The 72,089-nt window shown below is 36.5% G+C and overlaps 4 protein-coding genes and 1 long non-coding RNA gene across 11 annotated transcripts in view; 3 read left to right on the top strand and 2 right to left on the bottom strand.

The window, feature by feature from the left end:
• Positions 1-38,658: 38,658 nt before the first annotated feature.
• Positions 38,659-40,820, bottom strand: LOC144999589 (uncharacterized). Its single transcript, XM_078958719.1, has 2 exons — positions 40,622-40,820; positions 38,659-40,031 (listed from the first exon to the last, which is right to left on the bottom strand). Exon 2 carries the CDS (start codon positions 39,887-39,889, stop codon positions 38,834-38,836), a length of 1,056 nt encoding a protein of 351 aa, XP_078814845.1. The 5' UTR covers positions 39,890-40,031; positions 40,622-40,820; the 3' UTR covers positions 38,659-38,833.
• Positions 40,821-42,970: 2,150 nt separating this feature from the next.
• LOC145002121 (uncharacterized) lies at positions 42,971-46,543 on the bottom strand. 2 transcript variants are annotated; one of them, XM_078961416.1, is made up of 4 exons: positions 45,920-46,543; positions 45,553-45,626; positions 44,044-45,456; positions 42,971-43,611 (listed from the first exon to the last, which is right to left on the bottom strand). In XM_078961416.1, exons 3-4 carry the CDS (start codon positions 45,439-45,441, stop codon positions 43,288-43,290), a joined length of 1,722 nt encoding a protein of 573 aa, XP_078817542.1. In that variant the 5' UTR covers positions 45,442-45,456; positions 45,553-45,626; positions 45,920-46,543; the 3' UTR covers positions 42,971-43,287. The 2 variants fall into 2 exon arrangements, with proteins under 2 accessions (XP_078817542.1, XP_078817543.1); XM_078961417.1 differs by lacking the exon at positions 45,553-45,626.
• A 3,697-nt stretch (positions 46,544-50,240) lies between these two features.
• Positions 50,241-51,500, top strand: LOC145003430 (RNase P Rpr2/Rpp21 subunit domain protein). Its single transcript, XM_078962551.1, has 3 exons — positions 50,241-50,377; positions 50,553-50,837; positions 50,923-51,500. The coding sequence occupies exons 2-3, from the start codon at positions 50,590-50,592 to the stop codon at positions 51,410-51,412; spliced, it is 738 nt and encodes a 245-aa protein (XP_078818677.1). The 5' UTR covers positions 50,241-50,377; positions 50,553-50,589; the 3' UTR covers positions 51,413-51,500.
• A 16,720-nt stretch (positions 51,501-68,220) lies between these two features.
• Positions 68,221-70,893, top strand: LOC144999686 (uncharacterized). 6 transcript variants are annotated; one of them, XR_013660961.1, is made up of 8 exons: positions 68,221-68,242; positions 68,492-68,565; positions 69,020-69,091; positions 69,262-69,450; positions 69,561-69,654; positions 69,756-69,819; positions 70,176-70,248; positions 70,685-70,893. It is a non-coding gene; the product is annotated as an uncharacterized LOC144999686 (long non-coding RNA). The 6 variants fall into 6 exon arrangements; XR_013660960.1 differs by lacking the exon at positions 68,221-68,242 and adding an exon at positions 68,266-68,393; XR_013660959.1 differs by lacking the exon at positions 68,221-68,242 and having other exon boundaries at positions 68,267-68,565; positions 69,756-69,824.
• A 470-nt stretch (positions 70,894-71,363) lies between these two features.
• Positions 71,364-72,089, top strand: part of LOC145001438 (protein REPRESSOR OF VERNALIZATION 1-like) — a 2,130-nt gene continuing 1,404 nt past the window's right edge. The window contains exon 1 of the mRNA XM_078960813.1: positions 71,364-72,089. This exon is cut by the window's right edge and continues 54 nt beyond it. Coding sequence (XP_078816939.1) covers positions 71,826-72,089 — 264 coding nt within the window. The 5' untranslated portion in view covers positions 71,364-71,825.

Genomic DNA, 72,089 nt, shown 5'->3' on the forward strand with positions numbered 1-72,089 from the left:
TGGCAGGAAGTGCACTGACTTGGTCAATCTGTCCACAACCACCCATATGGTATCCATCCCACCTGATGTCTTGGGCAGTTTGGTTACGAAGTCCATGGTTATTCGCTCCCACTTCCACTCGGGTATATCCGGTTGTTGAAGTAGTCCTGATGGCTTCTGGTATTCCACCTTGACCTTGGCGCAAGTGAGGCACTTGCCCACATAAGTAGCAATTTCAGCCTTCATGTTTGGCCACCAGTATAACCTTTTGAGGTCTAGATACATATTATCTGACCCCGGATGAATGGAGTATCGAGTCTTGTGGGCCTCGTCCATTACAACGTCTCGGTACCCACCGAACTTCGGTGTCCAGATTCGATTCATGAGATAACGAGCTCCATCCCCTTTGACTTCCAAGTTTTTATCCATCCCCCTTAGTGCTTCACTTGCCACGTTTTCTGGTTTCAGGGCTTCTAATTGGGCGTCCTTGATCTGGGTGGCCAGTTGGGAGTGGATGGTCATGGCTAGGGATTTTACTCGGCGACCCGAGTATTCTTTCCTGCTTAAGGCGTCGGCTACTACATTAGCCTTGCCCGGGTGGTAGCGAATTTCACATTCGTAGTCATTCAGTAATTCCACCCATCTTCTTTGGCGCATGTTTAGTTCTTTCTGATTGAGAATGTGCTGAAGACTTTTGTGATCAGTGAAAATGGTGCACTTGGTGCCGTAGAGGTAGTGCCTCCAAATCTTCAGGGCGAACACCACAGCTCCCAATTCAAGGTCGTGGGTTGTGTAATTAACTTCATGTGTCTTCAGTTGCCTTGATGCATAAGCGATGACTTTTCCCCTTTGCATGAGCACACAGCCGAGGCCTTGATTTGAAGCATCGCAATACACCACAAAATCATCAGTTCCTTCTGGAAGAGACAAGATTGGTGCACTGTATAGGGCTTGCTTTAGTTTCTGGAAGGCGGCTTCTTGTTTATCTTCCCATTCGAACACCACCCCTTTCTGAGTCAAGGTGGTGAGAGGCTTAGCGATTTTGGAGAAGTTTTGTATGAATCTTCGATAGTAGCCTGCGAGTCCCAAAAACTGTCGGATTTCTGTCGGCGTTGTAGGTGTTGACCAATCTTCGATTGCTTTGATCTTCGAGGGGTCCACATGTATTCCTTCTTTGCTTACTACGTGGCCAAGGAATCCTACTTCTCGAAGCCAAAATTCACACTTTGAGAATTTAGCGTAAAGCTTCTCGGTTCTTAAAACCTCCAGAACTAGTCGCAGGTGATGTCTGTGCTCTTCTTCGCTCCTCGAATAGACCAAGATATCGTCGACGAATACGATGACGAATTTATCCAAGAAGGGTCGACAAACTCGATTCATCAAATCCATGAACACTGCGGGCACGTTAGTTAATCCGAATGGCATTACTACAAACTCATAGTGCCCATAGCGAGTTCTGAATGCCGTCTTGGGGATATCCTCTTCTTGAACTCGCAGTTGATGATAGCCCGACCTCAGGTCGATTTTTGAAAAGTAGCTGGCTCCTTGGAGCTGGTCGAAGAGGTCATCGATTCGGGGTAGGGGATAACGGTTCTTGATAGTGAGTTTGTTTAGTTCTCGATAGTCTATGCACATGCAAAAAGACCCATCCTTCTTCTTTACAAATAAGACTGGTGCTCCCCAAGGTGAGAAGCTTGGCCTGATGAACCCTTTGCTCAATAGTTCATTCAATTGGCTGGATAGTTCTTGCATTTCTGCCGGTGCTAAGCGATAGGGAGCCCTGGCGACGGGGGTAGCTCCTGGGATTAAGTCGATCCGAAATTCGACTTGTCGTGCGAGTGGTACACCAGGCAGATCGTCTGGGAAAACATCAGGGAAGTTGCATACTTCTGGAATTTCTTTGATGTCCTTCACCTCCTGCTTCTTGTCTACGATGTGGGCTAAGAAAACATGGTATTGCTTTCGGAGGTACTTTTGGGTTTTAACACAAGAGATGATTTGTAGGTTCGCACTAGGTTTATTGCCATAAACGGTGAGAACGTTGCCATTCGGCAGATTGAGGCGGACGGCCCTTTCGTAACATAGAATGTTGGCACGATGAAGGCTTAACCAATCCATACCAATGATTATATCGAAGCTTTTTATGGTGACCGGCATAAGGTCGATTTTGAACAAATGGTTGTCTAGAGTGAGAGTACACCCTATGTAAATATCATTAGCGCGCTCAACCTTTCCATTTGCCATTTCTACGATGTAAGAATCTTCTAGTGGTTGAGAATTTTGCTTAAGTATGTGTTTGAATTGGTGACTTATGAAACTCCTTTCTGCCCCACTATCGAAAAGTACGCATGCATAAGAGTTATTGAGGAGGAACGTACCAGTAACCACAGAGGGATCCTTGACTGCTTCTCCCTGCCCTAAAGTTAGGACCCTCCCTACACCCCCAGCATTAGGGGCTCGTACCTTGGGGCAGTTCCTACTGAAGTGTCCCGTTTCACCACACCCATAGCAGGCTTGGCTTGCTCCAGTGTTGGCGGTCGTAGCGACTTGTGTGGCGGGTTGGGTAGTTGCTCTACAGAATCGGGCAGTGTGCCCCTTTTTGTTACAGTTATTGCAGTGTAACTCTCGACAAGCACCGTTATGGTGGTAGTTACACTTGTTGCACTTGGGAAGAGTTCCTGTATACTGTTTCGGTGGCACTGGAGCGACAACAGTAGTGGCGGCGCGAACAGCAACAATCGGTTGCTTTTTGGCGGGGTCCTGAGTTGGTTGTTTCCTTTTATTGCCCCAGAACTTCCTCTTCTTGTTCCCTCCTTTTGTTCGGTCGGTGGTGGTTATCACGGTACCACGGCTAGCCCTGTGATCTATGAGTTGTTGTGCCAATTCCTTGGCACTCTCGAAGGTAGTGGGTTTCGAGGCCAAGACACTATCTTGAATCTGGGATGATAGGCCCCAGAGATATCGTTCCACCTTCTTCTCTTCTGGAGTGACCATTGTTGGACAGAGGAGTGCTAGGTCGTTGAAACGGGCAGTATAAGTTTCAAGATCAGTGCCTGTCATCCTGAGGTTCCAAAGTTCTTCTTCAAGTTTTTGTATTTCGCCCCTCGGGCAGTATTCCTTTAACATTAGAGCTTTCAAATCCTCCCAGATGATCGCGTTAGCTACTGTAGGAGTAAGTGACTTAACTCGGCCATTCCACCAAGTAAGTGCTTTTCCAGTGAAAGTGAATGCCGCAAACTTGACCTTGCTCGCTTCGGGACAAGCGCAGATTTCAAAAACTGCCTCGGTCCTTTCGAACCATTAAACCAGTGTGATAACGCCCCCGCTTCCATTGAAAGGATCGGGTTTGCCATTCGTGAAGTCTTTGTAAGAGCACTCCCTCGTACGCCCCGTACTGTCCCCATGAATGGAATTTGTAGCTCCGGATCCAGAACCGCCGGAACCATGGGTTCCCATTTGCGACATTGCTGCCGCCACGGCTGCCGTTACTGCAGCCTGGAACATTGCAGGATCAAACTGCGGAGGTGCTGGTGGAGGCGGCACTGGGTTGCTGGAAGGCCTTGGTCTTTTCCTTGGTGGCATGGTTCTGTCATAAAAAAAATGACTAGTCGGTAAGACTTCAATAGTGATAACGAGTCGAGTGTTACTGGTTTCATCCCTCTTGTATTTTATCATAACTTTATTATTCGTAAACTGTTTGTGTGATCAGATTATGATGTATAGTGCCAAACATTCAATAAATAAAACACATGCCAAATTTCATTGATAACTTTTAGTACATAACGTTTAGAGAGAAAAGTTTGACCTCATAAGGGTCTGCATTACATCGTTACAAAAGGTAGTTTTTGGCATTACAAAAGCCCTTTGAATAGTGTAATCACATAGTCGCAGGGTCGACCTACATACAAGGAGTAGCACCAACGCGTACTCAAGAAATTCTACTACCAAGACGGGAGAATAGCAACGAGTTCTAATCACTGCGACCCTTCTTTGACGGAGGCTGCGATGATGTCGATGCGCCCTGTAGTTCCGCCAATTTGCGTTCGGCTGCAACCATTCTCTCTTCGAGTGCCATGTATCTTTCCCGATACCCTCTTGTTTCTGCTTGAGCCGCGAGAAGGTCTCGAATGAGTTGGTCTCGGTGGTGGGAGTCTCGTTCCAGGTTTCTGGTGCGATCCGTAGTAGACTGTACAATGGCACTTAACTCCCGGACCTGATCTGTCGTTGTCCTACCACGATCATCCATTCTTGCCATTCGCTGTATCGTGACGGGGAGAGCCCTGTCAGCCGGTCCACCATGAGTGAGATCATAGTAACCTCGTTGGTAGCCATATGGTGACCGTTGGCGTTGTTGTCGGCTCCATCTTTCGATCGTTGTTACCCAAGGGGGTTCAGGTCCGTTGTAACCAAAACGGTGCGCGGGTACCCTCGCGATGTAGGGAGGGTTGAATACTTCTGGTGGTTCCTCCGCTTCGTTCCCAACCATGACTACCTCATCACCTTCTTCTTCTTCCTCTTCTTCCTCTTCCTCCTCTTCTTCTTCTTGTTCGTCTTCCTCCTCGGGCTCCTCCTCGGGATCCTCTTCGGGATCCTCCTCGGGTTCCTCTTCGGGATTCTCCTCGGGCTCGTCTTCAATCTGTCACACCCCCAAACCAAGGATGGCGGAAACGTCCGGGGGTGGAGGACTTCATGTATAGCATCATAACCACAATTTTAATAGTAATTTAAGCAAACACAACCAACATATATATAATTGAAAAAGTTACATCACTTGTATGAATTACATGTTTCAAAATCAATTACAATATGTTGTCAAAATGTGAAAAGTTTGACGCCTTAACGTCCCATCCTCAAAAGCACTTGATAACCTGATTAGTGTCTTCCTGTGAATACAAGTTGTTTGAAAAGTGTCAACACAAAGGTTGGTGAGTTCATAAGCTTTTATTGATAAACTTAGTAGAAGTATTTCACATGTAAATGTCGCGTTTGTTTCAGAAAAAAAAAATCCGATATTTCCCTTGAAATCCGAGATATGTAGCCTTATAATCAAAGACTAGAGTGTATGAGAAATCATCGATTTTTAGTAAAAATGTTGTGAGTTTCAAATGTTATGGAAAATAAATTTCTTTTATCATCCTAAACCTACTTCGGTTTTATGAAACCCCGTAAACTTCATGAATTGTTATCCCCCTAAGTGAGTCGCTATAATCATACTGTGACTATGTGAACCTGCCACAACGTTTCTCAGGCGTCGCGAAAATGAAATGACATTTGTCACCCGTAGACCTGCAGGTCCCACTGTAGCTAGCAGCAAGGTGTGGGGTGTCAAACCCAATATAGATCTATATACAAGTATCACGTTCTCCCTCAAGGAGATTCTGATTATAACTACCAGGAATTATATCCCGCACTCGGACGTACGGGGAGAGAGAGAGAGTCTCACAACATAGGTTAACAAGTTTACGTGAAATGTGTGTGAATATAAATCTTTCTTGTATGGATGTACCCTTTTTGTACGAGTGCGTTGAGTGATGTATCATAAACTATACCTATTATAGTTTATCTAAAATGTATGTAATATGTATGAATTCTTTTATGGGAATGTATTATTATTGTGAATTTATCAAACTATACTTTTTATAGTCTAATAATACGTGTTTCCAAAATGAATGAATAATATTTAATACTTAATAGGAATGTCTTAGTTTCAGTTCATAATGATAAACTAACAAGGAAACACATACAAATACTAAAACTTATGATTATGCACTTTGCTCAACATATTACAAAGTGTTATGATATTTACATGCTGTTGACAAAATTTAGCAATTCTGCCCTGTTTTGGAAAAATCATAGAGAAATCATACGAAGTCAAAAACTAGATCCGTAAATTCTGAGAGTTCAAAAAATGTGTCTAGTTTGCTCATAATTTTTATCACAAATTAATATGACCTCTAACTTGGGTGAAAAAGTCCAAAATCACATACTGGTCCGGATTGTTGTTTGAAATGATAGGCAGTTTTGTAAAAATCATCATAAATTGTAGAAAAATCGTATGGAGATGTGCAAGTAGTCATTTTAAAGCTAGAAACATGAACTATTTGCACCTTGTACAGTTTTGAAAGAAAAAATGTTTAAGATGCCCAAAACAGTCCGTGAATGGAGTTGAACTTTTCTGATGAAGGCTGTTAGAAAAATCTAGTTATGTTCTTAGTGTTTTAACTTGTATTTCCCCCCTTGAAAACTTGAGAAAACATGAAAAGGTAGGGGTATGAACTCACCTTGAGTGATTTCAGTAGATGATTGTTGAAGAATGGAAGTGTTTAATTCAAGAACACTTGGAGATGCCTTGAAGGTTTTCGAGAATCTAACATCATAGTTAGGGAGTTTGTGTAAGCAACCAAAGATTTGAGTAGAATGAAGTGAAATAATAATAGGGAGGATGGATTTTTACTTACTAAGTGTGGAAGAACACTTGAAATCAGCCTTGGATCTCGAAAATTTGTGTAGAAGAGTTTGAGAGAAAACGTGGTGTTTGTTACTTAGTGGAATGAGGGAAATGAGAGAAAATGAGGAGTGTGGTTGTTTGTTCCAGCTCAAACACGTGGGAGTGGGTGAAATTTGAGTGTAAGGGAGCATTGAAGTGACCTAGGTAAGGTGGAGAGGTGTGGTTAGTCAAAGAGTGGGTGTGGGGTGGTTGCTTGTGGCTTTGGATAAGGCAAAGTCAACACTCCACCTTTAATAATTCATCCATTTGATTTTTATTATTTAGATAATGATTTTTATAAAAATATGTTTAAATTATGAATATTTAGAGTTTATTATGTTAAAATATAATTTCTGGAGAAAATCCCGCTTTAAAATCATGAAAAACGGGCTTAAAATGTCAAAAATATCAAAAATGGGCTGAAAATGACCAAAATGCGAGACCTGGCCGAGGTTCGACCCTCTTATGCTGAACCGAGAGAGAGAGGGAGGCGGAACCGAGAGAAGAAGAAGAGAGAAGGGAAGGAGCCGAGAGGAGAGGAGAAGGAGGGAAGAACCGAGAGGTGGGAGGGGACAGAGGAGCGCGCGAGGCAGAGAGTGAGAAGAGAGCAGAGAGTGAGAAGCGGAGCAGAGAGGCGGAGTCGGACCGAGAGGGAGGATAGCGGACAGAGAGTGAGAAGCGAACAGGGAGCGAACAGAGAGGCGGAGGCGGACCGAGAGGGACCGACCGCTCGGTTGTGAACAGTACTCTCGGTTTCGGTTCCTCCTGGGCGAGTTCGGTCTTGGTTCTCTTAGCCACCAGAGGCTCGGCCTCTGGTCTCTTAGCCACCAGAGGCTCGGTCTCTGGTCCTAAGAAGCCTCTCATTCCGGTTTCGGTTCCTAAAGCCTATTTTTCTCGTTTTCGCCCCGTTTTAAGCCGTTTTTGACCCGGTTAAGGGCCGGAATGACCCGAATGATTCCAAAAAGTTACGGGAAACTTTTGAGAGAGATTTGGGAGAGATTTCTCACACTTGGAGAGATTTGGGAGAGATTTGACATTCTTGGAGAGATTTCTCATACAAAGAGATATTTGCGAGAGTTTTCACATACTTGGAGGGATTTGGGAGAGATTTGACATTCTTGGAGAGATTTCTCATACAGAGAGATATTTGAGAGAGATTTCACATACGTGGAGAGATTTGGGAGAGATTTAACATTCTTAGAGAGATTTCTCATATGGAGAGATATTTGAGAGAGATTTCACATACTTAGAGAGATTTGGGAGAGATTTGACATTCTTGGAGAGATTTCTCATACAGAGAGATATTTGAGAGAGATTTCACATACTTGGAGAGATTTAGGAGAGATTTGACATAGACAGAGATAGAGTGAAAACGATTGAGAGAGGATCCATGTGGGACAGTTGTGAGTGTCCGGCACCGCAATGCATGGTTCGTAAACCCTGTTAAGCCTTGTTTAAGGATCTTACACATTCCCGATGAGTATGCAACATGGTTTTCATCAGTTTAATTCACTGATTAGTACTAAGGCTTAGGAAATTTTTAACACAAAACTTTTCTCTAGTGATGTTTTCCCATTAATATAGCAAGTTATACAATACGAACATAACACCAACCCTAATACCCAAGGTTTAATAGAGTTGACCGGCTTGACTTGATGACTTGACCTGACTCAAGATTGACGATTGTCACAAATAAGAATCTCCAAATAGGAACTTAATAGAGTTAGACAATGGACTTTACCTGAAATAAAGTCAAACTCATTGACTTTACCATCCTTAGGTAAGTTTGGCAGCTTCGTAACCAAGGCCCCTTCCTTTGGCAATAGAAACATATGGACCCTTAGGTAATAGTACATGGGACTATCTCAGACTTAGGCTTTCTCTTTACCATTTTGTCAACAAAGTTGACTATGACCAATCCCTTTCCATTGGGAAGAGAATGCTTTTCTGGATTTCCTGTGTCACTATTGTCCTTGTCCATAAAGTTTTGGAAAGTTGATCTCCTAATCACATTTGCTTTACTAGCCTTCCAAATCATTGTTGATTCAGCAGTACCAAGCAAATAGATCAGATCAGTAAGGGTCTTGTCATAGTCTGTTTCATAGGAGTCCCAAAGGAACTCACTATGTGACTTAGAAAGTGATTGAACCACCAACTTTCTCAAGACTTTAACACCCAACTCTCCCGGCTTGTCAATATGTGACTTCATCTCCAAGATGTGATCACACCTAGACCTTTCCTTGCCAATAGGGCTTGATTGACCTTGAATTTGTGGGTTAGGGAGAATAATTGGAGGTGGAGGAAGTGAAGTTCCAATAGATTTGGGAAGATCATAGATATATGAACTAGACATCTTTTGGGAGATATTCAAGTTTAGTTGATTTAAAAATCCTTAATATAACACCCAATATGAAATATTAAGGCTAGGACCCAACAACCTATTTATAACTGGAAGAGGGATGTCGTTATCCAAGTTATAAAATAGTTGAAGGTAGGTAAATGACGATTTACCAATTTCCACCATGAAAAACGAAATATAATTAAGTTTTAATTGGATTTGAAACTCCTAGATCTTTTGAGATTCATTGAACTTTTCAATGGCATGTTTCAATATCGAGTGTGCCCTTCAGGTTTTGTGACTGGGATGCCGGGAATCACAAAGCAAGGTGTGAAGTAACCATGCAAATTACTTGGTACTCTTAAATATTTATCACCCAACCGATGTGCCGGTAAACCACACACGCTCCATTGGCCTATGATTAAACTTTAAGAAACCCTTTGCCTACCTTGTTAAATCAAGCTAGTGTGCCGGTAAACCACACACGCTCCACCAACCAATTTAAGCAAAGTGTCAAGTGTAATTTCATGGGTTAGCACCTTATTCACATTTTCCTAAGTAACTAAGATTGGGAATTATAAGTGTTTAGTTACTTAGTATTTATCATTAATACTTTTAATGAAGGGAGAACTTATAGTCTTTGTCCTACCCGTTCGTCTAACGACCCTCCACCAGTCAAGGAAGCGGTGGGTGAGTGGACACCCATTAAACTGCCATTTTATAGGTAGTAACCTTATACCCCCCTTATAGACCGGCTTCGTGAATGAGGCCTACTAACGGTAATACTGAATTTTACTCTTATAATATATATATATATATATATATATATATATATATATATATATATATATATATATATAGATATATATATTATTGACTTATAATATTATAAAGTATAAGGATTGAATTTTAACTTTTAAAATCCTAAGGGTTTAACTTGGAATTAAAGTATTCATAAGAGAAAACTTTTCAAATTCCAAAACTTGCTGGCAAGTTTTGTAACTATTCAAAACTAATTAATTCCATAACTTATGTGTTTAAAGTAGTTTTAATTAAAAACTCTTCAAGTTCCATAACTTGAGGACAAGTTATGGAAGACTTTAAACTAATTAATAAAATAAATAACTTTTTTTTATTGTAACTTATGGAACTAATTAAGGTTACACCTTTTTTTATTTTTTTATTATTATTATTTAATGAAGAGACTCTTGAACCTCCATAACTTGAGGACAAGTTATGGAGTCATAAAACCATTTAATTAGAACTAGACTCTTCATTTTGTAACTTTTGCCAACTTTTATGAGTTTTATGATTCTTAAATGTGACTTTTCATATAACTTGAGGACAAGTTACAAAATCACACTTTGGAATCAACTCTTAGATTAAAATGGATTGAAATCAACTATTTCACACAACTTTTCTATTAATCTAAGAACAAGATAGTTCAAATCATCAATCTTCAAGAAATTAGCATGAACATACAAACTAATACAAATCTTCAAATTATGACAATTATCTTAGAAATTGGATTAGCATGAACATTACCACACCAAAAACAAGTTTATAAGTCTCAAAACATCTTAGGGTAATGTTCCTAGTCCAATTCCAGCCAAAACAATCGAATATATGTTGTCAGGGGGTCCAACTCATCGAGTGCACGAACCAACTCGGCGAGTTGGATACATTTTGCCATGGACTCGGCGAGTCTGCTAGGCAGAAAGCATCAAAACTCGATTTTTCAGCTACTTTTGCAAGTATAACAAGAAAACAATCCTATGCTCTGATACCACTGTTGGGTTTTGAGCATTCTAACACTCCTAAGTGTACATGCAACCCTAAATACCTTGGATCTATGTTTTCTCTATTATACATGCAAATATGAACATCCAAGGTATTATCCTAATCTAGCATAAAAAACAATGAATATAACAAGATAGAATACATACCTCTTTGATGTAGAATGTCCTCATGAAGCTTGAGTGCCTATTGCCCCAAGTGTGACACCTCAAATGGTTCACACAACACCAAATACACTTGGAATAACTTGAGAGAAACTTGAACACTTCTAAAATCGACTAGCCCTTCACTTCTTAACTTAGTGGCCGATTTTTCAAAGAGTATGATCTTTATATAGTGTTACAATTAGGGTAAACCCTAATTGTCATGACTTTCCATTTCTTTGGATCCATGGGTTCAAATACACCATGGAGCATCCTATGGGTTTTAGCCCAACTTGATAATCCATGGAGCATTAGCCCACTATACAAGTATGGATGATTTACACAATCAACTCATATATTTAATTAGTCTTCTTTTGATCACTTAATTAATTCTAGATTAATTCTTGATCAATACTAATTAAATAATCTAATTAATATATTATAACTTATACTATATTAACAAACCTTAAGTGTTATTTCTCTCATTATAGTCTATCCAAATGCATGATGCCATGCAACCCAAATGGACCATGTCGGGTCGGGTCAAGTCTTACCAATTATAGTTATGGACTTAGACATTAATCCAACAAAAACACATACCAGTAACCACATCTGACACTGCACGGGCCTCATTGGTGGTCAGCTGAAAAGCCCTGCTCTTCACCACTAGAGCCTTCACTTTGCCATGGCGGCCATCAGTAATCCTCAAGGTGGCTGGCACAGGCGCCGCCACTAGTCCCCCAAACAACCTCGGACAATTGGCCTTTTATGGTTGGTCTGATTGCAATGAAAGCAAATAAGAGCCCTCTTGGGGCAATCACTACTCAAGTAGCCCGACTGGCCACAACTAAAACATCGTTAACCTGCTGATCGATAAGCTCTAGTGTGCGGCTTGCCGCACTTGTAAAAACAGCCTTGTCCCTATTGGCCATTGGTGTGGGTATCTGAGGTATTGGATCTCTTAGCTTGACCCATAACTCTCTAAACCTACTCCGACTTCCACTTCGTATGGAACTCCAACTTAATCTCCCACTCGTGGGCCTTCTCGATCATATCATTCAGGGTTTTGCAGCCTGAGAATCTCATGAATTCACTGATATCATTCCTTGGCATATCATCATATCTCGTCTTCCTCATCTCTTCATTTGCAGCATACTGCAGGACCAACAATACCCTCTCTCTGAATTTGGTGGTAATCTCTGCCACAGTCTCTATAGTCTGGTAAAGGTCCTGGAACTCCCTCACCAACTGCTGCACCTTGATAGATGGTGAGAACTCCCTCTAAAACCTCTAAAAAAAGTCCTCCCATGACATTACATCCACCATTGTCGTCCCTACAGCTCAGTTAACTTCCTCCCACTAGTCCTGTGCTTTGTCTGTCGGTACGTAGGATGCGAATCCCACCTTTGCCCCCCCAAGGAAAAAACTCATTCGTTGAGCATTCTCCATGCCAATGATCCAGTGATGGCTAGCGATGGGGTCCTTAATCCCAAAGAACTCAGGCACTCCATACACCTTGAACTCCCAAAATAAGGGAGTTTGCACCCCAATCTTCCCTGCAGCAATCTCGGCTCGAAAGGTCCTGAACCGCTCATCCATGGGCCCCAAAATCCTCTCCTTGACAATACTGAAAATCATGGGGGTAGCATCAGGAATTACATGAGTAACCTAGGCTACAATAAGCTCATGTAGCCTATCATCAATTGATTCTAAGCCTAAGCCAGAACCTGAAACCGAACTAGATCCAAAACTAGTTCCTCCCAATCCCAAACGAGTGACCACCATCCTCAAAGTGAAACACAAATCTATAAACAGTCAACAAACACTTGAGGGAAACTCGCAACACACAAGTACCCTTAAGGGTCCCCATGTATGTTCTTGTCTCAGGTATAGGTCATGTGCTTCCAGTAGTACGGGCCCAATACTACCTTTCACACCTACCTACACCTTCCTCAAGGTCAATCCTGATTCCCCTAAGTTAGCATACTACAACCATAAAAAAATATTATTCTACATAGCACACACATCCTAGACTTTTCCAAGAACTCTCAACTCTCACCCCTCACAGTACCAGAACATCAATCCACCCCGCTGGTTACCTTATGCATGCAAGTTGTACACAAAATAGGATCACACAGACTGACGAATGAAGATTCTGTCCTAAGTGCACAACCAAACAAGGAATAGGAAATGAGGCTAAATTGATCATTATAGGGCTATACAATCCTAATCATATACAACTTTGAAATCATAGACTTAGCAAATAACTGAGTCGATATCAATTCCAAGTAATACATGTCATTAAGTTCTATTGAGCTATAAGGCATCACATAAATCAGGAAATTCTATCATATGACTCCTGAAGGTATCCTTATCCTAAATCTAGCATGCAGTTCACATATCAAGCATCCTAATCACATATACAAGTATGGGTAACTTAGGAAACATTTACTTGAGCTCAATTGATTTCACGCATTGCATTCCCCTTTTTACTTAAAAATAATATTTTCCAAAAATTATATTTCTTTTTCTTTTGAAAAGATTATCATTTCCTCAATTTGAGTTCTAACACATCTGAGAGTCATGTGTCTGATTCCCTCAAATCGAGGCTTTGAAAGCAACTTGTAACAACCCCAAAAAAACATGATAAATTTTTTCATTTTTAAACAAGAGTTACAGTCATCAAATTGTTCCAAAAACCATCACATAATAACAATGTCAAATCATCAGAGTAACAATATCAAAAAGTGTGGAAAATAATGAGGGGAGAATGTAGTGCCATCACGTCGGGCACGACGAATCGGTGCGAACGTTCGTAGTAATTCGTAGTCTACTTTGTCATTGCGAATCGGTGCGAACGCTCGCAGTAATTCGTAGTCTACTTTGTCGATGCGAATCTGTGCGAACGCTCGCAGTAATTCATAGTCTACTTTGTCGATGTGAACGCTCCCAATGACTCGTAGTCCATTGTTCATTCATGGTTCAGATTTTCCTATATTATTTTGTTTAATATGTATATTATATTTTATCTTTGAGTTATTTCTGTTTTTAATTCTTTTTCAGAAAATCCAAAAATACAAAATATTTTTTTTTGTCTGTTTATTTTTGTTATTTATTTCTTTCGCTTATTTTCACAAAAATATAAAATATCAAAAATATCAGATACCTGAGAAGCTCTTGAAGGAATACATTCATAGTCACTCTCAGTTCCTATGATGGGGCAGGTATAAATTTCTTAACCTATGTACTAGCTAAGTGTTCGTAAAATGTTGTCCGAAGCCTCGACGACTCTATGTTGAAGCCTCAATGAATCGATTCTACCAATCGTTTCTTCCAAATCAGGATGTAAATTCACATAAGTCATAATCTACCTTACTCTTCTCACCCTGAGTTAAGAGTTGTTTGTTTGGACACTTTCGTATAGCAGAGGTACATTCGTTTCTCTGGAACCATCTCCACATTTCTCCATCACTTTCACATTCATGATAGTAACCCTTGAGAGTCTCAGAAATTACCACTGAGGTTTATGGTTACACAACATCTGTGTTAATGACCTTAGTTTCATACAACCACGAACTGAGTGAAACCCAAAATTCAACACACGTTTATGGATTGACCGTGAAGAATTGCATGTTTTTTTCACCATAGAATTGATGAAAATCCACTTTCTTGGACTGTACGAAAAATCTTTTTTTTTGCGAGACATAATAATAATAATCGTAATAGTAGTAGTAACGATGATGATGATGATGATGATGATGATGATAACAACAACGATGACGACGACAACAACAACAACAATAAGAAGATAACTTCTTGTGATTATTTTTATATTGAATATATCATAAATAAAAATAACAAATTCCTTCTAGCTTCTAGCGGGGGCCAGAAGCTTTCAATATTGTTTCCGAATCGATAAATATGACAGACATAGAAAGTGCAACGATAAAAAGCCCGAAGTTTACCCCGTACCATTTTTTCATGTTTTTATGAAAAAAAAATGTAAAAGTTTTGACTGTAAGGATCGAAAGTTTCAAAACGGTTAAAGAATTAAGGGGGTAGGAATTAGCAAATTTTTAGAAAAGAGATTAAAGTTGTCAAACCGTTAAAGTTTTATGGTCAAACTTTAAATATTAAAAGATTCCTAAAAAGTGTAAAAATATTGATTGCAAGGACCAAAAATATCAAAATAGGTAAAGAATGAGGAGCAAAGTGCAAGGACCATTTTTACCAAAAAAATGCCCAGTTTACTATTCCTAAGCTTCATATCTTTAATATTTCTGAATCGATAAATATGACAGACGTAGAAAGTGCAAGAATGAAAAGCCCGGAGTTTGCTCCGGACCGTTTTTTTTTTCATGTTTTTATGAAAAAATGTAAAAGTTTTGACTGCAAAGATCAGAAGTTTTAAAACGGTTAAAGAATTAAAGGGGTAAGAATTAGCAAATTTTTAGAAAATGGATCAAAGTTGTCAAACCGTTAAAGTTTTGTGGCCAAACTTTAAATATTAAAAGGTTCCTAAAAAGTGTAAAAATATTGATTGCAAGGACAAAAAATGTCAAAATAGGTAAATAATGAGGAGCAAAGTGCAGGGACCATTTATGCCAAAAAAATGCCCAGTTTACTATTCCTAAACTTCATATATATATATATATATATATATATATATATATATATATATATATATATATATATATATATATATATATATATATATATGTATATATATATATATATATAATAACAACAACAACAACAACTAGGGAAGATGCCCATGCTCCGCATGGATCAGAAAGGGTTTTGTTTTCCATTTCATTGTATAAACGGAATGCAGTTATTGCAACCAAACATAGAATGGAATGGAATCTCATATTACAATTCTGCTAGAATTCATGAACTAAACAAACCCTAGAAGCATAAAAGGACAGATGAATATAAATGAAACATTACTTTCTTATCACACGTTCCAGTTAGTTAATGGAGAGTGAATCCAACAACAAAATCCATGGACTTCTAAATTTTGATTCTAAGTCTTCACCACAATGACAATATATCAAGCTAAGATTGATGATTTTAAAGAGTGACTCGCCACTATATAATGGGGAAAGCCTCATATTTGCAAGAAAATTTGTCCTTTTTCTTCATCCAATTCAACATATTTTCTTTGTTGGAGTCAATGTTATCCTACTTGCTTTATCATCATCAGTTCGACTTATCAGCCCATGTTAGACAATCCGCAAGATAGATAATATACATTAGAGAAACTTCATCTGTAGTTAATAGGAACAACATGATCTGCAGCCTTAGTAGTTGGTGCGATCATTCATTTTTAATTTGTGTTTATTAATCAAACTTATGGTAAAACTTAAAAGACTCAAAGTAACTCACCATTTTCGTTTTAACCTCTTCAATCTCCTTTAGATGTGATAAATTTACCTTCTCCTTATAATATATTTCCTTGTACCTAGGTTCACCCAATTTTACAGTTCTGTCATAAAAGTCTGCTTTATGAGGAAGTGGTGATAATCTAGAGTTTGCAGCAGAATGAACACTCCTCTCTGCAAAATCAAGTTAAATTCACATAAAGATTTAAAGTAAAAGAGTTCACATACGAATATAATAATAAAAACAAAATGAAAAGGGACTGTATAATGATTATGAATAGCATGAAAAAACAAAAAGGGATTAGACTTATTGGAAATTTGGTCTGGTGATGAAAATAAAAGCATTTGTATAGTTAAGTTGTTTTTCCCTTTTGACTTTATTAAGGGTCACTTCACTATATTGAATTTAATGAACAAAAGAAGATAAAAAAAAAAACATTTACAATCACTGTAGAACTTAATATCATAAGCAGGCACATCATGTCCATGAAGTAAACATTTTGGTTCACCTAAAAATAATCTAAAACAGAAGTGGTAAGCAAATACACATTCAAACAAAGGGTAAATTGGTATTTTGACCGTTACTGATGCAAAAAAGGCAATCAAACAATCAAACATCACTTAATGTTAGAGCCATAGAGTTACCAAATCCTAATGGATGCATAACCAAATGAATGCAAAATTATAATTAGATACACCCTGCAATCCACTCATAAACCAACACAGGGATATACATATATGGAAAGACAAAACTATAGCTTATATCCTCATTTTTCCTGGAAAAAAAACTAATAAGAGCATCAATCCAACATTTGACAGCAAATAGGTCAAACAAGAATTCACAAAAAAAAAAAAAAAAAAAAAAAAAAAAAAAAAATGCCATCTCTACTGATGTAGTGAAGTTAGTTGAAGTAAATCCATACATGCAGGCTGTACTTTCTAATCCAATACAGATAAAACTTAACTTGCAATACGTAGCTTGTACTTTGTATATGTATCTCGTCTTCTGAGATTAGGAACACCTGATCGGAGAAGAAACAACAAGAAGATGGATGTGAATTACACAAAATCGGTAAAACCTAGCTTCAAAATAAATGCAATGAAACAAAAATTGAAGAAGAATATGGGCAAACGCAACTCATCTGAAACAGATTAGGTGTTTATAAAAAAACATAGTAAAACACCTAAAAATATAAAACACCAAGTGGATTGTGCCTGAATCAATCGTCTGTATCCTTTTGCTTATATAAACCCCTAAGTATATTCTTAGGTCAATCCACTATTAAGAAAACATGAACGACTACACCTCCTGATGACCGTCTTCTTGGAAACACCCCCAAATCAGAAACAATAGATACTTTGGACTCCTTCAATCGACCTACCAATTGCAGTCATGGATTTCCATTTCTCTCAAACAACTTTCATAACCTATAAATCGCATAAAATAAAGATTAAAAGAATGTCAGAATTCAAAAATGGAACATGCATGAATGAAAGCATACAATTGAAAAAACCATTGTACCCATCGTCTTCAAATCGGTGGCGATTTCACCAGAAGAGCACGTTCAGTTAGAGGTGGTCTCTTAAAAGAGAAGATAACAGGAATGGAATCGATCGACATCCGTATATGTCTAAGGAAGACCGGAGAAGAAAGAACAGGCTGAGGCGGTGACCATTGGTAGACTGACCCATGTAAGATAACTCATGAACAGTACCTGTGGTTAGGTATTGTTCCTAAGGGAACATAAAATTAATCTTATTATAAATAATAATAATAATAATAATAATAATAATAATAATAATAATAATAATAATAATAATAATAATAATAATAATAATAATAATAACGGGCCCACCCAAACTACATAACGGGACTCGTCTAATAAACATATAAATGAGCTCCGCTAAATGAGCATTTAAGCAGGCCCACCCAAACTACATAACGCACCCCACCTGATATACATAAGTATATTACACATATAGAGCCTACACTTTCAGGCTCTACCAATACAGGCACATAGATGATATACTACTAACTTCGAGAGTAATGACATTGAGCCCTAGAGACTACACCTTTGGATCTTATTCTACTAGCTATTATAACCTAATACACATGGATATGTATTGTAATACATAGTATAATGAGATAACTCACCTGGACAGTTTCTCAGAAGATTAACAGCTTTCTGGCGATCCCACAGGCGGACAACGCGCCTAACGAGTATTAACATATATTATTGTAGCTTATTATTTCCTACAAGATTCTTGTAATGAAAGGCTAGATCTTTCATTAATCTTAATGAATACCGAGAGTTCTATTAAATAAGGATCAGCCAGGCAGGACAGTTGGAAGGCAGGATTATTTCGGCGTATAGTTTGTCTAAAATCTAACAACCAAGCCAACGTGACCATTCTAGGTACCCCTCCCATAAGTAGATCAATCAGTATTATAACTTGAGTTACTAACAAGTCTTATTTATACATTCATAATAACGACCATGAATATAAATATAAATTACATTTAACAATCTAGTAGGCGTAGCTTAACTTACAGAGAGTTCCAGCGAAAACCGAGAAGTTGCACTGGCAGAACTCTGAAACCGAAAGCTCCTCCTTGTGCGGATCCTATATACTCCAGAGCCTCGCTAATTTTCTCTAAAACCCAAAAATATAAGGCTCAAGGTGAAAAGGTCTCCAGAGAGTTTTTGGAGAGAAGAAGGGGTGAGGGACAACTAAATTGCAAAAAATCTATTTATAGCATGGAGGCGCGCCATGCCTATCTACCAGACGTGTCGCGCCATGTGGTAGATGGGTTGGGTAGGCCGCATGTGACATCCTCATTTTCACGGCCAGAAAAGACTGATTTCGTTTATGCTTTTATAGTAAAATTAGAGTAATCTTTCAAATAAAAGTGACGCGGAATTTGTTCCGAAAACAAAATATGATAAAAATTTATCAAAGCATTTCTTAAAGAAATGTATTTTTCATTTCATTACAAACTCGGGATGTCAACATCGATACGGACCAAAAACATAAACAGTATAATATAGGCCCTACAACATTTATTTACATCTACTGGCTTATAATCCAAAATCCCTCGTCATCATCCAACTATGCTCTTATTTCACTACCTATAATACAGAAAGTTGATTAGGTCAGGCTTGGGAGCCTGGTGAGCACATAGGGTTTTCAACCCACAATAAATAAATTTATTAATTTCATCAACCAACAATAAATTTATTAATTTCATCAACTAACAATAACCATGATTACCCATTCCCGTTATCCTCACTGTACGTCCCTAAACACCTATCATCAGGGACCTAGCTTAAGGATCATCATCAGGATGGACAATACTGCTAAGGGGATTCCTCATCTATATATGTTCGTAAGGCAACCATGAGGGGGATGGATTACACCGGTGAACTTGTCGTTCACAAACACCTATAGGTTGCGAGTCTCCTAACGTTCCACCGGACTGTCTAGAAAAGTATGTGGTCGTCATCTATACTCCGCTAGATGACTGGAACATCAACAACTTCGAGGCCTCTCATCATTTTATTTCATCACACATCAATTATTTCATATACCCATTTTTTACACAACATATTTGTAGATCAAAATATATATACAGTTTAAATTATTCTAAACCTATATATATATATATATATATATATATATATATATATATATATATATATATATATATATATATATATATATATATATATATATATAGCACATATTTTATATAAAATACCTCATATCTATGTGTAAGATGAAAGTGACTATACACTTACCTGATAAGATGGTGATTGGACAACACTTTGTTCCTTAAAACAATATTTTTCGATGAAACTAGGAGGTTTGCTAAAAAACCGGGCTCTATGCGGGCAGAGTTTTGACTCGAAAAACTCTTTTTCTCGAAGACTTGAGGTTCTCCGAGGCTTTCTTCTGGTGCTAGGAAGGTACCCTAGGCTTCGGGGGAGGGGGGGGAGGGGGTAGTGTAGCTTAAAAGAAAGTATAAGGGTGTAAGACTGAAAATTTTGTAAAATACTTCGGGGCAGCCTCGCAACCCTTTTATAGGTGGCTGAAGCCTCTTGTTACGTTGGGCGTACTTTTGTACGCTAGGCGTAAGGAGGAACGTAGCACCTGATCGGATGCCGAGCTTCGGACACATCACAGCTAGAAACACACGTCCATAATGCGAAGGTATAGGGCGACGTGGCCGACTCCGGACAATGTACACAAGTACGCTGGGAGTACTCCCCCGACGTCCGAGACAGGAAAAGTCTGCTAAAAATTCATAATTTCTTCATCCGACGTCCGTTTTTGTCTGTCATTTTACCGTTAAACTACTATCAACAAGATATTCGATTCTCGTTTAGGTTGTGTCAACTAAAAATCACTCGATCTATAATTCGAATTTCGAGTTGCATACTGTTATGTCAAATCTTAGAAAATTCATAACTTCCTCATACAAAGTCAGATTTGGACATTCTTTTTATGCACACTCTCGGTTTAACGTATACTACGACTTTCATTTAGATCGCTAGGGCTAAAAAGCACTTTATCATAAACTCACTTTTTACGTCACACAGCGTCGTGCCGGTCCTATCGCAAAACTTCGACAGGTCATAACTTCTTCATTATAACTCAGATTTTGGCGTTCTTTATATCTTCGGAATCCTTGTTACGACCACTACAACTTTCTCCATAGATATCGGATTTATCTAACATTTTATTTTTTACACTTATTTTTATCCTTAATTTCTTATGTCATCATAATTAAATATAAGGTACATAAATTCACATAATTCAATCTTATTACTTCAAAACGAGTTACAATAATTGACCTAGATTATTACATCATCATTAATGCTTAGCCCAGAAACACGGGCGTTACACCACCTGCTACCACGTGTTCGCTCCTGGGCCTCCCTATAGTGTAAAATCGTGGATCTTCTAAAAATCGTATATCTCTCATACGGTTTCCGATTTCGACATTCTTTATATCCGCACGTAGCTATCGACGAGTACTACAACTTTTATTTAGACTTCGTTGGATAATTCTTAGTCCAACTTAATTTTAACATTCGACCGTGTAAAATTCATACCAACGTCATACATACTCTGTTCTCGACTGTCTTTATATCGACGAGATCTTCAACTCTTATTTAGATTGTATTTCCTAACAATTGACTGATCTTAATTTCGGTTTCTGTGTCGCATACAGTTATGTTGAAACTTCGGAAAATCATAACTTCTTCATACGAAGTCATATTTTGGCGTTCCCTATATACACGCTTTCGGTTTTATGACTACTACGACTTTCATTTAGATTGCTTAAGCTCATAAGCAACCTATCTAAAATTCACTTTTTACAATATGCAGAATCATGTCGGTTTAATCACGAAACTTCGAAGAAATATAATTTTCTCATACGAAGTCGGATTTAAGTTTTCTATACATCTATGTAAATCGTATCGATGTCTTTTACATGTTTATGACGATTATTTTAGCCAAAAGTAATATATTTTTATTTCGAAATTTATAAACAATGGTTTATATTGATTCTTACTGAAATGTGAAAATGAAATGTTACAACTAACATGTCAAAAGCACAAAATAAAAAATATATATTCTTAAAGATACACATGACACATGACACATAAATACCTTATCCATATATACACATAAATACATACGTACATATATGTATATGAGTGATGATTGATGAAAGGTTCGAGTGGTTGACAGCTCATGAAAGGAAAATGCCCTTCTGGTGTTTGGTACCCTTCAAATGATAAATACGCCCAATTCCAAACAACTTTCTCTTTTTCTCTTTTTTTTTTTTCGAATCAAATTATATGTGGGGTCATTTTTGTTGTTAAAGGCAATATATGATATTATTCATTTTTTAAAAGATTCTTCTAAAATGTTTTTTACACGAAAAGAGAAACAAATAATCTCATCACCGAAATAGTTGATTCTCATTTATTATTTATTACATGAATAGAAAAAAGTAAACAAAATATTATATACAATTGTGCACAACAATTTACTTAAGAATATTGACATTTCATATAGTTAAGCATGCTATCCACATTGATAATTGATAAATATAAACATACTATTTGCATTGGTGTCTTATTAACATAAAGTTGCCGTTGTTCATTACAATAACCATAAGTACTAGACCATTCCTCAAGCTTGCATATTCAAAAACAAAGGATTCAAAAAAATTATCACACTACACAATATCTTTCATCATTTATTCCGAAAAAACACAATCATTTATTACCCAAACACAAAATAAGCGTCACATACAAACATCATCATGTACCACTTCCCACTTGGGACCATATCTTTTACTAAAATCAACCCCACCATAACTTGTATGAACTTCTTTTTCTTCCATATCACTCGATTTGTCCATTCATTTTTTATTTCAAGAAGTGTCTACCTTACAAGATTTGGCATTGTGTCATTCTACTTGACAATTGACACAAGTTACTCTATAAACTTTCATCTTCATGTTAACCTTGGGATTACATTCATTAGCTTCTAATATCTCTTCATTCGTATCCACATCAAATGCAAAGTTTCTATCATGAACAATATCTTGATGATAATATTCTCTATCAAAATTAACATCATATATATTTTTCTAAATCTTATTTTGAAAACATTAAAAGTACATCATAAAAGTAATCTGAAAAATCTTGCCTTATGATTCCCATAGTGGATTCTAATTGGAAAAAAAAATGTTTTCATGTTAGGCTAGTGTGAAGGTAACATGTTAAGGTATGTTACCACACCCAAAAAAATCTCACCTCATATGCAATATCACTCCATGGTGTTATAACGTCAAGTGAGAAAATAAGCAACATGTTATAATACCCATTAATTACCATATCATCATATCATTTTTATGTATTTTTCAGTTTATTTTTTAATATTTATAAAAACAAAATTAATTTATAAAATATGTTATTTAAATAAAACCTAATTTTTTTAATTAAACATAACATTTAAAATAAAATAAAAAATTACAACAAAAAACATTTAAAAACTATATATATATATATATATATATATATATATATATATATATATATATATATATATATATATATATATAGTCCATAAATTGTTCATTTTCATTATCATCGTACATATAATCAGTCAGGTCTTCTCGAAGTTGTCTGCGTTTTCGTGTGTCTTGAATATCAACCACTCTATGCAAATATTTCATTGTCCCTAGTTGAAATTGCACATGTCTTGGTTCTGTAACCAAATACTTTTTAATATTTTGTCATTTATCTTCAATCACCATGTTATGCACTATGACACATACATACATAATATCTCGTAGAATTTCTAATTGATATGGTTATGTCGTGTCACACCCCAAAACCGATGGCGGAAACGTTCTGGGGCGGAGGACGTCATGTAAAGTATCACAATCAATGTACATAGTAAGCATAGTAAACACAACCAATACATTACGTAGAAGTATTTACATTTTTTTGAAAGTAAAGTTATACATGGTAAAGACGAGACTGCTAAAACGCTCCGTCTTCTCCAAAAGATCGCGGGGTACCTGTCTAATGTGGACCTGAGAATACAAGCAGTTTTAAAAATATCAGCATAAAGCTGGTGAGTTCATAAGCAGTTTGTTTAAGTAAAAGAATAAGTTTCCTTTGGTTTTCTGAAAAATTTGTTATCCAAGAAAATCTCATATTTTATTATAAGAAGAGTTGAGTTATTCGTTTGTTACACAATCTGGTTAATAATAATTTCATGATCCCAGGAAAAACCCTTATTTTCCTTAAAAGTTTGTGGTTTGTTATCGATTCGAAACGAAGTATACAAGTATCTACCCTACTTGTAACATTTAAGTGAATTATTCTGAAAGCCTGATTATCTTAGAAAGTACATTAGTTTCAATACATAAACTATAGAAGAGAGAAAAACATCCGTGAATAAAATTTGTTAATTTAATACGTATTGTGAGTCGTATAACCATACTAATTTGACCCGTGACCTCCTTAACGTTCTTCAGGCGTCGCTAGAATCCAAAATTTGTCACCCCATGCGTACCCACCTAACTGTAGCTAGCAGTTAAGGTATGAGATTGTTAGTCCCGAATAGATCTATCCACAAATTTCACGCTCTCCCTCCTGGAGACTCTGGTTATACTTCCGGAGAGGATTTACTGATACCCCGTAGGGAATAATGAAGACGAATCTCACAAGCTAGTATTACAAATTCACGGAAAAATAGATCGTTCTCGAGTTTCGAAATAATTTGGTAAAATATAAATAATCAAATACGAGATAATTATTCAACGAGATATTGTAGATTAAACACTGATAAACTAAATCAGTCATAGTTTTTGAATCCATAAAACCTGTAACGTCGATCCCAAATTATTCCCATAATAATTTAAATGATTAGATGAGTTATGAATCGGATGATTTGATGAGTTCCCATATTGTTTGAAAGCTATGTAATTACATTCTGAAAAACTCCCTTATGCTCCGCATATTACAAAAGGGATTTAGTATTTAAAGTTTGTCAGGAAATCATATAATTACATCATTTTTAAGTTTCAAAAACCTTTATGATTTGCTTGTATTCCCCCCTGAAAACATTGGAAAACACAGGAAAAGGTGTAGGGGTATGAACTCACCAGACGAGAAATGTGTCGGCTAGGATGCTAAATGTCCGTTCAGGGCTTGAACACCTGCGAGGTTCCTATGTAATATGAGGAAATACATAATTGTATCTAATTAGACTTTGAACTACTAATTAATTGAGAATATACACTCTGAGGCGCGAAAACACTTTATTTCAAGTGTTAGGAGTGATCCGTGTTGCATCTAAGGGTGTGTAAGGTATAGATATGGAGTTTGCTCTTCAAGAGTAAACTCCTAAGGGAGATTACGGCCCTATGACCATATCCCCATTAGTTTACGGCCATAAATTCATGTGTGGTTTGTCCTTGGTTGCTTAATGGTCTTATAACACTTGTGGGATGAAGCTAGGTTCAGTTCTAAGGCAAGGGAAATGAATTGATCATCATATGGACCATTTAAGGAGTTTACGGCTGTAAACTAGGAGTTTACGGCTGTAAACTAGGAGTTTATGGTCGTAAACTCTCATGTACCCTTTTCTTATGTGTTTTGGTGATCCTAGGTTAAGCATAAGTGGTTCTAGTCCAAAGTACAAGCCATGGAAGGAAGTTAGGGCACCATTTGACCACTTTATAGGAGTTTACGGCCCAGAAACCATTCCTTGGGGGTTTACAGTTGTAATCTCCTAAGGGGGTGGATTCTTTCATGTTTAAGGTCCCTAACACAATGGTGGTTGGTTCTAGACATTATTCCAAGGCTTAGGAGGTGTTTAAGGGGCATTTTAACACCTTAAAAGGTGTTCACGGTCCTTGAACATGTTCTTGGATCGTAAACTCATGTTTACTCCCTAAATTTTAAGATTTTGGTGTTCTAAGTCCATTCATGTAAGCCCCTAAGTCATATCTAAGCACTAGAAGTGGTTCGGAAGGGTTTTGGGCTCTAAAACCCCATTTAAGGGTGTTTATGGTTTGGGATAGTTTGTGGGCCGTAAACACATGTTCTTGGTCCTTTTGAATGATTTAGACACGAATTTGAAAGCTAAATACGTTACACTATCAGCTAGGATTGATTACTTACCAAATTGGAGCTTGAAAGAGGTGGTTTTGGATCAATTTCGGGTTTGTAGAGAGAGAGTAGTGAGAGAGAGTGAAAAAGCTTCTAATGAAGTCTACTCAACTTTATATATGGTTTAATTTTGAGACCCGATGGAAATCTACCCGATACTGACGTTAAACGAGGCTTTTGGTCGTACCTGATTTAGTTGTTGTAACCCGACATGGTCGAAACTAAAACTTTTCCAAATAAAAATTTGGGGCATTTTCACTTGTTTCAAATGGATTTGGATACTCACGAGGTCAAAATAAAAGTCTTAATTTAAATGACCTAATTCAAAATGTTAACGGAATAATTTACGGGTTGTCGCATGTCGCATGTTCAACTATGTATCATATCGACTCTAGAACTCTAAAGCACGTTCCACATCCTTACGTGCTACTTCTTCTCTTCTCTCAAAAAAATTGTCTCTTGGTTCTATTGAGTTTCGAAACGCATTCACGAATGTAGAATATGTTAGATATATTCCATATGTAAGGTAAAACCCAAACTTATATTTGTTTTCATTCACTGTGAAAAGAGCATCTGGTGCCTTTCCTAATAAAGGATCGTTAAATTGGTGACTGATCAAGAACGTTGACATCGTTGTTGGAACCTACAACCGCGAAAAAATAATGCCAACTCAATAAATCTATGGATGCAACAACCTCTAATATTAAAGAAGGTGTTCCATGATGACCGCTTTCATAATGGCATTTCCATGTCACGAGACAATTTCTTCAGTTCCAGAGTATGCAATCAGTGCTTCCAAGCATACCCGAAAAACCATGTCTATATTCATGTGCCACATATAGTTGTTGCATATCATACAACGAAGGTTTGCGCACATAAACATCACCGAAGGTTTCGACAACACCTCTCACCTCAATAGAATCAGACGGCTCCCCCATAGTCATAAGCTTAATTGTCGTAACACATTTCTACAGTCATGTGAATCCTCGCTTACCTCTAGCATCATATCTCATTTGGAAAAAATCATAACTAAATGTATATTTAATAGGTAAAAAATGTATTTAATTTATGTAAAAGCTACATATATGTGACAACCCGATATTTCGAGGCAATGTAATGTAAAACCAATCAAATTTAGGTCAAAATATAACTTTCCTAAAATCTTATTTCGGTTAAATAAATTAGTAGGAATCGTATCAAGGTTTTCGTACATATAAAGAACCCTAAAATCCGAGTTATAACGAAGAAGTTATGACCAACCGAAGATTCTCGGCAAAACCGGCAACACCGATTAAACGAAAAATGCGAAGTTTCAATACAATAGTTTTTAGCCTTAAGTATCTAAATTAAAGTTATAGATAACCTCAAACCGTGAGCGTACATAAAAAGAACGTCCAAATCTGACTTCGTATGAGAAAGTTATGATTTTTCCAAGATTCGGGTATAGCAGTAGACAGCTAAAAACTCGAAATAGAGCTCAAGATAATTTTGACCAAAACAACCTAAATGAGAATCTAAGGTCTCAACATTAGTAGCGCAACGATGAAAAGTCTGACGAAAACGGACATCGGATGAAGAAGTTATGGATTTCTAACGGAATTATCGCGTCCCGGCCCGTTAAAAATAAATAATTAAAAATAAAGTCAGAATTTTCCAATGAAGTCTAAATGAGAGTTGTAGATCATGTTTTTAGCTACACGTGCATATAAAGAACGTCGAAAACGGAGCTCGTACGCGAAAGTTATGGATTTTACAAGTTCGAGGTCCGAAATCCGAGGCTGTCAGGCTTGCCACGACGTGGCACAAGCTTGCCGCGACCCGGCAAGTGACTGAGGGCGTCCAATCAATGGAAGAGGATAAGCTTGACTCCCCACGACGTGACCATCACTTGCCACGACGTGGCACACCCCAGAAACACCCCTATAAGTAGATTTCAAGGGTTCCGAGCTCTATTGCTCAGTTCCTTTCTTTCTCGCGCCGAAACTCTGCGTTTAAGCCCCCGAGACCCTCCCAAAGCCCCGGTTTTCACCTTCAAGTCCCGAAGGAAGGTTTTGTGTTCCCGAGATTCCCGAGATTCCCGAGATTCTCGAGATTTCCCGCGTTTTCAACTCTTCCTGTCGAAGTTCTGCTCGATTCTTCTCTCGACTACTTCAAATCAACCACTTCAATCAAGTGAGTTCATACCCCTTTCAAACACACTTTAAATACATTTTAAATGCTTTTATACTCTTTTAGGGGGGGAATACAAGTAAACATATGGTTATTATCGTGTATTTTATAAAGTTTCACTTCACTTGTTTTATCGAATAAATCACTTGGAATTCATTACTACTATGGAAAACTCTTGTCATACTTTGCGTGCATTAGACTTATACGAAGTATATAATGATTTCAAAGTACCTTTCATTGTTAATTCGTTTTATACATTCTAAATACTTATGATTTTGCTTTATCAAACATTGTGAAAAAGGATAAACTTTGCATACAAAACTATCACTTTAATACAGGCTTAGTTGAGAATCCATGAGACGTGTATATCTTCAAACATTACTTTTCTTTATTAGAAAGTAATGCTGCAAGTCCTGTCTATAACCAGAGTCTCCCGTTCGGAGAACGTGTCAAATGTGTATAGATCTATACGGGAAGTCATGATCCCGCGCCCTGACTGTTAGCTACAGTCCGTCTTTTGGGGTGACAGCTGTCATAACGCTGCGACGCCTGAAGAACGTCGTTACAGGCATATTATGTTTAGTATGGTTATAAAACTCATCGGATATACAATTATTATGGTATTATGCTTTTATGAACGAGTAGCTATTAAAACTATTCTTCATCTAACAAATGCGATCTTCGTATAGTTTTATTATATAAAACTATGACACAACTTTTGAGAACGTCGGTTTCTTGCGATTTTCGGTCTTAGAGACTGCCATTTATGTTAGGAAAATAAGGGTTTCTCCTGCATACAAACCAAACAACTAATAGGAAAATAAGGGATTTTCCTGGTGCAATTATTTACAACTTATAACACGAACATTCATATGCATTTCATACTTTTATAAGAAAATAATGGTTTTTCTTGGAAAACACAACAACTCGTGTCTCAACCATTAGGGAAAATATGGGATTTTCTGGATCTAATACATTCACTTTCAACACAACAAATCACAACTCTTTACATTTGAAATGCTACGTTTTCTGGAAAACATACACCCATTTTGGAATGGCATCCAATTTTTCTAAACTACTTATTAACTCACCAACTTAATTGTTGACACTTTTTCTTTGAAATAACTTGTATTCTCAGGGAACCGCTAAGCAGGTTTGGGAATCAACATTTGGGATTAACGCGCTGGCGTTAATTACTTCTTTTGAATGATGTTTATGTATTTATCTTTTGAACATGTAATGAATACAACTATGTAAACATCTTGGAAACTTTAATATATATGGGGGTGTGTACTTTCCTTTCTATGAACTGTTATGATACTGAATATGACGTCCTCCGCCCCCGAACGTTTCCGCCGTTCTGGTTTGGGGGTGTGACAATATATAAATTAAAAAACTTGAAAGAAACAATACTTGCTTTTCAAGGCTTTGGCTATCCTTACAAACACATTTTTTTTGCAAATGAAATCTTCTTTTGAAATTGCATGGCTGGTAGACACATTTAACCAGCAAAATAATCATGAACTAGACGTTGGTGTCATTCTTCGTGATTTATGTTTAACATCGCACATCTAGTTAATAGAGGAGTTAGATCTGGTTGTAGTAACACATTCGTGTAATACTCACACATCATAATGATGAACATATCATCCTCAACAACATCATCATTAGATGGGTCGAACATATTCATTTTTTGTGATTGTGAAGTATTGAAATTTTATAAAATATATAGAGAGAAAAGAAGTAGGTGAATGAATTTGTTATAGCCTGTGTGTAATATATATATATATATATATATATATATATATATATATATATATATATATATATATATATATATATATATATATATATATATATATATATATATATATGGAAATAATCAAATGAGAACACCTAAAAGGTTGAGAACGCGCGAACAGTTGTGGACCAATTATTTTATAAGGGCATTAGAGGCATTTTACAATTTAATTAAATATGGATAAATGGAAAGTAATTAATCAATTCCGAGAATCGTGGGAATTTTTTCCCCAATTATTAAGAATACTTAGAATATTCCTTTTAATTAATAAATTAATAAAAATATCATTTAACATGAATTAAAAAAAAACGTTTATTTGTTTTATATTTTTATTTTTACTAACAACATTTGATAATGAATAATTTATCGATTTACCTCATTTTTTTTAAATATCTTTATAAATAATGATTTGTACATTACATTTAAAAATGAATAAAATTGTAAATTATAAATGAATTAGCTCAGTTGTATTTATGAATACACTTGCAAAATCATAAATGAATAAAACCCGAAAAAAAGATTATAAAATCAACTAAAATGGTACTCATATATAAATAAATAAAACACATTTCTATTAATATAAGAATATAATTATAATAATAAATGAATAAGTTACAATATATATATATATATATATATATATATATATATATATATATATATATATATTGACACAGAAACTAGTGCTACAATTACAATCATAAATGAATAAAACACATTTTTTTCTCCTTCCAAAAGAGGTATTGGTGTCGGTGTTTCATTTGGTAAATCTCTCACCTCCCACTATATACATGTTTATTCATTGTATCTGTAAAAATGTTAATGAAACAATTATGTATAATTATATAGTCATTCACACATAAATACATTGATATTCACAAATGAATACCCTGTTATTTATAAATAAATATAGTCATTCAAACATAAATTCAAACATAAATATACTGGTTGTGGTTGCTTGCCTTGCTCCTCTCGGACCAACCTCATGGAGTATTCATTAATGATTAACTGCAAAATGAGACATCTAACATTATTTCACATAAGATTACAACTGCAAGCATTCAAGTTCCATTTTTCTGAATTCGGGCATTTCATCGAGCACCTTATGTGCATAACTTATCTTCTTCCCCTATTAGCCAATTTAAATGAGTAAAGTACCATACCTGAGAAACATTTTCAAGCAAAAGAATTGCGAAGCTTTGGTGCATACGATAAAATAAACAACAAAAGAGGTTCAAATCAGCATAACATTTGGCTTTCCAATTGATTTTGCAAGAGAAAAAGAAAGCACATGTACAAATTCGAACAATATATAGCAGTGTAAGACTCAAATCAAGAGAAAAGGTGGACTTCTACCTACAACCAAGATTAAGACACTTGTAAAACGTCACTTTCGACCACCACCAAGCCATCACTCTACTGTAATACGTAAATCGCGTAGAGAAAAGGAAGAATTCCCAGTTCCCTGTCTTTTCCCTGTTCTTCGATTTCTACCTGCAACCAAGATTAAGACGGGGTGAGAGACGGGAATGAAAAAGAAAAAATTGATTCTGAAGAAAAAGGGTTGCGATTCGAATCAAAAAAGAAGAGGAAGTGGGTCTCGCCATTTTTTCTCTCGCTCACATACCTACATCGAGATGATGAAGAACGAAAGTCATCGCTGGGGTCTGCCATTATTCGTCGCCAACATAACTCCATCATTGCTGCTTCCCCCTCCTCCTTCTTGATCTCACTCTGAATCCTCGTGTACTCTCTCATTTTTTTCACATTTTTAGATGCTCTGGTGGTGTATAGATGAGGGAGGCGACGAAGCATGCCCTAGGTATAGAGAGAGAGAGAGAGACAGCAAATTAAAAGGAAATATATCAATATGTGAGAAGTTATAGAAATTAAATAAACATTCAATTACTATTTTACCCTTTTCACCATTTAAAGTTACACTTTAATACCAATAATTTTCAGAATTTACACAAATGGTCCATCTGATAATAGCCTTAGATTTGAATATTTAGATGGTCTAGATCCGTTCTCGCGTTCTCAACCTTTTAGGTGTTCTCATTTGATCCTACTCCTATATATATATATATATATATATATATATATATATATATATATATATATATATATATATATATATATATATATATATATATATATATATAACTAATTTTTTTAATCTATATGATTGTTAACTGTCTAAAGTTTGAAAAAGGCGTTCGAATTTAATGCCAAAATCCTTGTTGTAGCTCGTTACCATCACCACAAATCCCCGTTGAGGTGTAGACACATCGTAAATAACGGGCCTTAACATGCCCACATCGAATGGTCTTAAAGACATGAAAACAACAAAAAGACAGTCATTTTGCAAACAAATATCAAAATATGAATCATTGATTGGGCTTCACAAAATGAATAGTTAGGTAAAAGACATGTAATAGAGGTTTTCATGTTAAAAAATGTAACATTCCATTTCTCACATATGAATTTTAAAATCTTATATATATATATATATATATATATATATATATATATATATATATATATATATATATATATATATATATATATATATATGTATTTTCATGGCAACTCGACGAGTTGGGAGGCTCCAACTCGTCGTGTAGAATGTTAATGCCCGCGTATATTTCTATGTCTACTCGACAAGTTAGAGACCCCAACTCGACGAGTTGAGGTTGTGCATGAAAACCCTAATTTTCAAGGTTTTTCACCTTATGTAAAGAACTTATGGCTCATTGTGGCCTCCCTCATCGCCCTTATAGTCCAGAAAACCCTAGTTCAAGATTTATACTTTCTTGAGTGTGTGTGAGAGCTTTGGAGAGTGATTTTGGCGTGGTTGTGAAGGAACTTGGAGCTTGAAGAGGTTGGAGTAAAGGGAGAAGCAGTAGATTCGACATCTACTCTATTTTGGCAGTCATCTTGAGTTATAAAGTTGATACCTTGACCTTTTATTGTTTAGATCTCCTCTTATGAAAGTATATGGTCATTTTTGGTGTAAAAGGGATGCATTCTCGGATTTGAGCTTGTTAAGAGGACGGGGTTTTAAATCTGGACACCTCTAGGAATCCATGGACATAAAGTTGCCCACTTTATCTAGTCATGGCCCTTCTCCATGCCCTAGACCTCTTATTAAGCTTAGTTTTGGTTTTTTTTTAATACCTTCGATGCCTTGCATGCACATAATGTTAGCAACTTTACGTGGTATCTTAGTCCAAAGAGGCTAGATCTGTAGTTTGGAGCCTTAAAGTCGACTGGAAAGGGCTGAACCTGTTAAAACAGGAAAAATCGACGAGTTGCTTAGCCAACTCGGCGAGTTGGTGAGGGTTATCCCGCTTTCTGGATACTGAAGAACTCGACGAGTTGGATGAAGTTTCCCATCTTCTGGATGATGAACGAACTCGGCGAGTTGATGAAATAACTCGGCGAGTTGGCTTAGGGTTTCTCCCAGTTTTCAGAACATTGAAGGAACTCAATGAGTTGCTGGATGCACTCGACGAGTTGGGTCAACATGGACTGTTGACCTTGATTGTTGACTATTGACTTTGACCATGGTTGACCAAGTTGACTTATGAGGGTATTTTGGTAATTTGGGATTGTAATGGAATTAGTTATATGGTGGTTACAGGAAGTTGAGTTTGGAGTTGTGTGTTGGGATTCGACTTTATCTGTTCAGCACTACTTGTGAGGTGAGTTTTCCTTACTATACTAACAGGGTCGAAGGCACCAATGCCGACCCTTTTGGATTGTATCTTGGTTATAGGATGATGCTATGTTTAGTGATCTGTTAGATCGGTATCCTAGTACACAGGATGATGTTATGTTTAGTGATCGGTTAGATCGGTATCCTAGTATATAGGATGATGCTATGATTAGTGATTTGTAGATCTGTATGACTATTTGTGCATGCTAGCTAGCGTATGATATTTATGTGTTGATTATGTGATTACGGGTGGGTTGAGGCGGTCCTGTTTCGTGCTCTAGGCCAACAAACCCAGGGCGATCTGGATAGACTGAAGGCCCATCGGGGCGTACCAGTCAGGCCGAAGGCCCGGAGAATGGTCCAGACAAGGTGAAGGCCTGGGAGGACGGACCAGACATGCTGAAGATTCTGAGAGTGGGCCAGATAGATTGAAGGTCCGGAGAGGGCGGTCCAGTCCTACTGAAGACTCTATATGCATGCTATTTGTTACGATACTATTCTGTTTGTATGGCATTGGTATTTTGGGGTAACTTACTAAGCTTTGGGCTTACCATTTTGGATTTTATTTCAGGTACTTCGGATGATTGCGGGAAGGCGAAGACTTGATCGTGCACCTCCTTGTATTTTATGATTTTGATTTCTGGGATTCTCTGATATGGAATTATTTTGAAAACATTTTGTAATAACTAATGGCTTTTCGATGTTTGAAAAAGTTTTAAATTTTTATGAATTTTATGGATGTTACAAACAAGGTCATACTTCGTGTTGGAATATGCAATGTTTGACTGATGAGGGTGCATTTTGACCACAAGTGATATTAGGTTTTTACTAATTTATCTTTACCATTATAAATAGATTTGAACTTATTTTATTTCAGGGTGCTCTCTTGTAATTTTGTAAACTCCAGATTTTGGAGAGATATTCTAATGAGATAAAGTTCTTGAGAGTTCATATTATCTTAAAGAGATTATGGTTTAGTATACTCCTTTATTTAGTGATTTGTTGATATTTGATTGATTCACATCCATTGTGTGAGCGAAATTCATATAGTTCTTTATTCCACATTCACCATTTAAGATATAGAATCCCCACTTCGATTTAATCATCCACGTTGGAATCACCATTGTTTGTAAAATTTTGATTCCCATACAAGGTTAGGGTTAGAGAAAGTGGTACATATGTTGAACAAAATTAATAATCGAAGGGAATAAGATTTATATGCAAAACAGCGAAAAAGTACAATAGACAAATCTAAAGCAATGATACAAAATGTAATGATAGTTGAAGGTAACGATAATTGAAGAAAGAAGAAGTGCAACACGAAAAATACTAAAATACCTCGTGTGCAAGACGCAAATTAACAAGTGTAGTATACCACATTTTGAAAACGACCCTAAGTTGAAAGGCAATGGCAAAATAAGCACCAAAATAGCAAAATTAGAAGTTTAGCTACCAAGATTGCAAAAAAATGAGAAAATCAAGGGCCATTCTTAGACCTTACTCATACATCGGTGTTGAAAAGGTAATTTTTTCGTGCACTTTTATATTTAAGGGGGTAGGATGTAATTTAAAGATAGAAGAAACATTAAAAACACGTTAAAATGCTTGAAAAGTTTCAATGTTCTACATCCAAACACATAGTTCCAACCGTCCAAACCTCTACAAACTGAACACGTGGCATCCATGATATGTCAAGATTCATAATGTTCTTTATGTGAAATGCATCAATCAGTACACAGCAGAAGAAAAAGACCCACCGTCCACCGACCGCCCCTCAAAACATATGGCCGTGGTTTAGCGCAGTCACAAGATCCACCTCACCGTCTCTCGTAGAAACTCACAAATATGGCGACAACCTCTTATAAATATTTTAGAATGGCGAAAAATATTGTAAATTATAAATAAAAAATAATCAGCGAGAGACTGACCAACATCCGGATAAAAAAACGACAGTTACAATGATATTACATAATATCATATTCTTGGATTTTAAATGAACCTCGATCCCCAACACACATTGTTAATGCATTTGTGTATGTTTATATTTGTATTCCGTCCATGTATATGTTCGACTTTGTATGTATCTCGGCCCTCTCTGTATTGTGTAGTGTCTAGAGTAGTCTATATGGTGGTTAATGTGAGAATTCTATTCACTGAAACTAATTCAAATAACATGGTATCTAAGTCTTATTTCTGTCATGTTCGTGTCATAATTAATCGAGCCACCATAGTTTTTTGCGATAATGTTAGTGTTGTGTATCTTGCCTGTAATCCGACTTAAAGTCATCGAACCAAACACATTGAGATCCACATTGTTAGCGTTGTGTGCCTTGTCTCCAACCCAATTCAACATCATCAAACCAAAACACATTAAGATCGACTAGGGATGAGCGAAAACTTAACCGAAAACCCAACATAAACCAACAGAGTGGGTTAGAATTTTTATAAAAACCGGTATTATCGGTGTGATTCGGTTTCGTATTATAAACCCACTTAGCAAAACCGAACCGACCCACGGGGTTAAAAACCGACCAAAATTGACCCACAAAACCGACCACCGTATATATTATTTAATATTTATTATGTTTTAAATATTAAATATATTATGTGTGACACTCGTATACCACACGGATTAATTAAAAAAAAAAGTTAAAGATAAACATTTAAATACTAAACATTTTTAAAAATAAATGCATACAAAATGATGAATAAGTAAGTCTAAGATCATTATTTCAATTAATATATAAAATGGTTTCAAAATATTAGTAATGAAGTAGAATTATTGTGTGGTGAGAATTATTGGGTTGTGGTGACTTGGTAAGGCATGTGGAAGATATGGTGGATAACCTATTGACCCATGTTCAAATCCTGGCACCACTCAGCCCTTGTGGCCATGGAGGTTCGCCTGCAGTGACTCCAAGGCATGAAGCAAAGCTTTATGTTTGCAGCGGGAGATTAATCGGTGCGCAAAAGCTGGCCCGGAAACCCTCGTTACATATATTGTGAGAATTATTGTGAAAAAAAATGTTGCCAATCATTTCAGACATGAAGGAAAGAAACGAGGCATTTATTCTCAATTTTAATACAATGAATATGTTACATATATAAACCCTTACTAATAAATACTTTATATATATATATATATATATATATATATATATATATATATATATATATATATATATATATATATATTACCTTACATATATAACGTTTATTAAATACGGAATTTTAATTTAATAAAAAAATACAACAAAATGACAAGTAATGTATCCAAATGAAGGATAATAAAACATATGACAAAAATATTTGTATTTATAAGGGAGGATTTGCTATACATATTTTATGATAAATGAGAAATGAAAATACTCTTAGGTGGTTTTTAATTAATAGTTATTTTAGAATTTAAATTAGATTGAATACCGTTTCTATTTTGACCCACAAAATCATGGGTTCAAACCGGAGACCAAAAAGCAAACCCACACACAAACCCACCACCACATGTTTTGAAGCCGAAAAAAAACCGACTTCTATTGTTTGGGTTTGATTTAGCCTAAAACCGAACCATGCTCAATCCTAGGATCGACATTCATTTTTATTCAAGTCAAGGTGGGTCAGCTTCAAGTTTTACATGCCCTGTCTTCATATCAATATATCGATATCTTCACCAAAAGACCCTTCTCATTATGTTTTCTTGATTTTTGCTCCAATTTAAAAGTTCGAAGTCCCTACACCCGTTCAAAGTGTAGAGGATATTAACATAGATGTGTATTTTTATTTTTTAGTCGATCCTTGGATGTATCTCGCCCCTGTCTATATTGTGTATTATACACTCTAAACTAAAGTTCTTAATGACCTCATTGAGCATGCACTTATCTATTAAGCTACTAATCACCAAAGTCATCCATCCATATTTTCTAAAAGGCTTTCCAAAACCTCACTGATCATAAAAAGTGGTGCTTTATGGACATCCATGTCCAATGCATGTCTCTTCCATTTTTGGCCAAAAAATGGGAGAAGGGAACTCAAACTTATACATGAGACTAAAAACTCAAAGAAACTTTAGATCTACAAGATATGACCTTAAAGGGACCTGATGGATCCATAAATTTGCGAACTTTATGGGATCCATGTAATACCCGCAGATTCGGACTAGTCAATTAAGATATAATAAGCGTTAAAAATAATTTTTTGATAGAAGATTATTTAGGATAATAATTTTAACCAAATTAATAGTTAAGGTTAACAATTGTAATCTATTTGACTAATAAATAAAAAATTATTTGAATATTATATGTTTCATGATTATTATGTTTTGACATGTTTTGTTATGGCATGTTTTGGTGCATATAGAGAGCTCGCAACAGCAAGGATTTTAATAACATCAAAACCATTCTAGAAAGAGTAGCCGATATCATCAAATCTACAATGTATTTATTGTTTAAACATAGTAGAAAATAAGATGCGTGTAATTGGATAGATGGGATAGTTTGCCCTTTCCTTTGCACTTGAAGGGGCTGTTTTGTTTCTTCTTTCCTTTTTTGTAGCTCTCTTGGGGTGTGGCTTGCTTAGTTCCTTGCTAGGCGGGTCATTTTTCTTTAATAAATTTGCAGGTTGTAAAAAAAGTTATCTAATGATAATATGAGTACATTATGTTTATTTAAATCCAAGACTTAAAATAAAATAAGCACGATTATCATCTTCTATTTCTATATTTAGTCAATGACCATTTTAGAAAACTAATTATATCTAGAAAATAAATACAGTAGAGCGATTCTGGTTGGTGTCTTACAATGCATATTTTGATTATGTTTCCAAAAAAAAGGATTGATTATTTTGTGATAAGCCTCTTCTATTTTGGCATTTTAATGATTAACCTTTAAGATTAAGATTTTAGTTCTTTTTCTGTACTTATCAAACTTAACAAACACATAATATAAATTTCTAAGCTATCTATAAATGTTTTTTTTTCTACACTTTACACCAAAAATGACTTAGGAATTAATTAAATCGTAACTTTTTACAAGCTTCTCATCATTATCTATTTTCTTCTATTACTATGGTCAAATTTTCAACTACCTTTTCATTATCATTTATTTATTCTAAGGAAAAAACAGGACAAAATATGTCCAATGTCAAGTTGTCAACCATACCACCTTTCAAGATCATAAAAAAACACCATTAACACTACAAAAAACATACCAAAACTATCAAACCCCAAATCTTTTTTTCTACATTCACCATCAAAACAACCAAAAAAACCATGGTTTTCAATCACAAAAACCCTCTTTATGAACACATTTTTCCAGACTAGTTCGGGTAAAGATTACGAATGCCATTTGAAGCAAGATGATTAGGTATTGTATGACCTAATCCAGCAGTGTATCTTATCCCTCCATTTATCATCTTTGAGCCTAAAAGATTCCCATCATGTGAAAACCCTTGAGAAACTCGATTCGGGATCCCAAAACTATTCAAATTATCAAATCTTTGATTATGGTTTAATCCAACCGGATACCCATTTCCTACACACAAAGATTCATTATTGTTATACCCGAAGCATTGAACTCTTTCTTCCCCTTGATGCCCATGATAGTTGCCTCTTTCAAGTTTCAAACTTGTGTCATTTGATCTTGAGTTTGGTAAAACCATTGGTAAAGTCAAATAAGAAGACGTAACAATTTGATCTGGGGTGTTGGTAAAGCTTGGTTTTTTACTACAAGAATCTATCAAGATTGGATTTTTTAAAATGGGTTCCTTTATTTCTTCATTGTTAACATGTTCTTGAGGGTGATCTATACCCTTCTTCGGTTTTTCTTGAGTGGTCTTCCTTTTTCTTGACCGAGGTTTCTGTTTCTGATTCTGGTTCTGGTTTTGGTTCTTTTCACTTTCCTTTTTCTTTCTTGATCTTGAAGATGGTTTCAATTTCATGATTTGATCCATTTCTTTCCTCATTTTATCAAACATGGTCTCTCTTGCAACTCTAAGATCATCCAAGATTGATTCGGTAAAGATCCTAAAATCATCTGAAACCGTCATTTGGCTTAAAAACTTACTCTTTTTCTTTCTACTACTATTGTCTTTCTTCTTTATGTTAGAAGATGCACAAGAATCTTTCTTTGATTTTGTCTTCACTTCTCTTTTGTTTTTCTTTTCCTTTTTTGGTGTGTTGCGGATTCTTTTTGGCTTTTTTACAACTTCAACAGTTTCACTCACTCGATCGATTTCAGGAGAAACCAAATTAGGAACCAATAGAAGTTTTTCTTGAGTATGGCCCACATCAGAATTTGATTTTGAATCATCGCTAGAGGAATCAACGTTCCTTCTAAATCCCCAAATTTGTTCAAATTTCTGATTTTCATTCATTTTCTTGATCTGGGTACTTTAGAATTCGATATTTCTATGCGAATCTTGATCCGACTTGTGTGAATTTAACTTTTTAAATAGATTTTCTTGCAACAGATGTTTCTTAAACCATTAAAGAACCTCCATGAGAGCTTGAATCAACCTTCAATTAAAGAACCATTCACAAACAAATAAATTTCTCACAAAAAAATTAAAACAATAATTCACCTCCGCCCCTAATATTCTAGAAAATCAGAATATGACACAATATTCTTTGTTTGCAACCCCAGATATTTGATATGCTGATCTAGTTGTCGATGTTTGTCTTCAAATAAATTTTTATATTTACAATTAAGATCATTTAACAGTGAATTACGAACTTTTTACATGGAATTTGAAGAAACAAGACACAAAAATTTTCAACATTGTGAAGTCGAACACTCTAATTCATATTTCATTTTCATGCCATAAAGATTCGGCTAGTTGACCAGTTTTAAGTCAAACTATTGCTAAAAAAGGAACTCTGTGAGCATAAAACAGAGCAATCAACCAAAAAGAGAAGGACCCAAATACCCAACATCAAACCCTAAAGATTTATCAAAATGTCAATGTAATTGTTTTGATTATAAACCCTATGAGCAATCAAGCCCAAATTGCGTAAAATCGTAACAAACAAAACATACAAGATTCATATTGCATTAAAACCTACAAACCCCTCTTAAAAATGAGTAACAATGCAAGATATCATCATACCTTCATAACAAAGAAGATGAAAAAAGGATCAATCTTTATTCAAGAAACAGAATTTCATCTTTCGCTTTCTGCATCAATTTCCTTGAAAACATTTGGTTTCTAGGGTTTTCTTTATATGGAATTTATAAGAAACTTTGTTGTTGAAATGGGTTTGTGTTGTCCAGTGGTGTATATATAGCATATAATACGAAACGAGGGAAAGAGAGCAGAAAGTAAACACGAAGGGGAGTGAATATGTTTCCTGAAGTGGAATTCCATTAAATGTTATTAAATAATTTTCTTGATTTTGATTACAAGAAAGTTCTTTCTTTTAGCTAATAAGGTTTTATCACTAACATGTTTTTTTTTAATAAATTATTATAATAAATGTCGGTTTAATGAAAGTAGATATCTTTCACTTTCTTCATGCAAGATAAACCATCCTCTTGTGACCATATTATATAGAAAAAAATACAATATATAGATTATATTAATGCTATCACAATATTAATCTCTTAGTCTAGTAATTTTAATCATGCAAAACATAATTATATCATATACAAGATATTTTAATATGTTTCATATGCTTTTTCTAATAGTTGTTTCGAACTTTACCCTTGTCTTATTTGCTTGTAGAAGTAAACAAGATGATAAATTATATACTTTCCGATTTTGTTTAGATATAGACAGCTAAAGAGAATCGATGATTTATTGTGTATATATGTTAGGAATTGATATGGTAATCACGAACAATTTTGTAAAATTTGATTAATACATATGAAACACGTGAGAGTATGATCTTTTTAGTTTTGCTTAAAACATTACATAATATTAATTAATATAGAGTGCAAAATCTAGTATATTCAATATATTGTTGGCATTTTACTATTTACTTCATACATGATTAGTCATGAAATATGTTTAATGTGAACTATCCAATAAACGAGGTTTACCATGTTTTTTTTCATATAGTAATAGTCTAAGCCAATGTTACCAATACATTTCAACATTTAAGAATTATTTAATGTAAAAGGTTATATGTGACAATTTCAATTATGTATGAATATGTTAATTTAATTTATAAATAAGTGTAAAATTTGAATTAAAAAACCCCTAGCTACATGGGTTGAATGGGCCAAATCCAAGGTGATTTATTATATTGGGCTTGTTTTTATTCAAAACTTTTCATTTTTAAAAAGTTATGGATGATATAAATTTAGAAATATAAATTTATTTTTATTTATATAAATTTCAATAATACTGTCATTAAAAAAAAAACTAAAACATCATTTTAATTATAGATTTTACAAATTCGCTAAAAAAAAATTCTTTATCATAATTCTATTTTAATATTTGATGGTATTTTACCATTGGAAGAATTTTATATATGTCCCTCTTAAACTTCAAAATATTATATTTGTCAAGTTTAATTTTTCAATATCATATTTACCCTTCATAAACCTTCAAAATATCATATTTGCCCAAATCCTTTTTTATAATGTTTTTAATATAATCATTTTTATACCTTAGAATTATTATAATAATTAAGAATTTAACCATATTATCCTTATGTCTATGATAATGGAATGTGAACTTCTAAATTGTTTGAATGTCGGCCTCTTGACAGACAAAAAGATTCATCTTCAACCTTTTCTATGGAATGTATATTTTGATTGTTTAGTTTTTGTTGTTGTTGATTATTATCATATTGTGGATGGATGATATTTTAGATAATACAATTGATATTTTGATATTTAAAAAGTGCATATACGATATTTTGATATTTAAGAAAAACATAAATGATATTTTGATGTTTAAAAACAACATATATGATATTTTGAAATTATATGATATTTAGAAATTTTATGAAGGATAAATATGATATTTAGAAATTAAGTTAGGTAAATATGATATTTTGATGTTTAAGAATGATATATATAAAAATTCTCTACTTTATCGTTCTATCCCAAATAGATTATTATGTGAAAATCTATTAAATATTTATAAAAAATAAATAAGAACAAATGGTGTTTGTGTTGCCTTTCTGAATCAAAGTAATATCTATTTACGTCATTACTCAATATATTCACATCATATAAAAGTATAAAACCATGTATTAAGGAAACTTATAAAGGGATAAATTATCCCGAAATGAAATTGGTAAATGAGGAGTGACGAGTGGGATTGTTACGAAACAATTCTAATCGAGTAGTGAAGAGTTAAAACATTTAGCCTTTGGGGTGAAACTTTGATTAAATAAAAGTTTAGTGTCCCAATTGAAAATATGGTTTTCTAACTCTCAAAAGCCAATCAAGATCACAACGTTACGAATGGAACTATAGAAAACACATTAACATTGCATGAAACTGATTTTGCCAAATCGATAATTTATATAATACAATTAACATAACCTGATTTTACTAAATATTACAAACACCAAAAATCCAAAAGTGGATGGATGAATATTATTACTCTAGAGATACAAAAATTTCTTCTAAAGCTATTCAAATCCTAGTTGCCAATTCTAACCTCTAATATAAATTATCCAAAAAAGAAAGAAAATCCACTACAACTACAACTTACTAACATAAACATCTTTGACTTTTCTCTATCTTAACTTCTCAAGATCATTAAAAATCGTGGAAATTTTTAATCTTTTTAAAAAACCCAAGACACCCTTTTGAAAATCATGCACGTGACATTGGAGAAAACGGAGGGTTGACCAAAAAAGAAGGTGGGAATTCGTTCTTGACTGGTTTTCTTTTGTCTTCTTCAACCACAGCCTCAATCAAATGTTTGACTTCATCTTCAACAAAGACTCTTAAAGAATCACATTGCAACATTTCTCGATTTTTATCATGATCAACAAGAATCGATGTTTCTGTAGTGTGCAAGATAGCAACACAAATCGAAAATGCTTGTAGTGAGGTCAACTGCTCATGAAAGTCAACTTCATATTGACCTTCTTCGGTCAACTTCATGGTCAATGCTGATGTCTTCTCTTTACTTCCCTGTGTCATAATATGATTGTTTGTGAGAAAGAAAAAAAAAGATAGTTAAAAATAGTCCCTTTTTTCAATCAAGAAAAGAGATAGTCTACAGGTTGACTTTTGAGGTCAAACTTCCTGTTTTCAAGAATCAAAATTAACAATCTTTTTTTTAATCTTTAATGTGACTCATTCAAAAAATTCTTCCATTTATGATAATTTAACAGAGTGAGAAAGTTAGAAACACCCTTTTTTCATGAATCAAGAAAACGAGATACATTCCAAAGGTTGACTTTTGAAGTCAAACTTACTCCTTTCAAGATTCCAAAATTAACAATCTTTTTCGACCTTCAATGTGATTTATCTATCCGCTTCAATCAATTTAAAAACATTCGGTAATAAAAGTCAACAATATAAATTTGAATTAAAAAAAAAAAAAAAAAAAAAAAGCTTTACCTTTATAAAAAGTTTGACTGGATGTTTACAAGCTTCCTCTTTCTGAATACTAAAGTTGCTAAGAACAACAAGAGGGCACCCCATATCCCATCCTCCACACTCACACCCTCCACCTAATCGCCACCTGTCAAGCAACGGAGAGGGCCCACGACTTTCGCCACTTGGCAACCCATGAATGGCTGAAGGGATCACAACACTCACTTTTGCAGATTCATTCTTATTCATATCACATTTCAAGCTTTCTCCATTCTCAGATGGAAATTGTACAACAATGGCTGCTGTTTCAAGATCCAAATGCAAATCACCAACAAAATTTTCATTTGTTGACTTGTTTGACTTGCAAGTTATTCCCTCAAGATCATACAATACAAATTCATTGACCATGGAGTTATCAAAAGCTCCTGTGTTAACTAATTCTGTACATAAATAACACGAAACCCGCATCTTGCCAATTGTTTTTGTAAGATCTTTATTTTTATTATCTTTAAATTCATTGATTTTTCGTCTATTTTGAGAAGTGTGAAAGGTGTATACCCAATCACAACCATTTCCCACTTTTGATGTTTTTCCCACCAAAACATCGTTTGAATTCTTTAATGAGAACTCAAAATAAGGCATTTGATTCTTGTTTTCCACCTTCAAAACCCCATTTAAACAAGAAGATGATACAATCAAGCCACAAGAATCACAATCAGCATATGAAAAATCATGTATTAATGATTTTTGTGAAGTAGTGTTCTTTGATCCAGCTGATGTGGCTTCATCATGTTCTTTGGTGCTAAATCCTAAAGGACTTTTCTGGGATTTTGACTTCACAAATGGGTCAAACATCTTTTTTAAAGGACTGAAACGATTCTTGGGATTTTTAGAAGGTGAATGGGGTAATTGTAATTCCAATCTTGAAGATAAAGATTTGTTCAAAGGGGTACATAAAGGATGTTGTTGTTGTTGATCTTCTTGTTTCTTGATTGGATTTATAGAATTTTCCAAAAATGACCTCGAAAGAGAGCCTAACAAGGCATCATCTTCTTCTGAATCACATAAGGAACCGAATAATTCGAAGGGTAAAGGAGTGGAATTTCTTGAAAATTCAATCTTTTTTCTACCTTCAGTTTCTTTCTCACTTGTTTTACTTACTTCTTTTGAACTTTGATATACAGAACCCCTTTTGAGTGTTGCATTGACCCCCGTTGACCTTGTTGACCGAGCATCACGACATGATTGACTTCGGTATCGATGTAAATTTATCTCTGTAAATTCCTTGTTTTGAGTTATAATTACTTTCTTTCTAACTTTTTTCTTTTCGGTTTTTGAATGATTGGGAGATAAAAGAACAGTTTTAGGACTTCCTTCTACCACACAATACTTCTCAAAATCCAGCTCTAAATCTTGAGCCATCTATTGATTTATGATCTAGAAAAGAAAAACAAAAAACAAAACTCAAATAACAATTTAATGTGGAAAAAACAAAGATGAACAAAACAGAGAAAAATCATGAAAAGTACTTACCCACTTCGCTAACATTGAGGATAAATTGGTACTTTCTCAAGTTTCAAAGCACAGTAATTAACGTTTTGATTTATCTACACTCAAAGAAAAAGCGTAAAGAACTTACACTTGGCAGAGCAACATATGATAAGCAATGCATGTGGCTTTAGCAATTAGAAAAAAGAAAAAGATTAAGATTAAGAACCCTAATTTCAATTCCAAGAAACAGAAACTCCAAATCAAAATTCAAAAACCAGATTAACAACTCTCTCAGACAAATTATCAAACAGGTGGTAGACATAATAATGATAACAATAACAGTAAAAATAAACAAGCATGGATGATAAAATATGTTTAAAAAAAAAAAAGTAGATATCTTTATACTTACTCTTGCATTTGATGCCAGACGAAGCACAAATGATTGTTGAGGGAAAAGGCAGAGCCCCACCAGTGAACGGATCTCAATGACGTGATTCCAAAGCATTCAAAACACAAAAATCCCTTAAACAAACTAAAAACCATATCTTTAAATCTCTTGAGCTCAATCTTCTTCGCAAATTAGACATTGTTATCTCAAACCCAACAAATTAAATGGCGATATCACTCTTCAAATTATCAAGCTTTGAAGTTTGAAGCATACCCATTTTCAGAAACTTCGATAAGATCCCATAAGCGCGAGTACATTGTTGAAAAATAGAACTGGGTAGTGGGTAAAACAAAGAGAAAACAACAATGGCTTGCAATTATTCAAGCAACACAAAAGCACAAAAAGAGAATTGGAGAGAGAGAGAGAGAGAGAGAGAGAGAGAGAGAGAGAGAGAGGAGTTGCAGTTGCTATTGCTTACTGTTAATTTTACCCCTTCTCTCTCTCCCTTTCTCTTTTTATATATGTTTATTGTATTATACACGCACATGTGTGCGTATCACAGATTCACAGTTTTTCATATTTCTGTGAAATGAATAATAAGAGTGAGAGTGAGACGCCATGCTTTGTGGTTATGTCCGCCAAAACCCAAAAGCATCTTGTTTCCTTTGACCCAAGATTCATCATTTTGCCCCTTTATAAGTTTGGGTAAATGCTCAATTATATGCCCTAAAAATTCTGAAATATATAAATGAACCCCTGCTTAGTGCTTATTGATTAACAAACTTAAAAAAAAAAAAAATAAAATAAAATAAAATAAAATAAAATAAAATAAAATAAAAAAAATTAAGATATAAAAACATTTAATTCTTTTCTTCCTCACAGTTAATTATCTATCATCTGGAAAGTCTCCTTTTAAAAAGGATTTGGCTCTGGTTAAATGATACTACTAAAATGTTTTTTGAAACTGTATTTTTCACAATTTGATGGCTTGTCTACTTTGAACTCGATTGTTTTTTATTTCTTTTTCATTTAAGGACTTTTGGGCTACTTTAGTTACTTAATATTTCTTATGGAGTAGTAATAAATTCAAGGGTAGAGAAATTAGTTTGGTGGATTGGCTTTATAAGCGAATGTTAGTTTTTTTGATCCTTTGTTTTTCTGATTCTTTTTTTCGTTTTCTGTTTAGTTCATTGCTAGCGTTTTCTTAATAAAGTTTATGTTGTTAAAAAAAACTATATATCTAGCAAATTTATGAATCCATAACTTTTTTGTTTTGCCGTTAAAAAAAATAATAATAAATAAATAACGTTTATTTTATTAGAAAAAAAAAAAAAGTTATTCTATCTTTCGTACTTTTTCTCATATGTATACAAGACACGTATTATTTTCTTCCAATATGTTTCATACATGTGAACAATATATATAAATGAAAAATATAAAAGCAAGCTATTGTATTTTATATTGTTGAACTATAATCTAATTCATTTTCTTTTGTTTACAAGATTATTTGTCTAAACTAAAATAAAGAAGGAAATACAAAATATAGATTTAGGACAACGTTAATAAAATCATCATTTTTTTCAAATAAGTCCACAAACAATATTCTCGAACAAAATAATTGATTAGCCATATAAAACATAAAACATATAAATATATATGTGTATATTTTACCATTATTACTAATTGCTTTTGCATGTTACACATGAGTGACACCATAATCAAGATTGTGTCATTTTAAGTTGGTTAGTTGGACTATAATCGCTTTCTATATTTTTATCATATTATAGTTGAGATATCACAAAAAATACTAATTAAATGATAAGTAAAAGTCTGAGTTAAAAATTTATAATTGTGACTGATATTTATAATGTTTTATTTCTTAATGTTGTTGTGTTTTATGCAACAACTCAAACGGTATATAACTATAGTTTATGACTTATAATTTGTAAAACATTGATGTCACTTGTGCAAACTAGTAGCAAAATATACATGTTTATATGTTCAATAAGTGTAGAGATTTTTTTGTGTTAAAAAGAATTAAGATCTATTTGTAAAAAAGATAAATATATATATATATATATATATATATATATATATATATATATATATATATATATATATATATATATATATATATATATATATATATATATAATAAACTATTGAGATTAAAATGCTATAAAATGAGTTCAATTTGTAGACTAATAATCACCTTCAAAAACAAATATTTTCAAACTATCAGGGAAGTAAACTGACAATCTTTATACCTAGATGGTTGAATATGAAAATAAGCAATGGAGGCAAGTTTAAAATTTTCAATTGCAAAGTTGCTTTTTTGCTCCCTTCAATGATGCTAGGATTTTAGGACCGTAAAACTTGTTAAAATAACAATTACCCTTGTGGTTCGTGCAATATAAAAGCTTAGTTTCGTTAATTTATAAATCCAATATCCAAATATCACTTGGAGAAAGATCATAACTTGTATATTTAGTTGGAATTGCTTTAAGAACATTTGTGCTAGATATATTTCTATATATTATATGAGAACAAAGTAATATACTATAAACATTAAAATTTTAATCTAGTTATAAAGTACGAACACATCAATATAATGCAATTTTATATTTTAAAAAAATATTCTATAACTGTTCAATCCAACATAACCGAGTCCAATAAATTTACAAATACCTAAGATTTAAATTAGTTTCATTCCCCATTTTACAAATAGCTAATAAGATTTAAATAAAAACATCAAAGATTTAAGCAATATTCAACCATTCGAAGTATAAAGCTTGAAATTGATTGCGATATCGATGGCATAGACTTTTATAATAAAACAGAATAATCGGATGTTGTCACATCTTATACACAATCACTGCCTGCACTCTCTCTTTTAACTTGCTAGGTTGTCTTTTAGCAAGAAAAGAAAGAATAAGAAGTGTATGATTGGAACAAGAACAACATCAGAGGTAACAATTATCAGAGAAAAAATAAAAATAATCATATTCAGTTTAGGGATTAAGTTTTGGTTCTGTTTAGTTTTTATACATGTCCTTAAACTTGCATGTTGCAATGCTTTGTCTTTCATCATTTATGTGAAGCTTCTTTTGATTTTGTAATTAGGTTATTTCCTCATATGGGGACCAAATATATGAACGATATATGGAGGATGTTGCTTGTTGTTGGGGATGGTGTGTCCAAAGATGGATGATAGAGTACAGATGTTCAGAGACGTAACTAAAGTATACCAAGGTGGGTACTAGGACCCACCTAATTATCTTAATTGCAAATTTAATTATATTGCAAAAATTTAGAGGAACTACCTTAAATTTTTTGAAGTAACTACCTAATAATTTTTCACAAAAACAAAAATAGCATAATACCTAAACCAACTTATTATTTATCCAACAAAAATTAGTCCAATTCATTAAAATTAAATTAAACAAAATTAATAATAATGAACAAAAGCCCACAACTTAATTGTCGCCAACACTTTTGGCTTTTGTGCGTACGTGTTGCACGTTGATTCAATAGAACGACCAACTATGAAATTTTATCATGTGAAAAAGATTTATTCGAAAGTTTCGATTAAGATAACATTATCAATATATTTGAAGATATAAGCTTTAAATTTGCCAATGCAGACGTTGATTCAATAGAACGACCAACTAGTAGCGGGTCGGATACAATCCTAAAAATGATAATATTTTGACCCGACCCACTACTAGTATATTTAGTTTGTTATATGTTTCAGGGTTATTTAAATAAGAAACCACGTGGTTTTAAATTTTAAATTCATCAATGCAGATGTAGTTTTAGGTTCTAAATTCGCCACACTGTAGTTATATAGTGGTCGAAGATAAGGACGATGGACAAAACTATAGGCTTTTGATTGAGGATGAGGCTGGAGAAGATGTAGGTGGAGGCAATGTCGGTGGTGGGTAACCAATGTTTTTAAACAATGATGTAAGGAACGAGACATTAAACGATGAAGTAAAGAATATATATATGCATGACCCACATAATTCTATCGTAATAATGATAATAACAATTAAAAGAAAATATAACATGGTGGGAAATCTTTTCAATTTGGCATGTCTTAACGGAATAAATAAACGACAATTAAATGTAGGGACCAAATAAACAATATGTTTTTTGTTTTGGTTCTTCTAGACCAATAATGCAAATTTGAAATTTTTTGGACATATTTATAATGTTTTACAAACTACAAGGACCACTTTTACTAGTTTACTCAACTATTTGGGTTCGGCCGCACAGTCGCTACTGAGAATTTGAGAGACGACGCCGAGTCGCCGACACAAGTTCACAACTCTCTCTCTCTCTCTCTCTCTCTCTCTCTCTCTCCCCCCCGGTGAAATCGACAACCGTTGAAGCCTTCACCCTGCCGCCATCGACCATCGCTGCCGCCTGCCGCCGTAGACTGTCGTCATCATCTCCGACGACCTGATTTCATCTCCGGTAATACATTATAATTTTCTGATTTCTGATTTTGAGTTAATATCAGACGAGCAACTGTTAGGGTTTATTGAAAAGATACATATAGTAAACAAGACAATCCATGCCTTGTTCACTTACTGCTTTCAAGATTCAAAAGTAACAATCTAGCTTCCAACCATTTCATTGTGCTCATTAGGATCCAGTCCACCATAGTTACAGAAAACTACAGAGACATGGGCAAGAAAGGATCCACTGCAATTTCTGGACCTCAAATGTCAGTCACAATCAGAGAAGCTTCAACAGGGAAGAAACACACAAACGCTAAATCTTCATTAAAACTACAACATATAAAAAATCTTGCAATGTGGGCCACTCATGATGCATCTATACCTTCATTGGGTGCCTTTTTTGGTCATCATTTTGCAGCTTCTTCTGAGGCTTTGGCAACACCAGTTGATCCATCCTTGTTTACTTGTCAAAGGTACTCTCTTTTTCTCACGAAGGGCAATTTGGTCATATCTTGTGTGCTTAATGGAACCTGATGTAACCATTTGATTCTTGTGTAGATGTGAAACTATACTTCATCCTGGCTACAATTGTACAATCCGAATTGAAAAAAACAAGCAAAAAGCTCAACACAAAGGCAAGAAAGCTTCTCATTATCCTCAAAACAACATTGTCTACACTTGTCATTTTTGTATGCACAAAAATATGAAAAGAGGCACTCCAAGAAACACAAATCCACCAAAGCCCAAACCAAACACTATACTAGCTCCACCGGGGTCTACTGACAAGGGTAAAATGGGTATTTTAGTAAAAAAAGACTCTGATCCAGCAATTCCAACATTGACATTGTTGGAGTCCAAGAAGAAGAGGAACAGGTCAGGGGATAAGAAGAAAGTGGCATATGATTCAAATGAAGAAAAATCAGTGAATGCATCTACTAATAGAAAAAGAAGAAAATCTTGGACTAGTTTGAAGGAGATTGCTGAAAGTAATGACAATGATAATCGCCTCAAGTTGATGAACATAACAATCCCATTTTCAATGGAGTAAAGATTTTATTTTTTTTTATTTTTTTATGTTTAATTGATAATGATGTTTCGAATTACTATTTGGTCCATGATCGACATCTTTTTCCTCATTGATACATGTGCCACAAGTAATAGTTTGAGTCTCAATTCTTCTAGATCTAAGTTCCACTAGCTTATACAAATCAAACAAAACACAGCAAACAAGACAATAAACCAATATATATTGTTTTTTAAACTAAAACCAGAAAAACATAGTTTTGTTTATAGTAATATTTATTTTAAGCATGATTTGTGCTTACCAAATTATTCAAAATCTTGAATAATTATTTTGTTAAACTAGATGTAAAATATAACCCATAAATTAGATGTAAAATATAAGCCATAATGTAGTCAATGTTATAATCTTACAAACAAAATGGTTTTTGGAACAAGATATTTAAAGTAATTCAATCTTGCGTTGTGGGCCAAAGTTAAAGTAAGGTAGTTTCCTTTTTTCCTATGTTGGATTTAACTTGGCAATTTTGGATCAAAAGTGGCAATTTGTACAATGTATTTTTACAAGAAATTGCCAACTTTAATACAAAATTGACATGCAACATTCAATAGAAAAGTTAAAATCCAAGTGAATAACAACATAAGTTCATTTTTTAATTTAAAAAATATATATTCATGTAAAACAAGAGCACATTTTAATAGTTATTAATTACAGGACAAAATTTTATGCAATGTAGCCACATGTGAAACTTTGATAATGATTTGTATGCTTTTTTATAATCAATTATTTTACCTTTTACTAGGTTATGAGATAAATATAATCTTCTCTAATAAATTAAGATTGTTTTTTATATTTGTCAACTCTCATTCAATTTGTCAAATGAAATTTTATGGTTATTTTGAATTATTATTTTTTCACATGTCATTTTATGAGTTTTTCTAGTTTATTAAATTTCACATAATATTTTAATATAATACTTGCATTAAATGAATATCAATTTTATTAATAAACTTACCTTTTAATTTCAAAATTCTCAAAATTAATGTTTATTAGTTCTTTTAGTTATTTAAATTAGTATTTATTTAAATTTAAAAGATAAAAAATATTTCTATTATAATAATTCAATATTTTTCTTATTTTCTTATAAATTCAAAGTTTTCAAATATTTTGATTTTTATATTTAATTTTTGTTTAAATTAACCCATATAATACATGAGCCTTACACCTACTTATAAAATAAACAAAAAACTAAACTATGTCATTACTTACATAAAAAAAAAGATATATTATTTACAATACGATCTTTTTAGAATAACAAATCAGTTGTAATAAAAACAATTATCCAGAAGTTAGCCAAAAAAATAATAAAATATCAGGTTATTAATAGATTTTTAATCAAATCTGATCAGGAATATAATATGAATAGGAACTTGGATATTTTCGGATTATATATTCAATGCTTTCCAAACTTCGTAATTTTGAATCAATATGTTTGGTCTTACACGAAATCTAATTTGTGATAATCAAAGAACTACTATCATCATATTCTGGCATGATATGAGATACAAACCCAAAAATAGAAGACACTAATTGTTCTGTGTTTTACAAGACACGAAAAAAAAAAAAAAAAAAAAAAAAAAAAAAAAAAAAAAAAAAAAAAGTTAAGAAAGAATATTTTTTGTTGCAAAACTATAAACCTATAAATATAGGTATATGGAAATTAACTGCAATTGGTTTTGACATCAAATATCATGATTGTTCCAGACATCTTGGTAGTCCGCTCCGCCTACAAATAATGTTACTCGGTCGTTTAGGACTTAGGAGGACCGTCAAAATAAACAATATTTAGAATATAACTATATTTTGATTTATTGTATATATTTTATATAACACCGTGAATTTCAAGGCAAAATTTTCATTTAATTAATCAAATTAATATTAAATCACTTGTTTAAAATCTCATACACATTTGAATTACAAAAACATAGTTCCATTTTCACTTAGTAGAAAACCAGGATCCTCCAGAATACAACTCTTTCTTTGGTGTGTACAATCGAGCCGGTGCCATCCCGCGTTACTGAAAGAATCTGAAACAACATACATAAAACACTGTAAGCACGAAGCTTAGTGAGTTCCCCAATATACACCTTACGCACATACGCCTTTCCAGGCCCTGACCTTCCGGTCCACTGCACAATGCCTTCCGGCCCATGAGATAATCGCCTTCCGGCCCATAACGTGTTGCCTTCCGGCCCATAGTACATTGCCTTCCGGCCCATAACATATTGCCTTCCGGCCCATAACATATTGCCTTCCGGCCTAAAAACATATACGGCACATAATACATTTACTCTAACACATAAAGCACATATATCATATATCATACCTGACCTTTCTGTCACATAACACTTTGCCTTCCGGCCCATATAAACATGCATATCACGTGTAGCAACTAACTTTCCATTTATAGCATATATACATAACACATAACATATTCGACCTTCCGGTCACACAATCAAACCCTTCCGGGTACAGTATAGTGAGAAGACTCACCTCGTGGATGCTGGAAGTTAGCAACTCCTGAAATCACTTGCACCTGATCCGCCGAGCTACAAGCTCCCTATAACAATATATCTCTTATTAATACTTTTATCTTCCACGTTAACTGACCCTAAGAAATCACACACAGGTCAACTCTGGTCAACGGTCATCTCGATTAGACTCGGCGAGTACCCTGGCGACTCGGCGAGTCTAGTCGTCCTCACAAATTCCTGGATGCTCCCTTTCTACTCGTCGAGTATCTCTCTTGACTCGACGAGTTCCTCGTGGAAGAATCGTGGGGCCACCCCGACTCCACTCGCCGAGTCTGAAGAACAACTCGACGAGTCCCAGCTATTCTTCAAGCTACTCGCCGAGTCTGCTCATCCGACTCGGCGAGTCCATGCCATGCAGTCGATCAAACTGCTTCCTAAGATCAGAATCGTCCCGACCAATCATAGGTCTGGTCCTCCTAAGCTGGTCCATCACAAAAGGCCTTCATTTAGGTGCTCATGCTACACCCCAAGACTCATAATTCCCATGTTAACCTAAGGCATAAGGATTTCAATCCAAAACCTTCACCAATTCCCGAAATGCACAGACCTGGGATCTTCTGGACCTCCAAGGGTCCCAACACAGGGTTACAATCGTTTGGGGGACAAGGGTAACCATTAATCTAATCACAAAAGGGTTCCTTAAACCCTAATCTATGCACACATTCACCTAACAGAATATAATCCGGAATGTTACCTGAATAATGCCCTCCCTGTGTCCCCAAGCCTCAGAACATGATTCCCTTGTTGTTCCTTTAGCCAAAACCTTCCCCTTCTTGAACAATAACTTCTTCAAAATCACCAATAGCCTTCAATCCTTGCTCTAGATGCCCCCAACCGATTTAGGGTTCTTCTCAGCAGCTAAAAGGGAACAACGACGGCCAATGATCCCATTTATACGTCCCCAAACCTGAACGGCTAGGGTTTACGCTAAACAGCGCAGACTCGCCGAGTCCCTATCTGGACTCGTCGAGTCCAGTCGCGAACCCTCGACCAAATCTGCGATCCTACTCGGCGAGTCAGGCTCCAACTCGCCGAGTCCCCCCTTTAAAACACCCCAAAATGTGATTTAACAATACTTTGAGATTTCAGGCTGTTACATTTTAAATCCTTTGAAGCGAACTTTTTAGGTACATGCAAACAAATAAAATAGATTGGATGCAAACAAATCGAACAATCATGTTTTATAATCAATTACATGCTATTTTAGCGAAAACAACGAGAAATATAAGATTATGGAAGTGTTATTAGCAAGCGATTGTTTATCGGCTCAAAAATGGGTTGTTGAATGTGATGGCCATGATTATCTAGCACCCCTAAAACGTTGGTGATTTTGGTGTTATCAACGTATTTTGGTGTAGTTGGTATTACTATCGAGATAGAGTGAGTTTAGTTTGTTATCCAAGACTGAAGGTGCGGTGTGCACATGAGTGATAAATATGGATTTGGGAACACGAGGGTTCAGGGGCATTTCCTTCGGGTACAATGTTCCAAGGAGCAACACCCTTAGCAAGGTCTAGGGAGTAGAGCATGTGGCGGGGGTTCCGTTATACAAAAGGAAAATGGACAATTGGACATTGTATGCGAAGGTTACCAACTTTTCATATAACAGAAAACCTATTACTTGCATCTCTTTGTCTCTCTTAAATGTAAAACAAAAAGTATATTTTGTTTTTCAAATTTGGAAGTAGCTTGAATTCCAAATCGATTGTTCTCGAATTATTCCTAATCAGATTTCATGATATCCAGACAATAGGGTCAAACCCATATATTTTGGAAAGTGTATATATAAAACATGATCGATCCTTGAATTGTCCAAGTTATTATTGATATTTTTAAAATTCAAAATCTAATATAAAATGTGATAAATAAAAAAAAAACATTTTTATGAAGATTTTGAGTCCAAGAATGAAGAGCAAGTGCATGAAGAATGCAAATAAGAGGAGAAGAAGATGAACAATTAAATATTTGAACATCCGTTTTTAGTATTGAACTTGCTAAATATATTATATACTTATAGTATAATGACTCGTGACTTCAATTTTTAAACATTAGATTATAAACCTTATTTTTTATTAACTTATTTTGGTAGGATAGTGATAATATTTTATTTGTTTTAAATAAATTATTTTATAATTTAGGGTTCATGATTAATCTCATTCTAGAAGACTAGCTACCTCCTAATGATTTATACAATCTTAATGACTTATGACGTGTTTGACACGGAACGTTTGGGAGTGTCTGTGAGCTTCTAATTTAAACAAAACTCTATTGAGCTTTTAAAATCAATTTTCAGAATTGCCCTTAATATATATTGATGACGTGCCTAGGGCAGCACGGCAGAAGCACGAGCCGGACACGCCAACCGGGCTTAGCCAAGCAGGCTTAGCGTCCGTTGGAACTCCTGGGAGTGGAAGGCACAGACAAAAGGCTCGCGCACGCCAACCGGGCTCAGCCCAGCAGGCTTAGCATCCGCTGGCGCTCTCGGGAGCGGAACGCACAGGCGAAAGGTTCGCGCCCGCCAAGAGACGCTCCCAGCTCCGAGACAAAAGATACGGTCAGGAGACAAGCAGAAGGATTAGACCATTACCGTCAGAGCCAATAAAAGCGCCCTAACGGTTGGAGGCGCATGACTCTCCAATCAGCTCCCATGATCATGTCTCCCCAAAAAGCGATCTTGTCTGGTACGGATCAGGATCAGGCAAGGGAGCTAGGTATAAAAGGATACGCTCTCAGACCTACGAGGTTAGCTCTCTGGACTCTCTAAGAGCGTGCACCCAAAGATCCTAAACACTATCTAACTTGACCGTCGGAGCGTTCTTCTGGGAGCTCTTCCCAGAAAGCAGCTGACGGTCCTCTTTCTTTGTGATCTTGCAGAGGCAGTCGAGATTCCAAGTGGACAATACCGATGAAACAGAGTCAAGGTTGCATCATTTGGCGCCATCCATTTGTGAGATAAAAAAACACAAACTAAAAGCACGAAAGTAACAAGTGAATGGTGTCCAACGGCAATGAAGGACAACAAGCTAGTCCCATACGTCCTATGGCAACGTTGGACGAAACACCGCCACCTACAGCGGTCAGCAGGGCTGCCACAGGCGAAGGAAGCTCAACGGTAACCACTGAAGGTGCCCCACAACCACTAGATCACCAGCCAAGAACAACTCGGGGGGGGGGGGGGGGGGCACTTCCAACAACATCCTTTCTGATGCCACCGTTCTTCACGCCGCCATTGCAACAAACACAATCGGTTCACTCAGCGATGCTTCCACCAGGCCACGTTTTCAACATCCCACCGCCGTTTACAGCGACACTGCCGTACCAGGTGACAAGCGGACAAAGTTCAATGCTTTCAGCACCACCGTTAGCGCAAACCATGATAGCTCATACGCCATTTGTCTATTCACTAGCCGGCACATGGATTGGACCAACCATCGCCGCTGGCAATAACTTACGGCAGACAACAACGGTTAGCCCTATGACCCCTATACACCCTTTCCCTTCCAGTTACTCCCTCCAACTACCATTCCAGTCGTACCCCTTTTACGGACCACTCCCTACTATCACACACCACCACCATACGGCTCAAACACACAATACCAGCAGCCGGGAGCGTCCACCATCCCAGGCCACGAATGCCTTTCCCGTAGTGTAACGTCTCCGTTTGTCAAATAATTGTTGGACTACGAAATACCAAACATAGCCATACTACCGACGCTCAAGACGTACAACGGAACCACTAACCCAGATAGCCACATCGACACATATGAATGGACCATGACCTAGCACGAGACAGAAGCTGCGGAGTGCTCGAAGGCTCCGAGAAGAAGATATTTTCGGCTCGAGAACGCTGCTCCAAGCAAATCCCGGTTTTTTATAAAACCCGCTGTGAGTTTCGTCTACGCTATTTTTAATATAACTTTTATTTAATTATAGTAACGTTATTAGGAACTTATAATAAGTACTTGGGCTATTATTATGAGTTATATAAGTATTGTTTAACGTTTATATAATAGTAATAATAGTTAGGCTATTAACTAGTCTCGGCGAATAATAGACTAAACTCTAGTGGTAACAATACTATGTTTCGTCGAAGGAAATTATTTTTAAGAAGCGAAGCGTTGTCAGAGTTCGGAATCACCACCTTTTCAACTGAGTACATGGTCCCTTTCATCTTACACATAGATATGAAATATTTTATATAAACTACGTGCTATGTGTGCATATTATCTGTATACTTGTTGTCTATGCTGGATGAACGATTTTATACATGTTTTAAAAGATTTAAACGGTATATTTATTTTATATCTACAAATATGTTGCGGATGAAACATGGGTAGATGAAATAGTTGGTGTGATGAAATAAAATGATGAGAGACATGTGATGATAATTAGATAAATAGATTATGATGAATAGGTGATGTAGGATGAAAGGAGATACCATAACCTTAACTGGCAATGTGACGATGTAGTCATCTACCAAAGTATAGATGGCGACCACGGACTATTCTAGACAACCTCGTGGAAACACCAGCAGGCCCATAACCTGTAGGTGATGAATTACGAGTTCAGGCGATGTTGTAACTACGTATTCATGCGATGATACTCTAACCCCTTACTATGAATTACGAGTTCAGGCGACGTTGTAACTACGTATTCATGCGATGATGCCCTAACCCTTGTTGGGCACGTATTGAGGGGGTAATCCTTGAATCAATATTGTCTATGAGATGTAGATGATGATCCTTAGGGAGAGTCCTTAGGAACAAATATATAAGGAAATGCGATGTAAGGAGACTAGAGGTAAATATGATGTAGGAGACGATCCTTAGGATAAATCCTTATGGAAGGTACTTAGGAATATAGAAGATAATGGGGATGAGTAATTGGGTTAATTTTTTGATGATTAAACATAATAATTATATTATTGTGGATTGAAAACCCTATGTACTCACCAAGTTTCCCAACCTAACCCACTCAGTTTACTTGTATCACAGGTGACGAGGTGAAGTTACATTACACTGAAAGATTAAGTAGATATAGATCACTAGTGTAAATGAATGTAAGTTCTGTTTATGCTTATGTTTCTGTATTGACGATGACATCCCATATGTTTTAAAATGAATAAAAATACATTTCTTCGGAAATGCTTTGATAATGAAATTATCATGTTTTTCTGCGAACAAATTCCGCAACGTTTTTATTAAAAGAGATACTCTGATTTTTATAAAGCATAAACAAAATCGGTTTTTTCTGGCCGTGAAAATGGGGATGTCACATATATCTATCTTTATTTGATTAAATAATAAATTAATTTTTACTAAATTCTATTGGTGCATTATAGCACATAATATATGTGAGAAACATTTGAACATATCCCTCCTTCTCTCTCTCTCTCTCTCTCTCTCTCTCTCTCTATATATATATATATATATATATATATATATATATATATATATATATATATATATATATATATGTAACACCCAAAGTCTGGAAGGCCAAGAAAGGAAAGAAAACACTAATTTTAAAGGGTGGCTCGGCGAGTCCAAGCGAGATCAGGGTCGAGGAGTAAGTGACCGACTCGACGAGTCGGCCAAAGGGACTTGGCAAGTCTGGTCTGTGCGGAGAAAACCCTAAATTCGGGACTTGGAGCCTATTTAAGCGCCTCATTCTCCTCCTTAAGGTTCCTTTACTGCCTCTCTAACCCAAAACACCAAACCCTAGCCGCCATATCCTCTATTTGAGCCATTTGTTGCCTTGAAGGGTGCATTAAAGCTTGGAGAAGGAAGAAGGAACTTGGAGGTGCAAGAAAGGACTATAGATCTGGGATTGTGAGTACATTTCTGAGCATTTGGAGGTAATAATCTAGTTCTTGGACCCTTTTTGCACCTAGATCTATGTGTGGTTGTTGGGGCTTTTTAGCCATAATGCTATTCATTTGAGTTAGAAGCCAGATCTGAAGTTGCTACTTCAGATCCAAGCATTTTATGGTATTGAGAAGCATAAAGTATCAGCCCTTGAGTTGTTTATGGAGCCTCTTTGCCTTAAACCCTAGTTTATGGTGTATTTTGCCTAGATCTCCTTCTCTATACGTAAAGTTTGCAAATTTACGTGAGGAATAGGATTGGGAAGGGTAGATCTACAGTTTGGAGTCCATGCATGACTCAAAAGTCCTCTGCATGTAAGGAGATCTGAATGGACTCGGCGAGTCCTTTGAAGTGGACTCGGCGAGTAGCATGAAGGTGAGGAGCAACTCGACGAGTGGGATGAACAGCTCGTCGAGTCAAATGAAGATTGCCTTGTACTCGGCGAGTCTGTTCTTGGACTCGGAGAGTCAGGTTGCGAAACCCCAAACCCTTCGAGTTGAGACTCGAATCAGTGAGTCGGGTGGAGACTCGATGAGTTGGATAGGTCAGGACTCAGAAATCGGTAGACTCGACGAGTCATGGACTGACTCGGCGAGTCGAGACGCGAAAGGAAGGATTCTGAATATATGAACTCGGCGAGTCAGTAGGGTGACTCGGCGAGTAGGGTTGACGTGGAAGGTTGACCTTGAACAGGACTTTGACTTGGACCAAGGTTGACTTGGTTGTCTTTCGGGGGCCCGTTAGACTCACTGTTGCATTGATATTGGTAGTTCGGGGAGCAAGGGGAGCAAGAGTTCAGTGAGTTTCCGGGCAGCAGCTAGTGAGATCATCGGCAAGTTCAGCCAGTGCAGGTGAGTTTCCCTTTGTGTGAATGGGTCTAAGGCCACAATGTCGGCCCATGTAGTTATGAGTAGAAGACCCGGGGGTTATCCCTAGGCACAATATGCTAGTATGATATTCAGGACGAGGTCCATTAATAGCGGGCGGGTGCCCAAGGATTTGTTTATATGATAGTTTATACTTGTTGTCTATGTGATACATGTATGTGCCTAGTAGGGAGGTGAGTGTGGGCGAGGTCCCGTATCTCACCAATAGCAGAGTGTGGATGGGGTTCCACATCTCATTAGTAGCAGAACAGGGGCGAGGCCCAAGTTAGGGAAGGAGTAAGGGTAGGATGGGCCCGTATCTCACTACCAGTAGGAGCGTGGACGGGGTTCCATGGCCCATCAGTAGCAGGACAGGGGCGAGGCCCAGGATAGGCGAGGCCTTAGGACAGGATCAGTCGTATGAGTTTAGCTTATGTGTTGTGATATGTTTATGTGCTATTACTTGTTGGCGGTCGAGGCCCTGTGACAGGTGAGGCCTAAGTGAAACAGATATGTAACCGAGCGGGGCTCGAAGCCAGGCGGGGCCTGGAGCGGCGGGGCCGTTGTAGCGGGCGTGGCCCGAGGTAGGGGGCGAGGCCTAAAATAGCGGGTGTGACCCATTATGCGTAGTATGTGATTATGCATGGTATGTGGTAGGGTGGGGAACTCACTAAGCTTCGTGCTTACGATTTTCAGTTTTGGTTTCTGGTGCTTCCGGTAGCGGAGGGAAGAGCTTGGGGTGATCGCATGGCATACACCATTGAATAGACAGCCTGGGAATGTTTACTCTGATAATGAACATGTGTTTTGAAAACTTATACTCTGATTATGTTTTAGAATGATGACTTTGCTTAAAGTAATGTTTTATTAAAAGAAATTTTTGGTCTTGAATTTTGGGTCGTTACAAGTTGGTATCAGAGCCTTGGTTTGAGGGATTCAAACATGCTCTTGGGTGTGTCTGAACTCAAACTGAGGAATTGGTATAGAAGTTTTCAAAATGAAAAGACAGTTTTGTAAAAAGAGAGTTTTGAGAAAGAAAACAGTTTTAGAAAAGCAAAAAGAATTCAAAAAGAAAAGAACTTTGAAAAGAGAAAAGAGGTGTGGTGCATGCAATCAACCGGGCTCAAGTAAGTACCCCAAAATATCCATACAAGTCTATGTTTTTATTATCAGTTAATAGAAACAGCATGCTAGATTCGAACTAAGGATCTAGGGATGATGCCTTATGTGCCTATTATATGTGCTTTTGATATGCCTGATAGTGTTGAATAGATAGTAGTAGGATAGCCTGTTTAGGTTATGCCTGAGTTTATGAGTTTGTGTTGCACGCTAGTTCAGATTATTGCTATGTGGATATGATTGCTTGAGTATGTTATGGTTAGATTTTCCCTTTGTCTGAATGTTGCTTGCTTTGTGCATTGTGGGACTCTGAGTGATGGGAGTTAGCTATTAGGTGGATACGACACGTCACATGTGATCAGGGTTGAATAATCTCAGAGTGTTGGATTTGGTCCTATTGGGCAGCTCTTGTTTGAGTCCAACCGTTGTAGGAACGAGTCTTTTACTTGAAGGATTATCTGAGCCTCATCACATGTGATGGTATCCAGGTGATGGCTAATTAGCATCACAAGGAGACCTTCAGCAGCTGAGGGCTGGTTTGAGTTGAGTTAGAGGTTTCCCTAGGGTAAGCCTAGGATGAGGTAGTGCTGGGAGCAGTAGTAGTAGAAAAGGGACCTGGTGGAGTCGAAGCAGTTCTTGAGGAAAGTACGGATAGATGTGGAAGGTAGTATGGGCCCGTACTACTGAAAGCAGAGGATCCGTACTTGATTCGGGAAAGGCCGAGACAAGACCGGGAACCTGGTAGTGAGTATGTTTGGTCTCGCAGCAGGGAGGAGTATTCTGATGGTGGTTATGTTATATGTTTAAGTATGGTGACGTTGCGAGAGAGACCAGCGGGCGGATCAGGCGCCGGAGAGGGATCGGGCTCGGGTTCAGGGGTTGAGCAGCTCGAGGAGCGGATGAGAGAGTTGATATCAACTGAGGTTACGTGCAGTATTCTAGCTCAGACTCCTGTGATCTTTGGCACGATCAAGGAGGGTATATTGGAGATTTTGGATGAGAGGCTGGGAGCCTTCCGTACTGAGATAATGGCATTGATGGGAGCGCGTACCTCGACATTTTGGGAGTTCAGGGCTTGCGGGGCACCAGATTATCATGGGGCTAGGGACCCCATCGCTAGCAGCAGATGGTTGGCTGATGTTGCCAACGCGTTCCGTACGAGCCGGTGTGTAGAGGAGGACAAGGTCAGACTCGCTTCCTGTCTTCTGAAGGACAGAGCGAGGGATTGGTGGGAATAGATTGGTCATGCTTTGGGTGATGATGCCGCGTTGGACGTGATGACTTGGAGCGATTTCTCAGCTAGGTTCAGGGCAGAGTTTTCGCCAATTATTGAGGTGCAACAGTTGGCCCGGGAGTTTCAGGATTTAACGCAGACCACTAAGATTGTGGCGGAGATCACCACCAAGTTCAGGGAGAGGGCCCTTCTTGTTCCGCAGTATGTCGCGGATGAGGAGATGAAGAAAGCCCGATATCATGAGATGTCGAGGGCTGACATCAGGGAGTTCGTGAGCAGGTTCGGCTGTAAGATGCTGGAAGATATGATTTCTCAGGCCAGGGAGAGGGAAATTGATTTGGAGCAGACCCGGAAGAGGAAGCCGGATGAGGTTCAGGTAGCCGCGAGTTCGGGAAAAAGGCCCAAGGGATCGGATTCGAGATCGAGGGATTATCAGGACCGCAGTCGATGTGGGAAGTGTGGCAGGATGCACAGGGGCGCATGCAGGAGTGGTAGCGGTGGTGAGTCTGGCTGCTTCAAGTGCGGTCGGAGCGGTCATTTTAGCAGGGATTGTACTGTTACCACCACTTAGGGATCAGACTTGATATGTTTGCACTGCAATCAGCGGGGCCACAAGAAGACCCAGGGGCCTAGTTTGTTTTCAGCAGGACGGGTGATGGTACCCGCCCCTGCAACCTTGAGGATCACAGACGGCCGTCAGGGCCGTGCAAAGGCGCCTACGGTAGGAGGCAGGGCTTTTCAGATGGCCACTTTGGAGGCGCGAGCAGTGGCGGATGTTGCAGGTTTGCGACTTCCATTTTCAGTTCTTTTATTTGTGCATGATTATATTGTTATGGTTTTGCATCATTATCAGTATGAGTATTTTATTTTTGAGTGGTTTGTTCGTGATCGAGTTATATGCCATCTGCATACCTTGGATGTTTGGATAGTAGTTAAGGGATAGGTTCTGTTGGAAAAGGTTACTTAGGGTGCAGTAACTATAGTATGCCTTGGAGGGACTTGGTATGTCTCGCTAGTTCAGAGCCGTATAAGTTTTAGAAATGGACATGTTAGACCCCTAGCTATGGTAAGCTTGGGATTCCTCAGCAGATCGATTCTGGAATAGTAGCAAGGCTTGGGATTTCTATTCATTGAGAAGCGAGGAGTAAGCAGGATCGAAGTGGGGGAGAATCATCCGAGTGTTCAAGGGTAAGAGCACGCAAATCCAGAACGAGTACATGACTTCTAAGAAGGAAAAGAGGTAGTTCGGCGTTTGATGATTGAGGAGTTCAGGGTTAGGAGTTTGAGAAACTCCCCCTCAGCCAGTGCGTGTAATGGTGATGGTGAGTATGTGGTTCGGAATTCAGGTTGAAGGATTGCTTGTAGGACTCGTGTGAGTCGGAATGAAGATCTTGAGGTCAGATAGCATGAGATGCTTTCGTGTTAGTAGATCTTGGCAGAGACAGCATGTAGAGCATGGAAGAGCGACGGGAGAGCCTCAGCTTTCGTCGCTAGCGATCAGTGGTGGAAAGTGTTGTAAGACTACAGGGCAGCTGTAGCATTCACTAGCAGTTAGTGGTGGAAGGTGTTGTAAGACAACGGGGCAGCCGTAACATTCACTAGCAGTTAGTGGTGAAAAGTGTTGTAAGACTATGGGGCAGCTGTAGCATTCACTAGCAGACGGCGATAGAAGGTGATGTAAGACTGCGGGTAAGCCGTAACATTCCATAGTAGCTTCGTTGGCAGAGTCGGGGCGAGGCTCTTATCTCCTAGCATTCAGATAGGGATCAGGAATGGGTAATGGATGAGAATGGTAAGGAGTTTACCTGTATAGCCCTTGAGAGGTGAGACCTTGGGAGAGGTCGTTCTAGGATATATATTGGGTGAGACCTGTAGGCGAGGCCCATATGAGAATAGCAGTGTAGGTGAGACCTGAGAGCAGGGTTGCTCAGTGGTATGGTTGGGTGAGACCCGTGGGCGAGGCCCTTGCGGGAGTAGTTAAGCAAGCGAGACTAGAATGATAGGGGCGGGTGAGACCCGTGGGCGAGGCCCGTGAGTTTTTGCAGCACAGGTGGGACCTGGTATGGATCTTAGAGTCAAGATAGGGGATCAGGGATCCCAGGAAATTGTAGTGCCAGCATGGTAGAATAGATTGAGCAGTAGGTGGTTGAAGTTTCTTCGAATGTCGCTGGGAGAGACTAGTGGTTGTGTTGGGTCAGCAATCGGTGGGAGCCGGTAATCCAGATATTGATAGGTTGGTAGGGACCAGGGTGGTCTCAGTTCATCTGGAAGCCAGAAGGGAATAGCAGAATTTCCAGTCAGTAGTAGTGCGAGTATTCAGCGTATGGTGGAATTCAATTAGTTAATCGTGGGGTGCTCGACACCAAATGATAGTAGAAAGAATGCCAAGTGGATACTGGCGATAAGGACCCGTACTGGGAGTAGCGGGAGTAATAGATTTAGTGAAGACAGGGTCTTCACAATGGCAGAGGGGATAGATGGTTATGGAGCGTTGCCTTGGGAAGGCAAGGAAATCACGCAAGGAAAGAAGGGGTGAACCCTATGGGTTCGGTTGTTGTACTCGGAGAGTACAAAAAGGATTGTCGGTTGAGTTAATTGGGCTTCCAGAATGTTCAGGTCAGGATTGACCCGAGATTATTATCCGCAAGGATTGACGTTAGTCTGAAGGACTGAGCGGAAGGCCAGCGAAGGTAGGTGGCTGGTGTTAGAATAATTGGTGGGGTTTTGGAGGCAAATCGCAAGCGGTGTAACACCCAAAGTCTGGAAGGCCAAGAAAGGAAAGAAAACCCTAATTTTAAAGGGCGACTCAGCGAGTACAAGGATGAACTCGGCGAGTTCGAGCGGGATCCGGGTCGAGGAGTAAGTGACGGACTCGGCAAGTCAGCCAAAGGGACTCGGCGAGTCTGGTCTGTGCGGAGAAAACCCTAAATTCGGGACTTGGAGCCTATTTAAGCGCCTCATTCTCCTCCTTAGGGTTCCTTTACTGCCTCTCTAACCCAGAACACTAAACCCTAACCGCCATATCCTCTATTTGAGCCATTTATTGCCTTGAAGGGTGCATTAAAGCTTGGAGAAGGAAGAAGGAACTTAGAGGTGCAAGAAAAGACTATAGATCTGGGATTGTGAGTACATTTCTGAGCATTTGGAGGTAATAATCTAGTTCTTGGACCCTTTTTGCACCTAGATCTATGTGTGGTTGTTGGGGCTTTTTAGCCATAATGCTATTCATTTGAGTTAGAAGCCAGATCTGAAGTTGCTACTTCAGATCCAAGCATTTTATGGTCTTGAGAAGCATAAAGTATCAGCCCTTGAGTTGTTTATGGAGCCTCTTTGCCTTAAACCTTAGTTTATGGTGTATTTTGCCTAGATCTCCTTCTCTACACGTAAAGTTTGCAAATTTACGTGAGGAATAGGCTTGGGAAGGGTAGATCTACAGTTTAGAGTCCATACATGACTCAAAAGTCCTCTGCATGTAAGGAGATCTGAATGGACTCGGCGATTCCTTTGAAGTGGACTCGGCGAGTAGCATGAAGGTGAGGAGCAACTCGATGAGTGGGATGAACAGCTCGTCGAGTCAGATGAAGATTGCCTTGTACTCGGTGAGTCAGGTTGCGAAAACCCAAACCCTTCGAGTTGAGACTCGAATCAGTGAGTCGGGTGGAGACTCAGTGAGTTGGACAGGTCAGGACTCAGAAATCGGTAGACTCGGCGAGTCATGGACTGACTCGGCGAGTCGAGACGCGAAAGGAAGGATTCTGAATATATGAACTCGGCGAGTCAGTAGGGTGACTCGGCGAGTAGGGTTGACGTGGAAGGTTGACCTTGAACAGGACTTTGACTTGGACCAAGGTTGACTTGGTTGTCTTTCGGGGGTCCGTTAGACTCACTGTTGCATTGATATTGGTAGTTCGGGGAGCAAGGGGAGCAGGAGTTCAGTGAGTTGCCGGGCAGCAGCTAGTGAGATCATCAGCAAGTTCAGCCAGTGCAGGTGAGTTTACCTTTGTGTGAATGGGTCTAAGGCCACAATGTCGGCCCATGTAGTTATGAGTAGAAGACCCGGGGGTTAGCCCTAGGCACAATATGCTAGTATGATATTCAGGACGAGGTCCATTAATAGCGGGCGGGTTCCCAAGGATTTGTTTATATGATAGTTTATACTTGTTGTCTGTGTGATACATGTATGTGTCTGGTAGGGAGGTGAGTGTGGGCGAGGTCCCGTATCTCACCAATAGCAGAGTGTGGATGGGGTTCCATATCTCATTAGTAGCAGAACAGGAACGAGGCCCAAGTTAGGGAAGGAGTGAGGGTGGGCTGGGCATGTATCTCACTACCAGTAGGAGCGTGGACGGGGTTCCATGGCCCATCAGTAGCAGGACAGGGGCGAGGCCCAGGATAGGCGAGGCCTTAGGAGAGGATCAGTCGTATGAGTTTAGCTTATGTGTTGTGATATGTTTATGTGTTATTACTTGTTGGCGGGCGAGGCCTAAGTGAAACAGATATGTAACCGAGCGGGGCTCGAAGCCAGGCGGGGCCTGGAGCGGCGGGGCCCTTGTAGCGGGCGAGGCCCGAGGTAGGGGGCGAGGCCCAAGATAGCGGGCGTGGCCCAGTATGCGCAGTATGTGATTATGAATGGTATGTGGTAGGGTGGGGAACTCACTAATCTTCGTGCTTACGGTTTTCAGTTTTGGTTTCAAGTGCTTCCGATAGCGGAGGGAAGAGCTCAGGGTGATCGCATGGCACACACCATTGAATAGACAGCCTGGGAATGTTTACTCTGATAATGAACATGTGTTTTGAAAACTTATATTTTGATTATGTTTTAGAATGATGACTTTGCTTAAAGTAATGTTTTATTAAAAGAAATTTTTGATCTTGAATTTTCGGTCGTTACAATATACACACACCATCTTATACAAAGTTTATAAATGTGGGCCCTTTAGATTTTAAAACAATGTCTTAAAATTCAAGGAAACGAAATCTAAACAATCGAATCAGGATTGAACGGTGAAGATTATTTTGGTGGAGATCCATGTGAAATGCTTATATCCAATCACAATAGAGTTTTTAATAAGTACAAGTATTTAGACATTACATACAACCCCATAAAGCTTCTTTTACTCTTTTTAACTTCTCACACTGATGAATCACCTGGGGAACTTTAAGCGGCATTCTTCCAGGTATCATTCAAATTTTTTTGAAATCTTCTTTCCACACTCACTCTCTCTCTCTCTCTCTCTCTCTCTCTCTCTCTCTCTCTCTCTCTCTCTCTCTCTCTCTCTCTCTCTCTCTCTCTCTCCTAGCTTTCAAACCTCCCACCACCATGAACTGGTGACAACCGTAAACCATCAAATCATCTCCCACATGCTTGTTATAAGTTTTTCTTTATATTATTGCTTTTCACGAGTTTGATTTGTGGTTATGTTTAGTTTTTTACAGATCTGAACACCAGCAATCGCTTGAATATTCATGGGAAGACCTTATTGGATCCTTCACCACAAAGGTCTCTCTCACTAAACGTTCTTTCTATCTTGGTTTCTCTGGATTTTGATGGCAATCTTTGTGGTGTATATAGCGTGAAACCCAAGAGCGATCAAACCCCCCCATCAACCAACAATTTATATTTATTTCTTCTAGCCACATCCTAATGGCTTCTCTCAATAACGATGACGACCCACCATCTTCTTTGCTAAGTTTCTCAACAACATTAAGCTTCATCACTGTAATACAAAGTACATGAAAAACCACTAAACACATCCTTCTTCAATTTTGTATTTGGGTTCCGATCTCTATCGTTGTCACCATCGAAACACCACGAAGCATAGATCTAAGACCACGTACAATCAAATCACCGATCTTTTCGTTTCTCCCGCCTTCATTGAAAGAGACCAAAGCCTAGGAAAACTTGATTTAATGAATCTTTGAACCGTTTATTTGACATTATTTTCCTTCTTCAGGTACAAGTGTACCTGTGTTCACATTATGCTAAGAAACCCTTTATGTACTACACATGCGACGCATCACGAGAGGTGAGTCTCCTACATGTTCGGGTCTGCCTTCTCAATTCCCTTGCCTCTTTTCTGTTTTTTTTATAACAATACAAATGCATCACAATTTCTTTTTATTTTGGGTTTTTTGTTGACCGAATACAATTTTTTTTTCCTGATAATCGGTTTGGTTTTTTTGTTGCTTTGTAAAGTTCTGGAAATCATCGTCATCTTCTTCGTTTTCTCATCCACCAACTAAACGAAGATGACAAAAACATGAACAAATGGAGGTGAAGGAAGATTGAACATGAACGAAGAGGGATATGAACACGAAGTAACATCAGGTGGATTAATATTGTGTATCTACAGTTTCATGTTGCAGGGAGTGGTTCATGTCCCAGGTATTACTCATCTACACACAATAAAACTATTTTTCCTTAAACATTTCTTATATATTAACCTTATTATCTGTTCTACTAATGTACTTCAAGTGTCTTATTTTCCATAACAGGTGAGAATATCTTGAAGGAGTGGTTGAATGTGTGGTTCTTCTAAACCTCAAGCAGGAAATTCAATACTCGAGTCGGATGTCTAAAACCTCGGAAGTAAGATATTACTCTTTTGATAATGTTCAATCTTCAAAATTGGTGTTTTGTTCTTAGATTTTTTAGCTGCTAAGGTAATTGGTTTAACAACTTTTCTACAGTTTTCTTATATGCTTTAATACATTAGGGGTGCACGCCAAGTATTCGATAAAATGCTTATTGGGGGTAAGGTATTTTTTGTTTTACTACAATGTGTGAGTATATGTGTGTGTATGCGGCTGCATGTGTTTGTGTCTTTGAGATTAATGAACTTTGGGATAATTTATTATTTGTTTTATTGATCTGGTTGCAAAAATGGAGATTGAAAATTGTTTCATTTTGAAGTTTTTTTTATGTAACATGGTGGGAAATATTAATTGAGTTTCATTTGAAACGTGTTTTTCTTTTTAATATTTTCTATTATGATTTAGTTACTTTGATGTTATTAAAATTAAATCAGTACATTTGAATGTGGTCATCTCATGGATTCTTATTGTAATGGGAACCTTTTGATGGTTATTTTCTTTACTTTTGGTTTTCAGATTGATGAAAATGTCCATAAGAAATTCATTAAGCATGGGTCATTAAGCCACCCCCATCAATAAGTTTAAGAAGGTAAAGTTAAAAATTGATAATTTTGACCCCAAGTTAAATCCCTCAAGAGCAAACGATTTTTTTTAGATTTTTCTAAATAGATTTATATAATAAAAAGTTATTTTGAATGTACAAAGTTCAAAGTAGAATGAGACTTTTTGTCCAAATAGTTGGATGCTACTGGTGATAGGATTATGAGAGGACTAAATTGTCTTTAATGTCATTTATTTGTGTTCTTTTTTGTTGTAGCATCCTACTTTCACGTCTTTCTATTTTGGTAAAACTAAAATGATATAAAAAAGAAAAAAACTGCAAGTGCAATGCTATAATTTGTTAATTTTTTTAATGTATGATGCTATATAAGGTTTATAACCGGTTCATTTTAAAAAGACCTCTCAATTGGAACATTGTACTTTCAAGAAATGGATCATGTTAGTCATCTTTGCTTTTGATGCAGGTAAAGAGAAAGTAAGATGACGAAGATTGAGAAAATTAAGCATGGAAAAATGATTTGTTGATAAAAAGGAGAAAAAACTGATGTTAAAGATTGTTTGATTTAGCGGTACTGAGATAAGATTTCAGTTTTGTGTATTGTTAAAACTCAAAATCAAATGTAAAAATGATTTATTGATAAAAATAAGAAAAAACTGATATTATTTTGATTAATCTTTATGTATAAGCTATCTTTTTATTTTTCTAACTAAGCATTTGCTTGTTTTGGTTTAAAAAAATATGTTGTTTTACCGCTAAAAATAAATATATGTATTGTTGTTTTGAGGATATATTTATTTTTAACACAAAAAAAACATATATTTATTTTTAACCAAAATCATAAATACGCGGGAACTACTATTTGTTACCCATCTAGAGAAAACTAATAGTCATAATGAAATAAGTTGAAAGGAAACAATTTGATGACTGCCGAAACGAAACTGATTTTTGTTCGGAAACCTATCGCCGGATTGAAACAAATCGATGCCGTCGCATCGCACAGGTGCCCTACTAGTGTGTGTGTGTGTGTGTATATATATATATATATATATATATATATATATATATATATATATATATACAACTCATTTCGATTCAGTATTGGGTAATGTCAAGCTTCAAGCTTTTCCGAACTTTGGCGAACCACGTTATTTGTAAAGCGTGACTTAAGGCGACAATTTTATATATAATTAATATTTTATATGTATTTTCAGTTATTATTCTATTTTATACACATATCTGAGTGGCATTTTGATAAAACTTGACATCAGAAATAAGTTTTAGAACCATGACACGTCATGACGGGCATAACAAGCTTTTTAAAACCTTAGATATAATAGATATATTATAAATTCAAAAACAAATATATAAATAAATCAATGCCACGTGCTTTTAGATTTATGTTATAACATTTTTAAATTATATTTTAGTAAATATTAAATTACAGTTTTATTATTTTATCTAACAAGTTAAAATAAGAAAATATTAAAAAGAATATACCAGAAGGCATAATTAGAAATTTTGAAAATAGAAGCAAAACGTTTGTGTGCGAATTTCAGTCACTCCCCACTTTTCTAGACTGGTCCACTACCACAGCATCTTTGGCCATGGGGGAGATGAACGACAGCATGTCTGTGAGCTCCGGCGACTTTCCGCCACCACCATCATCGGCGATCGAAGCTAAGAGATCAGCGAAGAGAAGAAAAATGATCGTTTACGAAGACGAAGACGAAGAAGAAGTAAACCAAGTTTCATTGCCACCTAACAGCAAAGACGAAGAATTAGACGACGATGACGACGAAGATGATGAAGAAGCTAGACAGGACACGAAGACAATCGGAAATGTGGTTAGGGTTTCTGGTGAAGGAGAA

This window comes from Lactuca saligna, chromosome 6 (genome assembly GCF_052625555.1).
Source record: "Lactuca saligna cultivar CGN05327 chromosome 6, ASM5262555v1, whole genome shotgun sequence".
Classification (NCBI taxonomy): domain Eukaryota; kingdom Viridiplantae; phylum Streptophyta; class Magnoliopsida; order Asterales; family Asteraceae; genus Lactuca; species Lactuca saligna.

Coding starts and splice junctions, on each gene's coding strand:
- LOC144999589 (XM_078958719.1), bottom strand. CDS start 39,889: ATGAATGAAAATCAGAAATTTGAACAAATTTGGGGATTTAGAAGGAAC.
- LOC145002121 (XM_078961417.1), bottom strand. CDS start 45,441: ATGGCTCAAGATTTAGAGCTGGATTTTGAGAAGTATTGTGTGGTAGAA. Junction 43,612..44,043: donor CAGTCAAACTTTTTATAAAG/GTAAAGCTTTTT, acceptor ATTATGACACAG/GGAAGTAAAGAGAAGACATC.
- LOC145003430 (XM_078962551.1), top strand. CDS start 50,590: ATGGGCAAGAAAGGATCCACTGCAATTTCTGGACCTCAAATGTCAGTC. Junction 50,838..50,922: donor TCCTTGTTTACTTGTCAAAG/GTACTCTCTTTT, acceptor ATTCTTGTGTAG/ATGTGAAACTATACTTCATC.